Raw genomic sequence first — 72089 nt, forward strand, 5'->3', positions numbered from 1 at the left:
CTTTACGTTTAAAAGTGGTACTTTTCACAATTAAACTCTTTGAGGTTGCAAAAGTAATGAATCTTATACCATTATCATTAATTAATTCATGAAGATTTGCTTTACCAATAGTAGGATTAAATGCCTCTTCTTTATCAATCTGTGCATTACAGTCACCTAAGAGAATTTTATACTGGGAAAATTTATGAAAGACCTGTTCTAACTCTGCATAAAAATCATCTTTATCTTCCGTTGGTACATGAATGTTTATTAAAATAATTTTGCACCACCTACCTTGTAAAACTCAATATGATATCCTATCATTAATAAATTCTACTGTTTTAATGGCCGAGATAATTCTATTATTTATGAAGAAGCCTGTTCCAAAATTATGATTTTCAGTACCACCATAGAAAAAAGTATAATTTTTAGTTTTACAATTACATTCTCCTGGCCACTTAACTTCCGGGACAGCTACTATATCCAATTTATACCTAACTATCTTATTAACGATACACTGAAATGCCCCAGGCCGATAAAGACTCAGAACATTCCAATTTAATATCCTTACTCTTAATGTAGATCCCAACACAGCAAAATGTTGGCCATTTCACTCTGTTGGTTGACTAACTTCAGTGAACAAGCTACTGGTCGATGGGGTCGTTATCACAGTGGAACTAATTAAATTTGTTTGTTCTCTGCTTTCTGGATGGATGACGCAACAACTATCGTGTAGAAGAACGGGTAATAACATGTTCATGGGACACCTAAGAATATGTGAACGTCCACAGACCAGTAAAACAATACGGAAAGTGCAACAATTTCACTTTAAGATTAACAAAGAGGTTGTTCCATTATTGAGATGGTAACATGGAAACGAATTGTTTTGTGACACAAAAATAGTGGAAGTCATACTGGCCTTCTGGACTATAATTTTGCACGTTATTCTGAAGCAGGAAACACAACAATTGGCCACCTTGTGTAAGACACCAAAATCTTCCGTTTACACAATACCTTCTCTGGATCGTTGGGGAGAACGTGCCCCCTTGTTCCTTCGCTAACAATGCGCGTGCTTAACCCAAAGGCTGCAGCTGTGTTTTGTGGAAAGCAAAGCCCCAAGGTAGTTCTGCAAACAATCGATGGATGCCGCTAGTTGTCATCGTACTTGAAACTCACTCTTCTTCGGGTAAGTGCTTTGTTGTTGTTTGATTTGATTTGATTTGGTGTTTTAAGTCCACTTTATGCACAGTAAGGCTAATCGGGACCGGACGTACAGTTTAAAGTGGGATCCGAACCACTATGCGCCTCCACCGAGTATCAAACTCGGGACCCCTCCATTACAAGGCGACGACGCTACCACTGCACCATCGGGGAGGCCCTGTTGTTCTTTGTTCTTACATGTTTATCACCAGCTCAATAATATCATCGTCATGATTATCCAAACGTGACAGAAAAGCGACGCTAAATGACAAACATACAAATGCAATTGATTCTCTCGATAGGAAACCCAAAGATTCATCATAAAAAGAAAATAAGAAATGTGTGGTTCCTTATGAAAATGTACATAGATGAAGCAAGCATCTATCGAAGCAGAACCATTACACCCCTTAACGAAATAGACTGCACCCGTGACCTTGAGACAAGGCACAGTGTGCTGCATCTAGCACAAGCATGAGGGAACTCGGAAGTTATTTCGTTCACCGGTTACTTTAGAAATGACTATTGTTTCCAAGACCACCAGACCTGACGCATTCTAATTTCATCTTGTGGGATTCACTAACGGAATGTCTTCACCGTAATAAGCCACTAACAATTGACGCACTCAAAGAAGGGAGGTTGCAGCCATTACCGATGTCACATTAGCACATGTCTTGTATAATTAGCAGACCCGTACACAAAAGTACGTGGATTACTGGACTCCTTTTTCATGCAAAACAATGGTCTTGTAAATTACCAATGAATTAATAATTCTAAAAGCATCAAAGGGGCCACAAATTCTCAAAATTAATATTCTGTATCAAAATGCTGAAAAATTCCACACACTCATAAGGTCCCATACTAACTAAATACGTATACCCTAGAACCATACGTTGGAGTTGGAGCATCTGAGTTCCTGTTTCAAGTAGGATAAGAACGACTATGTGCCTCCTTGGGGCATCGAATCCGAGACCTCTTGATTACAAGGCGAAGACGTTACCACTACGCCATCGAGGAGGAAGCTTGCAGTATATGCTCTAGGCAGACCTTGATTGTAATGTACAAGGTAGGTATATACAAATTTTCATAGGAAACCTGTCAAACATTAAAGTTATTGAGCGGGGTTTAATTTTGTTGTTTTCTTAGAGAATTACCCTGTATATCCTCCAGATTTTTTTTTGTTCCAGCCACAGTAAAGAAACAATGTACCGTTACGACTATCAGATCTCGTGATCTCTATCCTGAGAGATGAAATAAGTACCCTTCGATCATGTATATTTTTATTATTTTTGTTACGTATCATCACTTTTCTTCCTAGTCGCGGACGAGTGACCATTACATGAAATTACTGACGAAATACTCAAATACCTGTCACAAGGACGGTACTCAAACCCGGGAACTTTGGTGACGAGATCGAATGTCGACCACTTAATGAGCTTGCTCACAGAGTCTGCTTAATGTTGCTTGTGTCAGGTAATTCGTAATAACTGTCAATATCCCACATTCATTATCATTTGTTTCATAATTTATCTTATTGATGTGATTATCCTGAAGTCGAAGAATTAGTTGAAAGGCAATAATGCAAGATTGAATGTCTCTGATGTTACTTCGTACCAAATAATATGACGTGATATTATGATATGAATGTATCAATAATATAATATTCCTAGTCATTCCATTGATTGATCCCAATTGCGCACACAAAATATGGTATAATGTCCACTCCTAACCAACCTCCGTGGCGGACTGGTTAGCACAGCGCGCTACGACAGCATGAGCCCCTGGTTCGAATCTCGGCTTGGCCATGGGTGTTCTTGGTGCGTGTCCCTTAATCAATGTCATCATAGCATCACTCATTACTCATCTTCATCGTCGCTATTTGCCAAAAGTGAAAGAATAGTGCCACTAAATAACAAACATCCAATCAAATCGAACATCTTCACCGATTTAATTCTATACCTTGCCAAATTCACACTTTATTACTGCATCTTGCTTCATTTTACAGCATCTCAATTGTTTTCCGATTCGAAAAGAATTTGAATGTTGTTTTGTGCAGTTGATTGTGCATTGTTTCGTTGTTTGGATTGTTTAATTAACGTCGCATTAATTAGTTTTAGACCGATCGTGACAGAGGGAATCGAGAGCACATAGAAAGGGGGAAAAGACAAGTTAGAGACCACGGCATTCCTTGAATACGACTGAAGTGACTGCAGAATATTATGGATAAAATTTGTTTCGCTTTTTCCTTTCATTTCTGTTTCAGTTATTTTACTTCGTTTTTCTTCTACCACTCGTGTTAATCGTGTCGGTGAGGAAGAATTATAAATTCGTGAAATGGACAATGGCACAAAAATCTATGCCTCTCCCACGGTTCGAACCTGTGACCAGAAAATATTGTCTTATTTTTAAAATTAACGCCAAATATGGTTGCAGTCTCTTTCTCAAGGCGTTCCATTGCCTCTCCGATGGCGTAGTGGTAACGTCTTCGCCATTGTAATCAAAGGCTTCCGAGTTGAATACCAGATAGAGGGACATTTGATTCGGTTCCCACATTAATCCTGTAGGTCCAGTGCATAAACTGCACTTAAACAATTAGCGTGGTATGTGATTAGAACCATAATTTCATTGAACCTTATTGACAATGACTAATAATACAGGAAAGAATATTTCCTTACAAGTAGCTCATGTTAAGAAACCAGTTACTGAAATTTTCTTCTGGAGGCCTCCTAGCACCCAGCTGTTTGTTGTGGCTGGGGTGTGAGTCATGTGACTCATGCTATCAATGCTCAATCCTTCCCGAGAACTCAGATCCACCAGACAAACTTAAGCGAATATTTTGTTATTTGGGTTGCATAAACAACAGGCCTTAAGACGTTACAAAATTCTAGGTCCCGTAGCACAGGTCATTCTTTCTCTGACTATACAATGTAGTAAACAAAGAATTGCACTCGATTCTCTTCTGGAATCAGTGTATACAGTGAACACTACCTCAACAAATTCTATTCTCGTTTGTTTCGTTTAGTTTTCCTACTTCACTTTTCTGCCTGAGAAGCACCCCAGACCCGAAGCAGGCCACATCGGAGAGGAGTAGCACAGACAGCAAGGCCACCTCGTAGAAGAGAACCCCACCCGAAGGCCAGCTCGGAGAGGAGCTCCCCAGACCCGAAGGCTACTGCGGAGAGGAGCTCCCCAGACCCGAAGGTCACTTCGGAGAGAAACTTCCCAGACCTGAAGGCCAATTCGGAGAGGAGCTCCCAAGACCCGAAGGCTACTGCGAAGAGGAGCTCCCCAGACCCGAAGGTCACTTCGGAGAGAAGCTTCCCAGACCTGAAGGCCAATTCGGAGAGGAGCTCCCAAGACCCGAAGGCTACTGCGGAGAGGAGCTCCCCAGACCCGAAGGTCAATTCGGAGAGAAGCTTCCCAGACCTGAAGGCCAATTCGGAGAGGAGCTCCCAAGACCTGAAGGCTACTGCGGAGAGGAGCTCCCCAGACCCGAAGGTCACTTCGGAGAGAAGCTTCCCAGACCCGAAGGCCACTTCGGAGAGGAGCTCCCCAGACCCGAAGGCTACTGCGGAGAGGAGCTCCCCAGACCCGAAGGTCACTTCGGAGAAGACCCCCCCAGACCCGAAGGCTACTGCGGAGAGGAGCTCCCCAGACCCGAAGGTCACTTCGGAGAAGAGCCCCCCAGACCCGAAGGCTACTGCGGAGAGGAGCTCCCCAGACCCGAAGGCTACTGCGGAGAGGAGCTCCCCAGAACCGAAGGTCACTTCGGAGAGGAGCCCCCCAGACCCGAAGGCTACTGCGGAGAGGAGCTCCCCAGACCCGAAGGTCACTTCGGAGAGAAGCTTCCCAGACCCGAAGGCCACTTCGGAGAGGAGCTCCCCAGACCCGAAGGCTACTGCGGAGAGGAGCTCCCCAGACCCGAAGGTCACTTTGGAGAGGAGCTCCCAAGACACGAAGACCACTTCGGAGAGGAGCTCCCCAGACCCGAACGTCACTTCAGAGAGGAGCTCCCCCGACCCGAAGGCCACTTCGGAGAGGACCTCCGCAGACCCGAAGGCTACTGCGGAGAGGAGCTCCCCAGACCCGAAGGTCACTTCGGAGAGGAGCTTCCTCGACCCGAAAGCCACTTCGGAGAGGAGATCCCCAGACCCGAAGGCTACTTCGGAGAGGAACTCCCCAGACCCGAAGGTGACTTCGGAGACGAGCTTCCCAGACCTGAAGTCCACTTCGGAGAGGAGATCCCCAGACCCGAAGGTCACTTCGGAGAAGCAACCCAGAGCCAAAGGACATCTTGAAGAGGAGCACTCCAGACCCAAATCCACCTCGGAGAGGAGATGCCCAGACCCGAAGGCCACTTCTGAGAGGACCTCCCCAGACCCGAAGGTCACTTCGGAGAGGAGCTCCCCAGACCCGAAGGCCACTTCGGAGAGGAGCCCCCCAGACCCGAAGGCCACTTCGGAGAGGAGATCCCCAGACCCAAAAGCACTTCGGAGAGGAACTCCCCAGACCCGAAGGCCACTTTGGAGAGGAGCTCCCCAGACCCGAAGGTCATTTCGGAGAGGAGCTCCCCAGACCTGAAGGCTACTGCGGAGAGGAGCTCCCCAGACTCGAAGGTCACTTCGGAGAAGAACCCCCCAGACCCGAAGGATACTGCGGAGAGGAGCTCCCCAGACCCGAAGGTCACTTCGGAGAGAAGCTTCCCAGACCCGAAGGCCACTTCGGAGAGGAGCTCCCCAGACCCGAAGGCTACTGCGGAGAGGAGCTCCCCAGACCCGAAGGCTACTGCGAAGAGGAGCTCCCCGGACCCGAAGGCTACTGCGGAGAGGAGCTCCCCAGACCCGAAGGTCACTTCGGAGAGGAGCTCCCAAGACACGAAGACCACTTCGGAGAGGAGCTCCCGAGACCCGAACGTCACTTCAGAGAGGAGCTCCCCCGACCCGAAGGCCAATTCGGAGAGGACCTCCCCAGACCCGAAGGCTACTGCGGAGAGGAGCTCCCCAGACCCGAAGGTCACTTCGGAGAGGAGCTCCCTCGACCCGAAAGCCACTTCGGAGAGGAGCTCCCCAGACCCGAAGGCTACTTCGGAGAGGAACTCCCCAGACCCGAAGGTCACTTCGGAGAGGAGCTTCCCAGACCTGAAGTCCACTTCGGAGAGGAGATCCCAGACCCGAAGGTCACTTCGGAGAAGCAACCCAGAGCCAAAGGACATCTTGAAGAGGAGCACTCCAGACCCCAAATCCACCTCGGAGAAGAGATTCCCAGACCCGAAGGCCACTTCGGAGAGGACCTCCCCAGACCAGAAGGTCACTTCGGAGAGGAGCTCCCCAGACCCGAAGGCCACTTCGGAGAGGAGCCACCCATACCAGAAGGCCACTTTGGAGAGGAGCTCCCCAGACCCGAAGGCCACTTCGGAGAGGAGCTCCCCAGACCCGAAGGTCACTTCGGAGAGGAGATCCCCAGACCCGAAGGCCACTTCGGAGAGGAACTCCCCAGACCCGAAGGCCACTTCGGAGAGGAGCTCCCCAGACCCGAAGGTCATTTCTGAGAGGAGCTCCCCAGACCTGAAGGTCACTTCGCAGAGGAGGAACCCAGAGCCGAAGGACATCTTGAACAGGACCACTCCAGACCCCAAATCCACCTCGGAGACCAGCTCCCGAGACCCGAAGGCACTTCGGAGAGGAGCTCCCCAGACTCGAAGGCCACTTCGGAGAGGAGCCCCCCTGACCCTAAGGCCACTTCGGAGAGGAGCTCTCCAGACTCGAAGGCCACTTCGGAGAGGAGCTCCCCTGACCCGAAGGCCACTTCGGAGAGGAGACCCCCTGACCCTAAGGCTACCTCGGAGAGGAGCTCCCCTGACCCGAAGGCCAATTCGGAGAGGAGCTCCCTTGACCCAAAGGCCACTTCGGAGAGGTGCAAGTCAGGCCCGAAAGCCACCTCGGAAAGGAGCACCCCAGACCCGAAGGCCACTTCGGAGAGGAGCTCACCAGACCCGAAGGTCACTTCGGAGATGAGCTTCCCAGACCTGAAGGTCACTTTCCTAAAAGCAACCCAGAGCCGAAGGACATCTTGAAGAGGAGCCCTCCAGACCCCAAATCCACCTCGGAGAGAAGCTCCCCAGACCCGAAGGCTACTTCGAAGAGGAGCTCCCCAGACCCGAAGGTCACTTCGAAGAGGAGCTCCCCAGACCCGAAGGTCACTTCGGAGAAGAGCTTCCCAGACCTGAAGGTCACTTTCGGAAAAGCAACCCAGAGCCGAAGGACATCTTGAAGAGGAGCATTCCAGACCCCAAATCCACTTCGAAGAGGAGCTCCCCAGACCCGAAGACCACTTCGGAGAGGAGCTCCCCAGACCCGAAGGTCACTTCGGAGAGGAGCTCCCCAGACCCGAAGGTCACTTCGGAGAGGAGCTCCAAAGACCCGAAGATCACTTCGGAGAGGAGCTCCCCGGGCCCGAAGGCCAATTCGGAGAGGAGCAACCCAGAGCCGAAGGACATCTTGAAGAGGACTACTCCAGACAACAAATCCACCTCGGAGAGCAGCTCCCGAGACCCGAAGGCACTTCGGAGAGTAGCTCCCCAGGCCCGAAGGCCAATTCGGAGAGGAGCCTCCCAGACCCGAAGGCCACTTCGGAGAGGAGCTCCCCAGACCCGAAGACCACTTCGGAGAGGAGCTCCCCAGACCAGAAGGTCACTTCGGAGTGGAGCAAACTAGAGTCGGAGGACATCTTGAAGGGGAGCACTCCAGACTCCAAATCCACCTTTGAGTGGAGCTCCCCAGACCCGAAGGCCACTTCGGAGAGGAGCTCCCCAGACCAGAAGGCCACTTCGGAGAGGAGCTCCCCAGGCCCGAAGGCCAATTCGGAGAGGAGCCTCCCAGACCCGAAGGGCACTTCGGAGAGGAGCTCTCCAGACCAGAAGGTCACTTCGGAGAGGAGCAACCCAGACCAGAAGGCCACTTCGGAGAGGAGCTCCCCAGACCAGAAGGCCACTTTGGAGATGAGCTCCCCAGGACCTAAGGCCACTTCGGAGAGGAGCTCTCCAGACCAGAAGGTCACTTCGGAGAGGAGCAACCCAGACCCGAAGGTCACTTCGGAGAGGAGCTCCCCAGACCAGAAGGCCACTTCGGAGAGGAGCTCCCCAGGCCCGAAGGCCAATTCGGAGAGGAGCCTCCCACACCCGAAGGCCACTTCGGAGAGGAGCTCCCCAGACCAGAAGGTCACTTCGGAGAGGAGCAACCCAGAGTTGAAGGACATCTTGAAGAGGAGCACTCAAGACCCCAAGGCCACTGCGGAGAGGAGCAACTTAGAACAGAAGGACATCTTGAAGAGGTTTACACAGAAAAAAATAAGATTGTAAACAGTGTGTTGTAAATATTGTCTATTTTTCTGAAAGAAGAAAATGAAGTGTTTTTTTTAAGTCACGACTTTTACATTGTTTTCTTATTTTTGTTATTTTCAAAGCTCCATGTCCATCACATTTCTTGAGCCTCTAGAACGAAACTTACCAAAATGGTAGTAACTGATCTACAATTCGGTAAAAATACGTTTGAAATAAGGTTCGTTACAGCTGTAGCCAGTTTAGAGTTCAACAGATATCTCTACAGGTTGTTATCCAAAGGATAGATATGGTGAGTGTAATTGGAAAAGATGTTAGAAGATTGAGGAGGGTAAATTGATTTTGCTCTGTGAAGTATTTGATATCGCGCAAACCTTCGTACTTTTCATGAAAATAAAGGACGAACCTGATGTGCAGTTTAGACCTCACTAGGGGAATAACTTGATAATAACAAGTTCGATATGGGGATGTTGGTTTAGGAGAATTGAAAAATAAAGACTCGATAAATGTTCAATACTGTAACCACGATGACCGCCTAAATTAACTGATTCTAAGCTGAAATTACTAAGAACCTTGTAGGACCGGCTTAGTATTCTGTTTGAACCAAATAGGTCCAACATGTTTCTAATATATTCCTTAACGCTGGGAAATACGTTTAACTTCTTGATAAAGCAAATACCGTAATTCGAATAGCCATACTTTAAGCAAACCAACTCGACTAAAATCCCATATAACTTGTTCCAATCGAATCGTATTTAACATATAACTTAACTTACCCTTTTTTCTTTTGAATATCCCATTTCTTATTAATTTCTAGCTTGTTACTTTTAATTTATTTCTATATTTTAAATTGTTTAAACTTTCTTGAGGTTCATTCCCCGCTACCGTCAAAAAACTTAGAACCTTTCCCTTGTTTTTTCTTAGCGTCATCTGTCATTATAATTTACAACAATTTTCTTATTGTGGAGACCAGAAAACATTGTTAGCCTTTGCTACCCCAGGTCGTACCAAAAGGATATGGATCTGAAATATCTATAAGATAATCAGATGGCAGTCTGCATCCCATATACTGGTAGAAGGTAGGTAAAATCTGCAGCCAGTCTTTTAATTTACAAAAGAAAGATAAAACGGGACCCAGCCGTCTTTTATTAAAATTTCAATATTTTTATCATTCATAAATGTCGATAATGTCTATCTATAAATTACAGTTGTGTTCACCATATGTATAAACGGAACCATTCTAATTGCACTAATTATGGTAGCTTATGCAATGGCTGATAATACCTTGAAAACAGTCCTTTTTTTACTGCAGATGGTTGGTTTGCTGTTTTAAGTCGACTTTATACACAGTAAGGCTAATCGGGACTGGACCTACAGTTTATAGTGGGATCTGAACCACTATGTGCCTCCACCGGGTTTCGAACCCGGAACCCCTTGATTACTACTGCAGATGGTTAGCAGCGTAAATTCCAGCACGTTTCATTTATACGCAATTATCAGGTAAACGCTAAGGCTAGTACATAAATATTGTAGTGCCACCCTAATATATATATTTTTTTATTAACATACTTTTTGGCTATTCGTTTTATTTTATCAGTTAGAAGTTTGTAGGATTTCTTTGTTTCCCCTCAAAATCGTACCCAGTCCCTTGCTTGGCATGGCGAGAGAGAGAACCGCGGCTCCTCAGGCAAGTCACACTGGCTAGGGTGTTCTTTTTGTTGCTTTTTTCTCTTTTGTGAGTGTATTAGTGTGTGTGTGTGTGTGTGTGATCGTTTGATTGTGTGTGTGTGGGGGGTGAGGTGTGTGTGTTGGGGGGGTGAGGTGTGTGTGTGTGTGTGTCATGCACCAGCATTCTGCTCCGTAAAGTACTACTGGCCGTATGATTGCCTGATAGATCCTTATCTTCAGTTTGCGTGATATTAATGATGACTTTAGCTGCTTATGTAATGCATAATAACATATATTACATGCTGCTATTCTAGCTTTAATTTCTATTTCTTGTTCATTCCTTTCCGTGATCCGTGATCCTAAGTATTTAAATTATGGCATTCTCTCAAACTGGTAATTATCTATGGAAAGAATTAACCTCACGTTAACTGCCGTGCCAGTCCCATGGGCCCAACATCAAGATTTCTTATGAGGCCGCGTTGGACCCATGGGACCGACTTTGTAACGTCTAATTCGAATCACTCTGGCAGGCCAACGGGGAGCACTTTAGCTTTTTATGAAGCATGTACGTATATTCTTTAGAACGTCTTATGGTTAAGTAACCTGATTTCGCTCATTATTTAAATAGAGCATTTTATTATATTTATTTATTTTTAATTTATTTGTGATATTTTTATATATAATTAGACAGTGGTATTGGTGCATCAGCACTGAGGCTATTTGCTTCTATGTAACTCTAATTATGTGACGTATATGTTTCATTTTATTTTTTAAATATTTTTTTTTAATATTTTTGTATTATTTTATATTTTTTTACAATATGCACCAACTTACAGGATAATCTTTAGCATACATCTTAAATATGTATTCATACAATGGCATATATTTTGGGAACATAGGAAAAAATATAATACAGCACATACAGTTCATAATATTCATATTTTTGTTAAAGAAATGAGTTACACTACTGCATTGCAAATGTTTTCACAAAACTTTTGAAATGTTTTGAAAAGTTTCAGCCAACACTTGAAAACTGTGATCACTCCACGTGAACTTTATTGAAGCAAGGAATACACATATGTGGTTTACCTTCACACCATTCACAACAAGTAACAACCTTCTTCACTTTATTCGCTGCTGTTCTTCGGCCTTCATTTTCAGAGACCAATTTATAGCAGTACTTGCAATGTATTTGCGCACTTTGTGAACAGGCCCTTCCTTCGTTTGTATTGTGTGATGGGATCGTCTTTTCAGAGGTCTTCCTTCACCAGGTGAACCTGTTGTAGTTCCTTCCTCTTTTGTCAGCCAAAGAACCACTTTCTCTCTGAAAGACCCCTAACTTCTTTGTACAAAATAAAAGCATTTGCGATACAATTTCACACTTTTTTGCAGTGGGGATGAGTACGCAGCCATCTGATCTGAGAAACATTCCCATAAAGAAAAGATGAAAGTGACCGATTATTGAAAATTCTTTTATGTTTATAGTGCATTGTGTTGGGCAGTATTGTTTAGAATACTTCTAACTACAGCGCCTAGAATAACGTAGTGTGGAAAACGGGATGGTTCTGCGCTCTCTGGGTGGTTCCACTCGAAAATGATCCGCTAGAGGCGCTGGTGTTGACCCCGGCGCTTGGTGTTCGACTGCTTATAATGGAAGTAAATGGAGTTTTCGCTGCAACGTCTGATTCTTTTACATGAAGCATTTCTATAAATGTGATAATTGCTATGATATTTGGTACAGTGGTCGCGAAGATATTAACGAACATTCTAGACAGTCGACCACGTCCTGTTATCGTCATACTTTCGTTAATAATACGGGAGAAAAAATACGCGTGGAATGTTCTTGGCAACTAAATTTTTGTGTATGAATTAGGTTCATTATTATCATCATCATCATTTCTTTTAAAGATATACACACTGAAGCATTTGTATTTTTGATATTTACTGTCTCTTTTCTTCCGCTTTAAACTAATCGCGGCGATGATGATAATGATGATTGCATGAAACGACAAGGGGAACCCCACAAAACTTTCTTAGTGCCATCGACATGAGTGTAAGGCAACTTTCAAACCAATGGGACAAGCGACACGACAAGGGGAACCCCACAAAACTTTCTTAGTGCCATCGACATGAGTGTAAGGCAACTTTCAAACCAATGGGACAAGCGACACGGTATGTTCACACTGTCACACTAGTGACACACACTTCCAGACTGTAAAATAGCATTCATTGCACATGAGGGTCCAAACAGCAAACGGCACATTCATATGGCGTATTCGCGTGCTACTTGTTACTTCGGTCGGAATGCTCCTTAAAGGAAGGGTGCTGAGACCGAAGCGACGCGCTACAGGGGGAGTTCCCAACTAAGTGACAAACGACATGGTGCCTTCAGTCTATTAGCAAGCCTTGCTTGCGAACAACAGATAGGCGACACGATAAACCGCACATTACAACAACAGATCTAGGTGACACGATAAGCCTAACGTGTCGCTTTGTCGCTTCTGCGTCGCTCAAACTGGACCATTTCCTCAATAGCTTACAACATGTTTCCGTGGTTTGTTGTTCGCGCATACGCGATGCAATGAGTGTCTTGCTTTAGTGAGATTGCGCACCAAAGCGACAAGCGGCACGCGACACTTATCGCTTGAGGATTTCACCAACCGAACGCTGGCCTGTGCTTCCCGTCATGCCGCTATGATGTGAAATGTTGCTCTTGATTGGCTCCTTTCCAAGCAACATGTGTCACTTCGGTATGAAAGTTGCCTTGGGCCGAATGACCCGTGTCGCTTTGGTGTGAAATCCTCGTATCGTTTGTCGCGTGTCGCTTTGGTCTAAAATCTCCTTGAGGAAACGGTGCAGTCAGAGCTTTTGTCCCTACGGTTCGAAAGGCTGCATTGATTTCCGACTGCTCGCTTTCAAGCGACACTTGTGGTTTGTCGCCTCGGTATGAAATATCTCTCAGGATACTATTTATATTCTAATAACATAGAAAAACAAACTCTAATACACAGTCCAAGACCTGACGTCCGGAATCACATTACGATGTTTCTTCTTGTGTTACGCATGCTATTTATTTATTAATTTTATTTTACTTTTCTTTCCAAATTAATGCCATTTCGTGACTGCAAATCACTCCACAAATATAACTGTTTCCATCAATTCACTTACCGCCTTTCTAGAGAAACAAATCTACACATATTCCAAAAACTAACTAAGCCGCATTACTTTCATAACAAAATTAGCACCTGGGTCGATCGCACTGCCATCTACTTGTCATCGTCTCGGGGAACCAGTTTCTTGGGTCGTTTTCCACACTACGTTATTCAAGGCGCTGTACTTCTAACTAAGCAGGTCAAATAAAAAGCTCAGAGTAAAGAATGCATTTTCGCGAAATTGATTCTTGCTTTTCAATCGCCGGTGGAGAACTGAATGAATGTTTTCCTGTTGGCGCCGCGTTGGTCACACTATAATTTTGATTTATCGATATAATAAAAAAAACAAATTCGAAATTTGATAACATGAAGTTATTTTACAACAGAAACACTACCCAATGGCACTAACGGCGCTGTCAGTGAATATTGAAAATTTCATCCGGCAGTTAACGTGTTAACTGGAGATTGCAGCTGCATGGTCTTTATTTGAACTGTAACACCTCTTGGTAGCAATTACGAAAATGTCTGACTTTCATTTTGAAGAGATATGCATTTACATACGTGACATGCAACGTTCACGAGCCTTTATTATGGAAGTAAATAGAAACGTCTCACTATTATCATTATTTTCTGTTGAACTTCCTTTACTGTAAAAGTCGCTATATCCTCTCCCACGCTTTCAACCAGGCAGAAGGGATATTTTCGATAGTTCATATGAATGTTGGGGAAATGCATGTTTCCATTTACAAAGCAGTACTGTTACCTGCGAGACACATGAAACATTCCATGACCCTCAAGCGATCTAAATCATGTTTAGGTACTAAACATATTTTTATACATTTCTTAGAATTAGTACAATAATAAACCATACTGTTAACCATCATTTCACGAAGTTGTTTCAAATTTTGGTTGAGTGAAATTGATTTGGCGACTCATAGCAAGAACGATTTTGACTTTCGAATAGAGTCTGTGTCAATTTGGAATGAACATGTCTGAATGTGTGTAATTTTCTGATTTTTGTACCAGAAGTTAATAGAATAAGAGTAGGTAGATGTTATTCTGGGTGTAAACATTAATTTATATTCTTTTACTGGAGCAATATTACCAATTTCCGTGTGCGTTTTTTATTTTTTATTTTATTATTATTATTATTATTATTATTATTATTATTATTATTATTATTATTATTATTATTATTATATATAACGAACAACAAAATGTGAGGTACTAGTTTCGAATCCTCTTCAAGGTATGAATATACGAGGGCAAATTGAAAAGTCTTTGCCCCTACTTTTTTTCCAACCGAAATATTAGTGTGATTGAGAAACCGAGATATACATTCAATTCAATAGGTTTTTCTTGGAACGGCCCAGTGTTAACTCTTGGCTGCTCCGCGGCACGCAACTTCGCAAACTCTACATAGCGAAGCATTTTCTACCGTCTTATTGGTTATCAGCGGCTGCGCCAGGATTAATCATCAAGGGCTGCTGAAATTTAGGGCGTGCGATGCTGAAAATAAGGAAAACCATGAAACACGCATGCAACCTTTCAAAACTGGGGAGCAAGGTGCCAAAATGGGGGGAAGAGGCAAGGACAGTTTACTTTCCCTTAGTAGATAAGGTAGCATAGTGCCGGGCCAAAAATAGCAAAAAGCAGGGGCAACTGAACCCCTAATCGCCGCCACTGATTAACAAAAATTACTAACTGAAATGAAATTGTATGTGTGAAATATAATAACTTTAGATTGACATTCATTTTCCAGGCAGGTTGTACACCCCTTGCCTTCCCCCTGAACTTACATGATGATTTGTATTAAGTCTTATACTCCAAGAAAGTGGTCGTACAGTGTAAACATTCAGATACACGTTGTAGTCTTATTGAACTATGTAGTGAAATAAAAAATGAAATTATCCTTGTCTTTAAAAACACAATTTTTGAACCTTTTCAATGTAACCAATGGAGGTACCAAATACATAGTACGTACATTGTACATTCCGTCTGCCACTTCAGGACAAAACGCGAAGTGCATAGCAACTTCGTCTTCGTTGAAATCCTTCCTTCCGCACTATCACCAACAACGAACTGTAAAATTTCTTCGTGAACATTGGGCTTCTTTCTAACGGGTTTTGAAAAATTCTGAAATGGTACGTTTAGTAGAGTGCGCGTCAAATCTCCTGCATATGGCAATAGCCAATAGCAGCGCACTGCAGCGGTGCCATGTCGAAATCTCACACGGAAAAGAGACAGAGTGGTTGAGCGAAACGCCTTGTCACGGCGAGCACGGAACATTTGATAATATAACATATAATAAACTCAATGGGAGAAAAGAATATACCTGATTATGCCAGAGGGACTGCCAGGGACTCCTCGTCACTCCAACAACTGCCGTCGTTGTCCTCATCGTCACTGACCACACTACTTTCGCCCTCTGTGTCACTGTCCTTCAAATGTATTATAATAGGGTCCAAAATTTCGTCCCGACCTATCTCCCTTACAAAATCGTTTTCCTGTAATTGTTGTGCATGTTTAACGGCCCATGTTCGTTAACAAGAGTACGTTATCTTTTTGGCAGTTGGAAATTCGCCACGATCGTAAAATTCAAAGATGGTTCTACGAACTACGTCTTTTTCAAAGTCATCTAAGTTTGATGGTATTTTCGGTATGTTAATGTGCTCTCTAGGTGATTGAAGCATGCCCCGATCCACATTACTTTGTCCCCGAACATATGCGAGAAACAGTAGCTTGATTCTCACCACACGCTTGAAATGTTACAGCCTGGCACTTCTTACAGTCAATTTTACTTCTCTCTTCTTCACTCGATCATTTTTTTTAAAAAAAATGTACAACTGAAAAATCACCTATCGTGTCTGGATTCGTACAACACTGTATTTTTTCTCTCTTCTGTTCAGGGACGTCGTTAGGGAGGGGCACGCGGGGGCACCGGCCCCGGCAAACGTCCACGTGGCCCCGGGAAACTATTCTGTATTTGCTGGAAATTTTACTTTGATGACAAATATTGCAAAATAATTCTTCAGTAACTTTTGCTTGCAGTTTGAAACACTTCTTCAATTTTCAGTAGCACGAACCCAAGCAAGGCATTTATTTCCTATTTCCCTCTTTCTTGCTTGTGAACACAAACAGATGTATTGGCAGAAGATGCATTTAATGGTTTTGTGGTCCGCCCCGGTCAGGGAAGTCTGAGACCTATTGAAAATGCACTTTTCCTCCCTGCTGCACACCAGACCCAGGATCCCCCCAAAACCTGCACTTTCTCTTCATCTGGCCCTGCACTAGCACCATGGGCGCCGAAAGGACGACACAAACAGGAGGATTTAGCTACGGGTGGCTCGAACTTTCTGGGTTAATTATTTTATGGTTCAGAAAATATATCCCCATGCGTTTCAAATTCCAAGAACAGAATTCTATTGCTTGTCCCTTTTTCAGCGCGGGAATGAATGACATTGCGGTTCTTCTCACATGCACTCAACCCTCCTGCTAATGACCTGCCCTGCAAAGGAGGGGAAAGGCCACTTTCTGAAAATTCGGAGAAACATCGAAGCGGTCGGTTCATCTGTTGATTTGCTGGACAGTTGATATCTGTCAGTTTGAAGTAGGATTTGTTGTCCGTGGTAAACTTCTGTAAACGCGAAAAGATAGCATCACGAAGTGTTTGTGATCTCGTTTTCCTACATCGCGAGTAAAATGTCGAATGAGAAGCTGCCAGATTGTCTTCCTCTGGACACAATGGATCAGGATCGACTGATCGACTGATCGACCAAATATCCAACATATTGGCATTCTAAAAGAGAGTCTGACTAACACACAAGATCCTGGGTTCGACTCCCAGGGTGGTTGATCTCATGTATAATGAAGGATAAACCACGTTTCAATTAAGGAAGGAAACTAGGTATGTAGCACTTGTTTTTACAGCCGTCTGCAGGCTCTATGAATATTATGTTACAAAAGTTGTATATCTTTCTGACTTTCTGTGATTTTTCTTCATTTAGCCTCCACCTGCAAATGCGGAAGCTGCTGTTGCTTAGGTGGCTAGGTTGGCTAGACATACAAATATAATTAATCCCTAGTAATACAGCGAATAGGGGACTCCCCGATGGCGCATTGGTAGCGTCGTCGCCTAGTAATCAGGGGGTCCCAGGTTCGATACCCGGTAGATTTACAAGTGGTTCGGATCTCACTTTAAACTGTAGGTCCAGTCCCGATTAGCCTTACTGTGCATAAAGTGGACTTAAAACAACACATCAATCAATCAATACAGCGAATAATACTTATATAATATAATCAGGGGTTATGGAGAAGCAAATTACTTATCAAGCATTTTCTGTTTCTATTTGCTGTGCTGTGGTTAACAATGTGCACTAAGATGCCAGTGGTCCTAGGTTCGAATCCCGAACTGGACGTGTGTTCTTTATGATGGTCCTCTCATCAATTTCGCATCATCTTCATCTTCACGGTTTGTCAAAAAGTGTCAGAAAAGCGAAGTAAAATAAACCAAATCAATAATTTATATATTTCTATATTACGCCGCTTTTCTACCTTTTCGGTTAAATGCGACGATGAGGATGAATGATGAGCCGAAGGAATGGCGATGGGATAGACATGATACAACCATACCTGTCCAATGTCCGAACCTTGGACCTCTGGTTTCGTAGCGTGTTATACTCAGTGAAATTCTTAGGAAGAAAAACTGTAAAAGTAGGGTGAAAAGAAGCAAAGTTGTACGATGCATAAAAAGCCATATTTAGTTCTTCTAAAACCTTCCAATTATCGAGTTCGTGTGTTAAGTCCACTGTATGCACGGTAAGGCTAATCGGGGATGCGAACCACTATGTGCCTCCACCGGGTATCGAACCGAGGACCCCTTGATTGCAAGGCGACGACGCTACCACTGCGTCATCGAGAAGGCCGAGAAAAACTTACAATTAGTCAGTAAAATTAATATTGAGGGACAAGGCCTGCGAAGAGTTCTTTCATTCGGTTGCGCGTGGTCATCACATCGAGTCCCATAGTTTCGAGAGCAGAATTTGCTTCCATATCGCTTTCAAGTACTTCCCAAATTGTCTTCACGATGTTGGAACAGCACAGACATTTTAGAACTAATACAAGCAGGCACATACCCAGGGAAGGGGCTCGGGGGCTGCAGTCCTTCCCCGAAATCCTACAAATATCTGATTTTAATAATGTGTAGTAGTAAATAAATTTACTTCATTAACAGGATTAAACATATTGTATATGGTAAGTTGTAATATATCAAGAAATTCATCTTAGCCCATTTACTCCTCCCCTCAACCTTTTCGTCTTTAGATGGCGGCTCCCGATAAGGGATAAGCCACTTCCGAAATCAAATTCTGGCTACCTGCCTGACCACCAGCGATCGGACCTTGAACCTTTCGATTGATTGATAAATAGAACTGGTTTAAGTCTACTTTATGCACAGTAAGGCTAATCGGGACTGGACCTACAGTTTAAAGTGACATCTGAACAACTATGTGCCTCCATCGGGAATCGAACCCGGGCAGGTTGTTGAGCCTGCCGAACCAAAGACGAGAGCGTAATTATTTGAGCGTGTGGGAAATTTGTTTTATCCAGTGCCATCATATATTCAGTTTTCCACACATAAATAAGATTAATTTTAAGAAATTAGACGTTTGCATATAATTTGTTATCGTCATCATTTCCCAAGTGAACAATCAGATGCCATACAAGACTCGGGCCCGCCCTTGAACTAAGAGATACCGGATTCGATTCCAGTATGAACTGTATACATGAGATGCCTAGCTTGAACTCATTACGCACACATTTCATATTTGCACTGTTGCCAATACTTGTAAACCTGGTTCCAGTCCTTCATATCTAAAACCACGGAAAGGGGTTTTATCTACTTCTCAATTTTCTTCCAGCAAATTTACAAATCTAAAGACTAAGAACATTGTTCTTGGTGTATCAGCCATTAAGCTAATGAGTTCATTCTGCATTTAGTTTCCCGAATAATGGCTGTGGATTTCGCGAGAGTATATCCGTAGACTGTTGGGGTCTAGAAGAAAATTATGTTCCTTTCCAATTTATTGATTGATTGAGTTGGTGTTTTAAGTCCACTTTATACACAGTAAGGCTAATCGGGATTCTACAGTGTAAAGTGGGATCCGAACCACATGAGCATCTACCGGGTATCGAACCCAGAACCCCTTGATTACAAAGCGACGATGCTACCATGCGCCACCGAGGAGGCCCTTGCTCCTTTTCTCTCTCTCTCTCTCTCTCTCTCTCTCTCTATATATATATATATATATATATATATATATACATACACACACACACACACATATATAATGTATGTATACAGTATAGGCCTATATGGTGTATAAATAGTTTGTTAATTTATAATAGTTTGATAGAAAAAATTTAACGTTTGTGCCCCCCCAAACTGATCAACCTAGCTACGTCCCTGCTTCTGTTGCTACCACTACCACTTGGTTTACTCAACGACATGCTGCACACACCCACTAAACACGAAAATAACGGAATCCTTCGTCAACTTCTTCTACCATCACTGGGAACGTACGTGCCTTGTTCCCATAGACTTGTTCCCTTCGCTAATCGGAAAGTTTCGGAATGCAACAGGAACGAAGGGAGAGCAAAAACGATACAATGCAAATACGTTTATAATAACATTGCTTCTACACAGGGAACGGTATAAGTTACAATCACGCTTCTTTTTCGTACATACTCGCAAATTCATTATCTTTCCATTTGTTGAACTACTGACACTTGAAATAATATATTTATATCCGAGCGCCAGGTACACGATTTAGTAGCGAGGTGAAACAGGTTCTGAACTAGGCAACGCCGCATGTCTGTGATTTGCTGGTGCTGCTCAGCCGTTCAAGGCCATATGCAGGAGATTTGACGCAAAACTACCCTTCATGTTACAACTCGCGTCGCGTTAAATGAAGGGCTCGGGTGTAAAACATGGTGACATTTTGTTGATTTCTGAGTTCATTAAGAAAAACTGTAGATAAATTGTTTTAGTGTTGTATTACCGATTTCAGAAGGTTTCACTGAGTTCAATGCAAATTGTATGACGTGGCAATTTCACTCGAAAATTGAATGATGGCACATTTCACTTTGTAACTCAAAAATAACCAAAATGTCAGTTACCATTTATTACAACAGAGCACTTCTTCTAATTTTTCGAGTACGACTTGGTCATTGACTTGGTGATACCTTGAAAGCAGCTTAAATTCTTGCTCCAGTGTGAGGAAGAACAAATAGGCGGAAAAATAAACCGTTTATCAACAATGCAAAAGAAAAAGAAAGAAAAACATAACTCACATTAATCTGTAGGCAATTATCGAAAACCACAAGCAGACCACTTGAAGAAGCAAAGGAAGAAACATTCATAACAATAATGCTGATGAAAGAAAAAAAACGGCCGCTGATCTTTATAGAGGCTGCCACCAGAACAGGAAAGTATGCACGTACATTGGCATCTCTTTCAGTGCTTGCCTGATGATACAATAATAACGGTCTTATTTCAGTAAGTAACATTCGACGCTCGATATGACGACATGACATAATATGACACTCTAAAGGCCATTGTTTTCAGTTGAACGTAGGGGGTGCTGACGGGGGTGCGGAAGAAAATTAAGGGGTGCGCAAGCACCCCTTCGGGCCTCCCTGGCACCGTCCCTGTTGGTTATCGTAGTAGTGACGTCACACCTAGTATGACGCGGCCTTGACGCGGCTATGCGTATTGTCCTTCGGTTCGCACGTTTGTACAGAAGACTAGCCTTCGTTACAGATTATTTTGTTTCAGGATATTTTTTCGTAAAACAGACAAATGACGAATGCAATTAATGGAAGTGCTAACATTAGCATGTGCCTCTGGGATGAAATTATAAGAACGTGTTTGGGCATTTAGATATTGCACAGTTTTCACATCTGTAGCATACACATATATGAGTAGATTTTTTTCTCATTTTGGTCTCTTAAGTGTTTATAAAATTTTACAAATATTTCATTAACACCCCGAAGTAGCAGTTTCACTTATCGCAAGGATTGTTAGCTTTAGTTCGTGTCCTGCTTTTATCAATATTTCGATAGAAGCGAATAATTACGAGTACAAAATGTGTTTTATTCATTTTTTGATCAAAATCAGTTCTTTCTTCTGAGAGGAAATTGAGGAGATCATTGTAAAATAAATATCGAGTTGGAGTGTACTGTGTATTGAGTACTCTGGAAGAAATGAGCATTCTGGAAAACTCAGAGAAATATTAGGGTTGAGAACAGGATGGAATATATTACTTCAAAATTGATTATTACCTTTTATAAGGTAAGGGATAAATTCATCCCTGGCAGGTATGAAAATGTATTTCGTTGCTCGAGACAACGTTCGTTGCTTGATGACAAAACCGCAGCTACTGAGGGGGCATTGGGGGACAGAAAGGTAGTCTCACCGAGCGCAATCAACAAGTTTATTGTGTTCTTTGAAAACAGTTTTTGTGCATAATTGTTCATAGTAATGTCGTATACAAGATACCAAGTAACGACTAATAATAACATGCCTCGAGGAGTTTGGAAATTTGGGAAAAGTGATATAAAGTATTACGAGACATAGATACGAGTGTTAAATAATAATGTTATTATACGTATTATTCAATATTTCTAGGAGTGCGTTTTATTTCAAGCACACAGCCGACCTTCATGGCGTAGTGATAATCACACCGCGCTACGACGCCAGAGGTCCTGGGTTCGAATCAAGCCTGGACTTGGATGTTTTCTGTTAGTGTCCCTTCACCAATTTCATCATATCATCACTCATTCTCATCTTCACGATTAGCCAAAAGGGCAGAAAAGCAAATTAAAATAAACAAAATCAATCAATTAAAGCACACGTAATTCTTGTAATGTTTTCTTTAGAAATACCATTCACGGTATTTACTAACATATAACAAGTACCCTCAATTGACTACATACAGAAACACATTGTAAAATACCCAGAGAAAAGGGAAAGAAATAATGACAACTGCAAATTTTGTTTGTAAGAGAACAAAGAGATCTGTTGTTGCGGTAGGAGATTTGTAGTTTAATCCAGGAGAATGACATTTGTATGAAGCACGGAAAGCACCAAAAGATATTTCTACGGCTCAGACTGAGCGAATCCCTGTCACCCAAATTAATTGAGGACGTTACCCCCGCGTGCTGCTAAGCACAGGGGAACTTTTCTAAAAGTGGTAAACTTTGTAAGTGCCAAAAGCGAAAGTGTTGGGAAATCGCATCGTTCAGTACATCAGCCAGTCAGAACGTTCACACTAGTGACCTCTTTACACGCCCTTTGAACTACTTAGAGGCCTATCAGCCACATTTCACGTTTACCACATTATAAAGCATGGCACATTTCACAGTTTAACGTAGAAAACAGTGTTTGAATTATTGTGGCACTTACAGCGTTTACCAATTTTAGTCTTCAATTTACTCCCTCCTCACATAAACTACAAAAAATTATCAGTATTTTCTGTCATTCCGTACTGCTGTAGGGGAAGGTGGGGCAAAGTGAAATAGCTAACAAATAATAAAATTTGAAACGCATGTAATTACAGAAATAACAAATCTAAATACACAGTGTAATACCTACATATGTTGGCTACATATAATAAAAACAATGAGATGTAGCCATCTTTACTTTAGGAAAGACATAAAATATTTATAAACACTGCAAAAATTTCACTTTGCCCTATATATGGGGCAAAGTGAAAAAGTAATTGGGGCAAAGTGAAATACACCAATTGTGAAACATTACAATTAATTATGTGTTACAATTGTCACAAATGTAATGGTTTCCATCATCAATCTCATTATCAAATGTTGTGCCTTCCTCATGAGCCCATTCCTTGCACTTGGAGCACGTGATCCATCCCTCACCTGGTTTGGATCTTGAAAAGGGCTCACTACAAAACATGCACTCTTCTTCTTCGTCACTCTCATCGGAAGATTCATCATCTAGGCCTACTGGTAGTTTTGGTTTTTTGTTCTTATCCTTGCTTAGAGCTCGACCCCCAAACAATTGTTTTCGCGCTGTCCTGTTCTTACATGATGCATCTTTGCTGTTTCCTGTAGCTGAAGAGTTATGAACCTTCAGCTCTGTCAAGTAAGGACTAGAAGTCAAAACTGCTGTCACTCCTGTCTTTCTCGATGTTTTTCGGATACTGTTGTCTCTTATCATTGCAGACAAGGGCAAGATGTCCTTAGGGCTGACCTGTTTACACACTTTTGATGAAGTGCTGTACCGTTAGGACTTCAAATGGACGAACTGTTGGCTCATCACGAACTATTTGCACTCCTGATGGACCAGCTGATGCCTCTCCCGGAACTGTCGATTGGTTTGGAATGACATCGTCCTCACCTGGGGGTGGTCTGTTCCTCGTTTTTGCAGCTACAAAAGCCTCTTCCGGAAAGATGTTGGGGTCACAAGGACAGATTCCAGTTGACCTGAATCCATTTTCTGCGGTCACTGTGGTGGCTGCCTTCATGTACGCTTTCCCAAACAGTTCACCAACTTCAATTATAGAGACTACCTTTCCTGGGTGATTACGTAGCCACGTTGCACATTCCTGAGAATAAAGTGCTTAATGGGTCCATGAAGGCAACATCTAGAGGTTGGAGTTTATGACTCGTGTGAGGAGGGATACACAGGACATGCACGTGGTTGTAGCGTGCCTTTAGGACCAATTGAAGGTTCTTTGTGTGGGTCGCGTGGCCATCGAGAATGAGGAGTGCAGGATCATGAACGGAAGGTTTGGTACAATAGATGAAATGATCAAACCACTTTGTAAGAATATCTGTCTGCATCCAGCCTGAAGGGTGGCAATGAACAATCGTATCTGGAGGTGTTCCATGGGCAAGAGCTGGATTATTTATAACACGTGGAAAAATAAGAAGTGGAATGTAGTGTCCTGCTGGACTAAAGCAGATCACAGTTGTTGTTGTTGTTCCTCTTTCTGCTGATGAAATTTGTCCAACTTGTCTCCTACCCTTTAAACTGATAACCTTGGAAGTTTTATTGGGAACAGTGCTCATACCTGTCTCGTCGACATTATAAATGCGACTAGGAGAAAACTTATGGGTGTCCATCAGTGCTGTAAGGAGATCGAAAAATTTAGCTACAGTTACCTTGTTGAAAGATGAGACTCTAGCTTGAGAAGTAGACTCTGGAGTTCGAAGTGTTAAAGCAGGATGACGTTTCAAAAATCCATACAGCCAGTCTACACCAGCCATTCCAGACTGCTTAGAGAATGGATGTGTAATATTATTACACTCAGCATATTGAAACGCCAGGCAGCGAAGATCCTTCGTCGTGAGTCCGAATAGTCGTGATTCCATAAGAAAGACATGTTCCTCTAATTCTGCCTCCTGAGATTCTATGAAAATCGTCCTGAATCTTCCTAGTCGTTTCTCACGTGACTGGTCAACGTCCACTGCAATAAAAAAAAGTGTTAATACAATTAGTATCAGCCTATTGTAGGTAATTACGTTTGTCACTCGAACCTTCAAATATGTATATTTTGGTTTACTTTATTTCTCTTTATACTCATAACAATTCAATTTTCACAACGAGACTGAAAAGTTTCCAAACATTATCCTGTGTTACAGTGTAGGTCCACACGTCTAGGTCCTTTCAAATACGGATGGAATGTTTATAGCCTACTGACCATTCATGAATCAATTTATACAATGTTAAGAGCTAATTTTTAATCAAAAACCAACAGCCCAATCAGCTGGGATTTATGAGCTCCACAGCAGGCTTCATGGCACAGTGGTTAGGAAACTAGTCTCTAAATCCGACGGTCTTGGGTGCGGTCCCCACCGTGGGTTTCTGATGTCAAAAATGGGGGAAAAAATATAAGTTTTATTAGCTACATTATTCATCACATGTAGGCCTTTTATCAATAATTTGTATAATAATGTTAATTAATAGCATATAAACTAATAAAAATAAAGTTAATATATTAATTATTTCTTTTTCAATCCAATACTGTTTCAAATTAGGTCACGCCTTTAATGTTATCAAGTTGGTGTCACAGTGAGGATAAATGTCTTCATAATTGCTTAAGCCTACTTAGGCCTTCTGCTCATTCACAATACGATTTGATTTAAATTGAACAATGAGAAACTAATTAGCCTTCACACTAAAATGCACTACGCTATATCCATAAGCTGCAGTTCTACAAAAATAAAATGTATTAAATCATACAAATTGAAACTCTTACCATCTCGTTTTACTATTCCATCGTACAGCATGGCAACAGGAACGGCGAATGAGTCAGCAGCATTCTGGAAACTCATAATATTATCCTTTACAGCTGTTACAGCTAGAGCCATAGACTCCTCTGTCCAGGATTGCTGATTAGTTGTGCGTTTGTAATTACGTACCATCTTGCCTGAAACAAGAAGATGTAACATAAATAATATACAATTTTATTGGAGTTGTATGAAAATCTAACCATTACTATTTAGATACTTCGAGAAACTGTAGCCCGGGGCAAAGTGGAATAACATTTCTCTTTCCCCTTTCATTTTGCCCCTGGCATGCAGTACAAGTTTATAAATTATTTGCATTTAATTTATTTCGTCTTTACACTTTTTGCCATTGCCACATGATGCATGACTTTATAAGTAATGATAAAAGTATCAAAAGAATAATGTCAACAAAATACATACCTCTCAGTGTGCAACGAAGCAGGGCGCCAATATTACAAGACCATGTGCTCCAAACACTTTCTTTGTTACTGAAACTGGAGGAAAAGCTGTCACGTGCTGCCCCCTATGAGGGAGATGCACCTGTACGTGATGGTGAGACAATACATCGTCAAACCAAAAGATGGCGCTGCGTGTGTGCTTGGCAATTCGATGATTTCACTTTGCCCCTTATTTCGCTTTGCCCCACTTTCCCTATATGGAATAGAAAACATTCTTACCTCTTACGTACACAGTGATATGTGGAGCATTGTTATTATTTAGTAAAAAATATTAAATTTTACATATACTAGTACTATTTAAATGCACATTTGATTTTAGAACAAATTAGGATACGAAATTTAATCATTACATTCACATGTAAGGGTATTGACAAGGACAACCTTAGGATGAACCTTGCCCGCTTAATAAAGACAATTCATTATTATTATATTAGTATTATTATTATTATATTTCACTTCATGTTGCTATCAGACAAGAATGAACACTAGAAAGAACAAAATTCGACCATACTATGACGAAATAATATTAATATTAATTATTACGCTAAGGGAAGAATAAAGACTATTCTCCAATGCGCCAATGTGACCGCCCACGCTTATTAACAAGATGTTTTTCTACCGTCTTCTGCCGTGCACGCCGTGTAAAAATTCTGCTGAAATAGGATCCAACGTGCACGCGGTTGTACGCGATCTGCCAGACCGCATGACGTCATGTCGTACTCAGCCAATAACAGCAACGGAATGAGGAGACTTGTGCTTCTCTATGTAGAGTTTGCGAAGTTGCCCGCGGCGGCGGCACGGCGCTGCTGTCAGTTTGCAAAGATGGCTGTAGTACTCAACACGCCCACGTCGTATGAGCAGCGACAGACTTGTCATTCGAATGGGAGATTCTGGATCATGCACCGTATAGTCCAGACCTCGCCCCCAGTGATTTCCACGTGTTCGGTCCACCGAAGAAGTTCCTGGCAGGACAGGTTAATGTGCGACGACGAATTCTACAACAGCGGCATCTCCAAACTAGTGGCTATGTGGGACAAATGCCTGAACCGCTGTGGTGACTATGAGGAAAAATAGCGCAAGGTACGTATATTTTCATTTCCCTGCATGTTTATTATTTCGGCTAAAAATAGGGAGGCAAAACTTTTCTTACTCTCCTCGTGAGATCATCAACATATCATTCATCCATTTGTTTGTCCGTTCGACTCAAGTCGATCCTAATCAATGATATCGATTATTGCTCTACCAAGATTAGAAGGACCCTCTGGCGATGTCGAATTTTAAACACTTCACTCTCTCCCGGGAATCTGTGGAGCGAGGGAACGAGAACAAATTTTGCAAGTAGTGACTCGAGAGGACTCGACCAATGAACACGTGAGTGTGGCTACCAGCCATTTGCAGAAGAGCGCTCTGCTTCGCCCCTCCAACTCGCAGTCTTCCCTTCTCTACAGTTACGCGCGGACTTGCTCCACTGATTCCCGTGATAGAGTATGAATGAGCGAACGCAGAGTCGAAGATGCAATCAGTTGCTTGTAGGGGGCGGGCGATAGGGAAGATTGCCCCTCCCAACTGTCAAGTTTTTGGAATATTAGTCTGCCTAATATTGTTTTTCGCAGACTCAAATGTTCTGACTTTTATCACGAAGTCTAACAGGTTCGAGAATATTTTTTAAAAATTTGACTCATCATTTTATGCTCACGTTACGCTAATCGGAACTGGACCTACAGCTTAAATTTGGATCCGAGCCACCTGCAATATGTCTCAAAAGGGGATCGAACCCGAGACTCCTTGAGAAAATAGTCCCCCCTTTGATTAATCACTTTACTCGTCATATCTAATCGTTCAGTTGGTCACAGTCTCTCTATTCTTACTACGACTGTACAGGGTGGGAAATAACCTTTTGCTAGGGGTCCACAGTAAAAAGTAAAAACAATTAAGAGATTATGGTAATACCAAATGTTTACTACGACAAATGTGGTTACAAAAACAAAATTAAAAGTTAGTATGTACGTCGTTTGCTTCTCTCACAGCACGAAGACGATCAGGGTAGGAGCTCAGAAGATTCGCAAACAGTCCGTACTCCATTCCTTGTCACGGAGGACTTGTTCCAGATGGAGTGTTACCCGGGAATAGCGGTCCGGTCCACGTTCCACTATCATCAAGGACTCAACTGCGTCCTTCAGAATAGCCCCAAAGTGCTCCGCTGGATTCAGGTCCGGTGATGCACCCGGCCATTCAGAACTGCTGAACAAGTTAATGCCACTTCGCCGAAGAAGGTCTTGGGTAGCATTTGCCTTGAAGCAAGGTGCTTTGTCGTGAACTAACTTTTAATTCTGTTTTTGTAACCACAATTATCGTAGTAAACATTTGGTATTACCATAATTTCTTAATTGTTGTTACTTTTTCCAGCAGGCCCCTAGCAAAAGGTTATTTCCCACCCTGTAGATATGCTACAAAGAAGTGAATCCCGTACGGAAAATTACCATACACTACCATAAATTACTTCTATTGTTCTCCATATGTCCACCAATCGTCTTTGAGGGTGTGTGCCTCGATGGGTGTCAGCAACCTCAGTTGGGAAGTAAAAGATGCAGGGTAACAACGCTCTCCAGTTACAACGTTGCCAAGCGTACGTCTCTTTTCGTCAGTTGTTTTTATTAGCTTGTTTATACAGTGTTTGGGTGTTTTGTGCACTAATTTTCCGTGCTTTGTGTACTATTGGACAACGTTTATACAGTAACGGCGTTGATCAACTCTCTCTCCCATTTTACAGTACGTTTGGCAACATGCTGTGTATCCGATCCTCATTTGTTTCGTTTCGTCCCGCCAGGAACTTTCGGTGCCTTGTGAGTCGAAGCTGCCCGACGTCAGTCGAAAGGAACTCACCTGATCGTTGTTTCCTATAGTCGCCAGTAGGAAATACGAGCGGTACAACAATATAACATTTAGTGGTCTTATAAACCTGCGATGAGATATAAATTACTCCCATTGGCGCGGGTACTATTATAGCTTCAGGAGTGAAATTATTTGTCACCAAATTTACGATTTGTTTTGGAAAGCGAGCAGTGTGCGTTTCTATTGCTCTCACCACGAAAACAGTCCAGTGAAGGTCGGAGTTTCCCCTTGCCTACTCCGCACCCTTGGCCCTCCAGGGTTGCCACACTTCTTCTAAGTCGACACTTCGCACGTTTTACGTACGCTTTCGATTTCGTTGATTGATATTGTTGCTTATTGGCAACAATGTAGGTGAGCGGCGTGACCTTGACTGGAATTTTTTCATGTTTTTAGCTTTAGGAGCAATAAGAGAAAGACCTCATACTCTTACAAAGTAGTGACATAACTCCACAAGGCTAAATAGATAAAAATCGTCATGATTTCGTAATTGGATCTCCCTATCGGATCATTCCATCACACGTGCTACGCAGAGGAAGCTCTTTTGTAGTTTGTGTGACTCGTGTGAATGGATAAGAAAGAAATGGAAAAAAATCATCCGTGGGAATTCCTAGATAAATGTCCCATCATGTTCGTGATTCTATTGTATATTCCATCATCTTTTATTTGTGTGAGCGTACTGAATGTCAGTATATTTCAGGTATTCATGTTGCTATACTCCTCCCCCATGACGAAGTACAAGCCCAGTATATATATAAAACTTCTTCTTCGTGGAAATCATCTTCATAACAATGTTTGTATCCACGCAGCTGTTGTTGTGCCTCTTGGCCCAGGGTATCCTCTGCTTCAGCATTATATATGCTGAGATGACGTGGTCAGAAGTAAGTGTTATCCGCAGAAATTATATTTCTTATTTGTTTAGTGTTTGTAACGGGAGAGATTCTCTGATCCAACATCTGAATATGTGGAATTTCACCTTGCACTAGGCTATGCAAGGACTTGCTTCTCGAACATCCCTATTTTAGACTATATAATTATAATCAAAGTCTAAATTCTAATGAATTATAACTATTTATAATTATTTCTATAGCATTTACAGAGGGTGTGAAATAACGGGGGTGCCAAGGGAGGGAATGTTTCTCTCCGTTGGGAAATATCAAGGACTGTAGTGAAGGATTATTTCAACGAAGTCCGAAACTCATTAAACACTTTCATTGGTTGATGAAAGTGAATATTCAATAGGTTTGGACTTTTATAGAAAATCAGAAAATCTATTACAAATGTAAGGAATGTTTTATTTACAGAAATCATCGTAAAAGATTATTACCATATAGACTTTTGACATTAAGTATGCAAATGCAAACAGAATGTCCTCATATTGTGAGTCCTGCAGAGCCAGTAGTGAGTCTTGGCTTGAATGTTTGAATGTTCTTGTCGAAATCCCTACATCAAGGATGATTTCAATCGATTTGAATCCAACCGATGTATATTTGTTTAAATTTGACGCCAAAGAAAGGAAAAAAACTACGTTCAATTTCATCAACCAATCAAAAGTTGCTAGGAGTTTCTGAACCCGCACTTGTTCGTAGATTGTTTTCCAACACACAGATAGTGTGGCATTAAGTTTTCTGAAATTTCCCACGGAGGGAATATTCCCTCCCTTCAAGATATTCGGCGAAAGGGGATACGGCCAAACGGGAATTCCCTTTTCGCTGAAAACTTTACTTAGGTGACAAATCTGATATATTCCGCATCAGGGCCATTCGGCGAAACAGGAAGGCATGGACTAAACACAACTGGCAACAAAGGTAAATTTTCATCCCTACCAGGGATTTTATCCTTCCCCCGTCCTCACAACTTAACAGCCATATTTAATACTGTAACACAAACGTTTGAAATATTTTTTCATTCTAAACTTCATGACACAAGTATCTCTTCGTAATTTCAAATGTCATTCATGCAATCGATGACAGCACATAGGATTTTATTCTCAAGAAATATTTAACAACATGTTAAGTATTTTGTTTTTGTTGACTATGAAAAAAAATATATATTTATAAATTTAATTTGAAGTTTATGGAATGGAGAAATCTACACCACTGGAATGTACTGTAAGACTTACCAGTGACGCAGGAACGGGGGGAGGGGGGGTTACAGGGGTAGATTGTACCCCCCAAAATTTTTGAAGGGGCTACTGTACTCCCCTATATCCGTAAATTCAGTTGTACCCCCTGTACCCCCTTAGATAATTTGACAGAGGCAAATTCTACTGTTAAAACAACCTATTTCCAATTCACTCAATAAAGAAGTTTATATTGTTTATAACTTACAAGTATTATCTTCCTTACCACAGGAATTCAAACCATTGTAAACTTATTCTACTACATTGTGCTTGCTACTAGTTAGTTCATTGACCTGTGTTCTTGGAAACCTCTTTAAGGAGATGAAAATTGTTTAAAATGTGTGTGCAACGATGGAATCAGGTAAAGCTTACTCTCAGAAAATCACACTCCAGGCGAATGCTCTTTTGCGAAAGGGGGTACACTTTTCTAAAGAAGTGGTACCGTTAAATCGAAGATAAGATACAAATCTTCATCAGAAGAGTATATGAATTTTTCAAAAGGAATTTTCCGAAACGAAATACTTACACAAACGAGACGAGACACGACAGACCAACTTGGAGGTACAATGTAGCCTACTCCTGTACCTCGCCCATAATTTTCATAGTTTTGTGAGAGGGTGTTCGTAAAACTATACTTAAACCTTTATATTAAGAGAATTTTTGAAAGTAGAGACGGTACTGAGACAAGTAAAGTCTGTGTTTCCTCTCAATTTTCTAGACGAGACTGAAATAAATCTCTGCAAAATCAAAGCGAGACGATCTCGTTCGAAACTCTGGTATCATATTTGAAGAAATTGCTTAATATAAATTTATATTTGTCTTATCCAGACATATCAAACTTATATCATATTGATTTTTTCAAATAAGTCGTATATTTTGTTTACTGTAATTGCAAAGTTAATCCATTACTGACAATTGCGAGCCTGTGCTTCCTGGTTTAATCTATTCAGGATAAAATTCCATATTTCGACGGTTCGCAGCGTCGATGCAAGATGTAAAGCATAAAAACGTTATTAAGAAAAGTTTTTCCTTGCCTATATACGTTGTGAAACTTTGAGTGGTGACACAATGTACGTGTTGGTTATACTAAACATTTCGTTTCTGAGGATGAGATATCTTGCCTTGTAATTAAGGGGTCCCACATTCACAGTGCTTTGGATTGCACTTTAAACTGTAGATTCAGTTCCGATTAGCCTATTTCAGCATGAAGTGAATCTAAAATAAGTTTTAATAACTTCTGAGTGGAAACCGAAAGAAAAATAAGCACAAACAAGAGCGAGAAAGACATCACCACACAGGAGACGAGATGAGGCTGTGACAATTCTCGACTCGTCGCATCGCGATATTATTCCTAGGTGAAATTAAATGTTTCATATAGACATTAAAACAAGGATCAATTTCTGATTTTATTACAGGGGGTAAGAAGTTATTTTTACCCATGTATTAGGTATACTTAGAATTGGACATTAATTGCTTAAAATCTAATTTTGATATCGATTGCAACACAAACACAACGCCATTTTAAGTTAGTCTAAAGTCAAATGTAAGAAAATTACATTAGTCAGATGAATGCACGAGATAAATGAGACACACTGCAGGTTCTATGGTTTCCCAGTTGGCTTCTCAAGGACACTGTGATACTTAGACTTGATCTAATTTCTTGCATTTTTTTTCTGGATGAAAGCAACGCATTGGGGGCCGAAGGAAAGGAAAAGTAGGTTTAAAACTTCTAAATGATTTCTCTAATCAGTTACGGTTAGGTTTGTGTCATTGAACCAGCTTTCACATTCGACTATAGATATTGCTAGATTTTGGATTAGATTCACAAGATCTTTGGAGTGAGATGGAATGGTTTGATTGGCTGATTTGGTTTACTTTCCTTCGCATCTGCCACTTTTGGCTAATCGCGAAGATGATGAGGAGCGATGATACGATGAAGGGACACACAAATAACACACATCCCAGGCAGGGATTCGAACCCGGGACCTCTGGCATCGTAGCATGCTATGCTAGTCACTCCGCCAAGGAGATCGGCAAGGTGTTAACATGTTCTGGATTTCTTTGTTGATGCGAAAACCTTTAACTGTGACGTGCACATGCTTTTGCTTACATTAAAGTTCCCTTTTCACATAAATAAGGAATTGACATGTCACTCTAAAACACACGCATGTATCTGTATTTAATAATACTACATAGGAAAAGAAACGTTGACCGGCTCTTCAGACTGTCCACAAAGATTGAAAAGAAAAAAAAACTTTCGATCGTATGGTTTTCCTGGCTTGCTCTGAGATCTGAAGGATTTCGGTTTTGTAGATGAAATGAACGATACTGTAGTACTTTGAGTGCTTGAAGATCGTCATTAGCTACAGCTAATTATATTACAAATAAGTGATTTGTCGAATGTTTTACAAATATTCCAAAATTAGACCTCTAATGAGTTGATCAGGAACCATACGAGGGTCCCTATTTATATTTTGAGCCTAACAATGAAAAAACAGGAATTTGGCATTGAAAACTGCTTTATTGTTTTTCGAAGTATTCTCCTTTATGGTCAATACACTTTTGCATTCGTTCGAACCATTTTGTCAAAGCAGTGTTTCCAATCTTCTTGAGACACCTCCATAATATGGTTTTTGAACGCATCAACGGCGTCTTCCGCCGACGAAAATCGTTGTCCACGCAATTTATTCTTGACATTCGGGAACAAGAAGAAGTCATTGGGTGCCAAATCAGGACTGTACGGTGGATGACCCATCAATTCGATTTTTTGACTGTTCATAAAGTCGGTTGTTAGACGAGATGTGTGACAGCTGGCATTGTCTTGATGAAGAATGATCCGACGGCGTTTGTTTGTTTTCCGTATTTGACCGAAGACCCCTGGCAAACAAATTGTTGTGTACCATTCAGAGTTGACCGTTCTACGTTCCTCTAAAGGCACAGTTGCCACATGACCAGTTTTCCCGAAAAAACAGGCGACCATTTGTTTCGATGTGCTTCGAGCGCGAACAACTTTTGTTGGATTGTGTTCATCTTGAAACACCCATACAGTCGACTGCTGTTTACGTTCCGGCTCATATGCATATATCCATGATTCGTCACCTGTTACAATCTTATATACGTCTTTGAAGCACCACGATTGTATTTATTGAGCATTTGTTTGCACCAATTGACGCGAGCGTCTTTTTGAGTTTTTGTCAAATTGTGTGGGATCCAACGAGAACATACCTTTCTCACAGCTAAATGATCATGTAATATTTTATATATGCTGGTGGAACTAATGCCTATGGTTGCCTCAATCTCACAGTATGTCACATGACGATCTTGCAGTATTAGGTTTTGCACAGCATCAATGTTTTCTTGAACAACAATTGATTTTGGACGACCTTCGCGAATCTCGTAGGTGAGCGAATGGCGGCCACGATTAAATTCGTTATACCAGCGTTTCACAGTGGCAAAGGATGGGGCTTCATCGCCAAATGTGGAAGTAAGTTGATCGATGCACTCTTGTCTTGATAATCCACGTCGAAAATCGTAAAAAATCATCGCACGAAAAAGTTCTCGAGTTAATTCCATTTTATTGTTGTCGCGCAATCTCCAAGGCAACATAAACAACAGAAATCAAGCTATTGACAAAACATTTGAAGTACGTTATGGTCAATAATGTCAGACGATTCCATGCAAACGTCAAATCGCGCCTAACTTCAATCAGTGTTGCCAAGGCTCAAAATATAAATAGTGACCCTCGTATCAACTCAGTATTTTTTTTTAATACAACGTCCTCTAGATGTCTGAGAAAATACCGGCTTCTATAAGGCATTGGATGTGGTACACATCAGATAAAATTTGTTTAAAAATATTTTTGTGTAGCTATGGAACTTTAAAATTAAAATTAACTGAACTGAATGGAACTCTATAAGTGTGACATATTTAATAATATGGTTTCAATATCCAGTGGGCTGGAGATGATTAATTTTGATTGGGATGGCTCAATATAGAGGAGGGGAAAATCCTCCTTACCCCCTTTATTCTCACCCTGCATTAAAATGAATAGATGTATCTTTGTTCGCAATTTTCACATTTCGAACTCTTGATTTTCCGTTCCGTTAAATTTAAAATGATCCCAGAACAAGATTCAGAGCTTTATATATATTTTCCATGCCTTCACATTATACCTAGGTATAAGCACCTATGAAGTAGTATATATATATATACATATAAATATATATATATATATATATATATATATATATATATATATATATATATATATATATATATATATATATATATATATGGGAGTTTTGTATCCCTCAAATTAAAAACGTTCCTGCGCCACTGAGACTTACCGTTTTGGCATAGGTTATCTATCTCTCACACACACCATCGTGTACGAACGCACGCACGCACGCACGCACACACACATACACACACACATACACACACACACACACACGTACAGTACATGAAAATTCAGTTGAGACAATAATGGAATAGTGTTCGTATGTTCGGGAAATATATTTGCACAGTTTTTTATGTTAATTTAATATCTTCTTCCAGTTTTTCGTGTTAATGACAACATTTAAGATATTAATAATAACATTGGTCTAGCAATGGATGCCATCGGAATTTTATGTTAATATTTCTTTTACTTTTATATGGACATGAGGTTGTACATAAATACTAATTTATTATTGTAGTAAACTAATATAAATAATAATAACAATGATCAAGTAATAATAATTATTATTATGAGATTATAATAATAGTAAAGTATTATTTCCATTGGCAATTTAATACTTCGGAAATATCTATTCGATGTAACAGATGAGCACTTATCTGGCACAATTGTTTTTATTTTCTTACATTTCATACTGCTAATAAACTGAAATGTACACTAATTCTATTTTATAATTAACTGCACTTATACTTTTACGAGAAAAGTCTTTGAAAGTTGGGGTAAAAAGGTAAGGTAAAGTTCCCCGTGCTATGAACGCACATTAAAGGGATGTGGTGGTAGGACCCCACACATTCTCGATCTCGGCCATTTTTGGAGGTGATGTGATCAGCACCACTCTCCGACCCCCCCCCCCCCCCCAGGTACCCATTAAAAGTTATAGAATGGACATTTTAATCATGAAGTGTAAGTTCTGACATCTGTCACCTATGAATTTCGACAAACTATGCAAGGATGTATTCTTTGCAACAGGCTCCGTGGCGAAGCGTTAAGGTGTTATAAAGCCAGACATTCCAGATTCTAACCATGGGTGTGTTCGTGTCATCATCAATTAAAACATCTCATCCTTCACCCTTACCGTCGCCATGATTGAGGCAGAAAAGTAATTTAAAATAACGGAAAGAGAAAGAAAGAATGTATATTCTGTGTATTATGTAAATTTCTGACTCATTCCTGGATTTACATAATTCTTATAAATGTTAGACTCTCGAGCATTCTTAAACCCGAAGGTTTATGGCTGCAGCAACACAAGCCTTCCATCTGTCCCTATCCTGGGAAATAACAATCCAATCTTTTCCATCCTTACCGATTTCCTTTAGGTCCATCTCAACGTTATCCCTCCGTCTTCGCCTTGGACTTCCTACGGGTCTCTTACCATCAGGTTTCTCAACAAGACTCCTGTAAGCTCTTCTTTAAAAAAAGGTAAAGTGTTCCCCTGTGCATAGCACCACTCCATGAAGGCGTATAGGGGGTGTGGGGGTAACGCCCCACACTTTCTTGGTCCGGTCGTGAGTGGGGGTGATGTGATCAGCATCACGCCCCTGACCGCCTTTACCCCCCAGGGTTTCCCCCAGGTACCCATGTTATTCGACGCTGGGTGGGCGCCGGGGCCGCTTCCACCGTTAGAAAAGTTCCCGGATTTGAACCGGCCGGGGATCGAACCCGGGACCTTGAGCATGGTAGTCAAAGCCCTTCTTACCTATTGTATATTATATATTGTATATAAATATATATAAATATTGTATATATAATGTTTTTGCTGTTTATTTCTAGTGCAACAGTGTGAAGGTTTACATCTACGACTGGGGTGACTGCCCTGACGAAGAGGTGGACGAGCGCATCATCTCCCAAGGAACGATGAAGGTCACCCTCGATGAATGCATGTACAGAGTCACGGGGGAGATCATGCTGCTTAAGCCTCTCAAGGGACACTGGTCGGTAAGTAATTCAGCCACTAAAAAGCTCTTTTGTGTGAATGAGGAAGATTTGTCACAGACGGGACAGTGATGTGCCATAGACTGTAACCACAGATCCCTTATCTGTGCGGTAACTCTATAGCCCCGTCTAGTTCGCTGTACATTTCTGACACTAAACGCACGACCATGAAATAGGCGGCTGGGCAGAATTGCGCTGGTGCCACATAAGGCAAAAACAAAGAGAGAGCGGAACAAAACTCGCTGGTTCCGCGCACTGCGTGGCAACGTCAACCGGGCTGCGTTGCCTAGTTCGAGCGTCAGACCGACCTCTTTCCGGGGCACTTTTGTTTCATCCCTAACCTTTCGAGCAAATAATGATCGTTTGTATCACATGGATTACAAAGACCAACTCTACAACGAGATCTTTCATTCTCTTAAACCTCTGAGTCCGGACACACGGATGTGGCAACAGCGCGAGCTTCTGCCACCCGCCTAATTACATGGCCATGTGTTTACGATCAACCATGTAGACGAATAGCGACGTAATAGTTCAGAAGATTCAATAAATGCCTGCTTTAAACGTTCATTTGATTAGTTGGGACGCATCACGTGATCATACACCACACGCTACGCCGCTCCAGAACGTAGTGCAAACGGTGCAGACAACAAATACACTACTTGACACCATATGAACGAAATAGACGGGTGGTTGTTGCACCGTGTAACCAAGTAGACGCGCGAGTGTAGAGAGAGTCGAAAAGTGCAGAGAACTATACCGCGTTTGTTAGAACCTGTCCCGTTTCCCGTGCTAGCGATCGCTCGACATTTTCTGTGCCAATGAGAAACGAGAAAAAAGTCGTCTGCTGGGCAGCGAGGAGCGAATAGAAGGCAGAAGAGAGGCGCTTACGTAGGCGCTGTTGCCACGTTGCGTATTTTAATTTGATGCCTGGCTTTGGCTTTCCCCAGCACCGAGTTCACGCAGTCTGCAGCAACAACGCCGCGTGTTTTATGCTAGAAAAGCCAGCGATCAGCTAGCGCGTGAAGCGGGACAGGTTGTAACAAACGTGGTTATAGACGTGGCTTATGTCTAAGTGCGTTGTCTACACGTACTCCTTTATCTCTGGAGCAATTCCGCGCATAGCGGCAGACAGAGGGGTGAAATCGAGTTGGCAGAGCGAGGCAATGCACGCTGCTCCGAAGGCTGGTAACTACAGTCTCCCCTCAAGGACTGAAGCTCCCTAAAACAGATCTCAGCCCCTCCTCCCTGTAGCCCCGCCTAGATTCTTGTAGTACCGTAGACGCATTTCGACCGAAAACTTAAAAAGTAGAAGTTTACTCAATTATAAAACTTCCATTGAGGCACGTACAGTATTCATGTACATTTTCTAGTTCGGTTAGATCGCAAGGTTACATTATTACGATGTGTTCTAAAATCAAGTGGGCGGGGGAGGGGCTGCTGCAGATATGCCTAGATATCAGTGACCACTGATCATTTGATACTAAGTAATTGGCCAATCATGTGTCGCCAAACTTTTTACGAAATCTGCTGCCTTCCTGGTAGGTGGACGTATTCAGTGGCTGTGAGATTGGTCTTTGTTGGCATGTACAGCCAAATGTGTAAAATTAGTAGCCTCTATAAATCGTATCCCTATATTTCGGAATAGATCTAACATGTGTAACAAATGATTTTTTATAAGTATGACGACGTTCAAAATCTTTTGAAGTGTTATACTCCCAGCCCCTATTGTCTGTCTAGCGATAAAACTGCTGCCTTGTTATCAAAGGGTATTGGGTTCGATCCCCGGTGGAGGTAACATTTCATAAAGTAGTTCGGAGTGCAATAGAAGCTGTAGCTCTCGTCCCGATTACCCTATGTGCATGTGGTGTACCTCAATACAAATCCAATCAGATATTCATTGCGATATCGTGCGAAAATCAGCACGATTGGGCAAATTTATTGCTCGCAGTCCAAGTCCCACATGTTAATTAATTATCATTTGTGAGGTTAGAAAGTAACATCTGTAGTACCGTCATAGCGGCAAAATTTGATTCCGTGCGGAGGAATTAACCTTTGAAGCACATCTAAAACTATTGATCCACTTCTGGTCAGTATTTGTGCATAACATATTCTGAAATAGAATTATAATCTTCAGCAGTTATTTTCACTAAAACTATATTCATTACTTTTGTGTCATTTTATTTTCTTCTGGAGGTGAATTTGTAGTGAAAATATGTTTGTTCCTTGAGAGTGGCAGCTCCTAATGTAGAAGATATGTCTTGCACAGATATAGATGCCTCTACTTTATTATTGCCGGTTTTCTGAAGCACGAAAAGCTATATAATCTTTTGCCGCTCCCTACTGTTGTGATTTGGACAGTTTAGAATTATGGCACACTATGAGGCAGAAAGGAACTCAAAATAAAGACCTTTCAGCAGCTGCTTGCAAAGGTTGAAACATTCAAAATTGCATTTCACAAACGAACTTCATAAGCTTTGGTGTTATTGGAATGTATCTCCATCAACGGCTGCTTGCGGTAAATCAAGTGTTTGTGTTACCTTCGTATTCGAATTGGTAACGAGAGGTTGAGTGTTCTATCTATTCTGTCCTTTGAGAAACAGCTTGCAAAATCTTTGGATTTAAACAGGGTTGTAGCTGCTGTTCAAATGAATAATAAGTCTGCCTTATTATTCCATTCAATAATGGTTTTCGAAATGAAAACAATGTAGTTATTGCATTTTATTTGACATAAACGATTCGTGCCTAAAAGTACGTTAGTATATGATGGAACAAAGTGCAACATCTTAGTGATTTATCTTTTGATCTGACTGTAAAATATGTCAGTAGTAAAATTATACCGTAGCAAAGTATTAAGTAAATATCTTTTAGCTGGTATTAGTTAGTCTCCCGACAATTTGTCTCCGAAATCTGTACTCCCCCACGTATTTCAGGCCGCGGCCGTCACTGCTCCCACCCTTCCACTCAATCCCATTACTTCTCACTTATTCAATGGTGGAGCCGTCTCGCATCACTACTTGCGCAGAGACTAACCGGGACAGAGTATAGATTCCATGGGCTTATACCATGCACAGTCTACGTAGAGAGTGAAAGCTAAATTGAAAATTAAATTGCAACGTTGTTGCGAAGGAAATGTATTATCTTTCATTCATATTGCTTCATGTAAATTGAAAAACAATACAAGAAAAAATCCCAATGACGAGCAAACACTCAAAAACTATAGTCTGCTTAGCCGATTTTAACGGTTGCAATTATGCTTCTTCTGGCGACTTCGTCTAAGACAGGCATGTCCAACGCGTCGATCGCGGGACGTTTTTTGGCCGATCGCAGTTATCTATTGTAATTATACGAATATACGTTATTTGAATTAAACTTCTATTAGGATGGTTTTGGTAGAAATAAAAGTTAAAGAAGAACTGTTAGGAATGATATCTTTGAAACGGAGAACTACAAGTCAGAACATATTTAATTCATTAAGTCTTTTTTGAAGGAGAGGGGAGACGAGAAACCAGAATTAGAAAATGATGAGTGTTTATTTGATCTGGCATTTCTAGCCGACTTTACAGGTAAATTAAGTTAAATGAACCTTGCACTACGAGGCAAAAACAAATGCATTGCTGAAATGATGAGTTTCATCATATAAAACCAAATTCGAGCTAATGCTGACTGATTTAGCAAATAATATTTTTATCACTTTCCTAACATGCAGGACCATCTGGAAAAATATCTAGACTTTGTTGCTCGTACAGATAAATATGTGAGTGAAATAGGTTCGGTTATCCAAGAGTTCGAAAACAGATTCCGTGACTTCAACAAAATTAGCGTAGTTGTAGAATACTTGTCATTCCTTTTCAAATCAGATTTGAAAATTAAAGAAATTGCAGCTGTTATCAGTGAAAACTACACAATGAGTCAGCCATCCCTTGAGGAGGAGATGTCAGCACTAAAAAATGACATCCTTCTCTAGAGTCGTGCTGAAGAAGAATCGTTTTGGAAGTTCGTGCCCAGAGAAAAATTCCCCAATTTGAGAAGATGCAGTGAAATTGTGCACTCATATTTCGGTTCAACATATTGCTGTGAATCGGCGTTGTCTTACCTAAAAATGACGACGAGTAAACAACGTTCCAACATGGCAGATGAGCATCTCGAGGATTCCCTAAAGCAGGCCCTCACTGAATACTCGATTGACTTCCAAAGACTGGTGAGCGACATGCAGGTTCGGCTTCTCCATGGGTATTCTTGTGTGTGTCCCTTCATCAATTTTATCGTATCGTCTTCCCGATTAGCCAAAAGTGGCGAAAAGCGAAGTAAAATAAACCAAATCAAGCAATCAATCAATGATTTTATTTTATTTTTGTTATTTAGAGTCGCTTTTTGTCACATTTGGTTAATTGCGAAGATGATACGATAAAATTAATGAAGGGACAATCACAAAGAACACCCATGCCCAGGTCGGGGTTCGAACCCGGCACTCCTGGTGTCGTAGCGCGCTGTGATTACCACTCCCCCACGGTTGATTGATTTGGTGTTTTAAGTCCACTTTATGCACATAAACAAAACAGGTAACAAAACACACTTTTTTGTAGTTTCTTCAATAATATTCATATGGCTTTTCGAGTTCTGAGATACATTTTTCATTCCAAATTATTTCATTATTTACTGCAGACGACAACACATAGGAACAAGAATGCGCGCTCATCACGAGTTCGAATCCCGGCCTGGATTGTTCATATGAGGTCCCTTCATCAATTTCATCATATCATCACTCATCCTCATTTTCGCGATAACCAATGTGGCAGAAAAGCGAAGTAAAATAAACCAAACGAACAACAATATGAACGCGCGTTCTCTTGCCCAAATAAATACATCCGTTACAGGCCAAGAGATTAATATATTTAAATAAAACACTACTAAAACGGGAGCTAGAGAGAGCCTGAGCAAATATTTGTAATTTAATCATTATATATTCCATATTTTAAAAAAAAAGAAAAGAAAGAAAGAAAGCATAACATTATTGTCTGCACATAACACGTTCCCATTTCATAAATAATAAAACTACATCCCATATTATACATACAGAGTGTAAAAAGTTGTGGTGTAAATACAGAGAACATAAGTACTGTAGAAAATTTTCCAGTAAGTTCTTTAGAGGATTTACAAAGGAAGCGAAGGGAATCCAATCCCCTATCTATCCTATAGGAGATAGACTGGAGGACCTGAAAGCACGGGCTTTCAACAATTGGAGCGGGGGGCGAGGGGGCAAGGGAGGTAGAGGCAGAAATATTCCCATTCTCTTCTGGCGGCCGTTTCTATACCTGGAGCTGATGAAGCGGAGGAAGAGCGAGCTAGGCCAGATTTGCCCGCGGATCGCTCCGAGGGACGAGAAAAGCTCGTGGAGAAAAGGTGTTGCATATGAACTGTGGCTTGAACAAGACAATAAATATTGTGATTTGAAAATAATTAGAGATGTGAGATTGATTGATCTATCTCTGCTAGACTAGCCACTCCTCAGTGCACGTCACTGCACTAACCAAAAGGTAAGCCATTTCATTTCAACACACATTACTTTTATTGTATTATTTATTGTGTTATTTGTATATTTTCCCTACGGTGCTTAACGATTAATAGTAGCTCACTGCCTGTTGTGACACTAAAAAGTAGATCACTACTTGATTGAAGTTGGACATGTCTGGTCTAAGAGAAGAGGAGCTGAATGTCTTTCACAAGCTTTTTATTCCCTATTATTTGATTCCTCTGACAACGTATATTATGTGAACTTTTGTGGCATTTTTTTGCCATAAATTTACATGGAGCAGATAACAAAATAATATGTATGTCCATTGATATCATACCATCGCCGGCCTCCGTGGCGGAGTGGTTATCACAGCGCACTTCGACGCCAGAAGTCCCGGGTTCGAATCCTGGCCTAGTCATGGATGTTTGTGAGTGTCTATCTGGTTGAAACATTTTGTTGACATGGATAGAGAGATACTTCTAGCAAAATCACTAATTCACAGAATAGCAGTTATCCTCGAGTTAAGGTAATTTTCAAAATAAAAATTCAATAGTCCCACATGTCTCCTTCCACATGTACGCGTATGTTCAATCTCTTTTCACTTAAATCCTCTTGCTAGTCTAGAATTCATATACATCATAAACGTTACGACAAAGTTGACATTGTTCTCCAAAAATAATACTTTCTCTCTTGATTCCTTTGCCACTATACAAGTTGCTATTAACGTACAAAAGTTACTAATAAATATCGACATATTCAAGTTCCGTCTAATACCTATTAAATCAATTATTCAGTCAAATTTCTCTTACAGGAAATTCGCCTCCAAAAGTTTCGTTGACGCAACCTGCGTCCTGCAAATCTCTTGGGTGTCCACTTGCTTTAATACCATTGACTTAAACCAACTATAATCTGTCATATTTTTCTTTTTTCTGTTTCTGGTTGATATAAAGTTTGCATTCTTAATATTTTTGTAACAATTTGAAAATTATGAATTCCAATAGAGTAAGGTGGGACAAGACTGCGCAGTTTGAGTTCATGATTTTATATTCAAGCTATGAAACTATAGACCCACATGAAAAAAGCAATACACATTGCACTATCCTTTGCTAACTCACAGTAAATTTCCGAAAGCTGATTGAACAATATTTCTGCATGAAACAATTACAAAACCGTGACCATGTAAATGCGTAGTCTTACCGCACCGCGGGGTAAGAATGCGATCAAGTTCGGGTAAGAATGCGCACTTTCTACTCAGAGTCACATTTGTATAAAAAGAAACACAAATCACCTTAAAAAGTTCATCTATCATATGGGATACATTTCTCGTGGCATTCTCACAATAGGCACAGTGAATCCCGTCCTGCATTTGGGTTAGGAATCGCTAACACAAATCACAAATAAAGGTTCCTGTTTCATACGAGGTGCAATTTTCATGCCAGCACCCGTCACATGTGGAACACTGGATCCAATCCTCTACTGGAGGATCGCTGTACTTCTAATTACAACCTGGGCAATTGTACTCTTTCTTCTGGCGTTTTCTGCTTGCTACATCTTCTTCAAAAACGATGTTCCGTTTCTGTTTCCTCTGACCTTTCTTCTTACTCTTCTCAGCCAACGAGGCTGAGACTGCCTTCCCTTTCGTGGGCGGTGCTGAATATGCTCTGCACGTGGAAATGGTGATATCTGGTTAACGGAAATGTGATATCTGGTTAACGGAAATGTGCCCGTATGATCCAGTATTGTTAACCCCACTTGTTGAAGACTGCTCACCTGGAGTTGGAGCTGATGCATTTGTCACAGTAGAGGGAAGAAACTCGTCCTCATTGAAGATGTCTTGATTGAAAGGGCATAATCCAGTCACTTCAAAGCCCTTCATGGCATTCCCAGCTGTAGCTGCCTTCCCATATGCCTTTGTAAAAATGGATGCCACTTGGAAAACTGTGATTGGACGACCGGATGGTTACTCATCCACTTATCACACTCAGATGAATAAAACGACTTCAGTGAACCAAAAATGATCTATCTAATGGCTGGGCCTTGCAAGCCATACACTTGCACCTGCAAGCCACACACTTGTGGGGTAAAACTGCGCACGTGCGCAGTCGTGCCCCGTGCTGCATTCCTGAACACATCACGTGATGCTAATACACAGGTGGACTCGGCATTAACACAGCTTCTTCTATCCATCAACATCGTAATATTATATACACTCACAGTGACGTAGTACTCAAAACACGTAGTACCAAAATAAATAGCAAACACCCTCAAAATCTTTTCACTTACGTCTCTCAGCACAACGAATTTCAAACGTATCTTCACCACTGTCCACAGCTAGCTACCATCTTGGACGAAGTAACGGTGGTGCAGTGGTGCCAACTGTGTGTGATTTTCACCTCGAAAAACCGGTGCGCAGTCTTACCCGCAGCGCAGTCTTACCCCACCTTACTCTATATACAATTTGCTAAACAATATGCAGTGTGCGAATTAACGGGGGAGATGTCGAGGATTTCCCCCCACAACAAGATGTATTCCCGACAAAATATAATTATTTTTATACCTGCCAGGCATGTTTTATCCCTCTCAAAGAAAATGTATTTGGAAAGTATGTAGTATATGCTTAACTATGTAACGAATACAATTGAAAAATCATTCGTGTACATTTATGGTCCAGTCATCACAGATTTCCCTGCTGAAAAGTATGCAGCCTTGTGAACAACTCAATATGCTGACCAAGGCAGAAAATTTATATTATTTTAAACCATAAACTAAACGTAACGTTTCAACCTTCTAGCAAGGTCTTCTTCAGACTCTGCACCCAACACTGGGTACTGAAGAAGACCTTGCTAGAAGGTTGAAACGTTACGTTTAGTTTATGGTTTAAAATAAAATAAATTTTCTGCCTTGGTCAGCATATTGAGTTGTTCATATCATGGAAACAAGGCTTAATGGTGTTATAATTGGACAGCCTTTTGGATTTAAAAAGAACACCATTCTACAACTGAACAACTCACCGAGCTGAGACAACAGACTGTTTTCCACTTATGTTTTCATGACATAGTGCTCATATTTTATCAGATGCACACTAAGTTTGAACTTGACAATATAAATCTGGTCAAATTTTCGATGTTACTATTTCGATAGCTTTTATTGTGCATGAGTTTGGGTTTTCTTATAATTGTAATTGTATCTACTAAGTATTTCTAGATTACGTTTAAATGTTATCATAAGATTTAATGGCATAGGTCATAACCAGGCAATAGTTAATTCACTGACTGGCAACATATACAAATTTGAATACCGCCACTCTCCTCCGAAATGAAATGACAACTACACCACTAAGTGGGCATCCACCCCAAACCAAAATGCTTAATTCTCACAGCGACGATATGGTTGCTAGCTGCTTTTCTAGACAAAACAATAGAGAAGCATACGTCCCCCTTATCCCTCGTCTATGAATTATTGAGCGGGAACCCCCGTAGTAGATATGACTGTTAATGCGATTATATAATTTAGTTGTCAAATTCTACTCGTCAGCAGCTCAATTCTTAAGATACCCGCTCATTTATTTGAACTTGCAGGCCACGGTAGACAAAGTGGGATCTGACCTGACGAGAACTCTGGAAGACACCTGTGATTTTCTAATGGAGGGGGAGATTGCTGAGGAAGACCAGTTTTGGGAAAGATGCTTCATTATGTACGGCTTTGGAAAAACAGAAGACGTGTGCGACAGACCAGAGGTAAGAACATTCTTGCAATTCTCTCTTTTGTTTGTCCTTTTCTTTACTCATCTCTTCTTCATTAGTATTGTTGAACGGGTGGATCTTTTAAATTAAACAGATTCCAAAATGAAGCTAATTTCTGTAAATTCATAATTTTAAAACAATACATCTTTCATCTAACATTCTCACCATGTTTCATTTAAATAATTGATTTAAGTATTATTAATAATGCATACATATGTTCTAAATTATAAGGAACATCAAACCAGGGTTGTTGAAGGTCCAGGTTTTAAATAAATTCAATTCCAGTCCAGGAGATGTAAAGAACCTTTTTATCTATAACGTATTTCAATTCGGTCCAGGAACCTTTTTTTTTTCGGATCAATTTAAATACTGTCCGTTTTTATACATGATAGCATACTTTTCCACATGGCTAGTAAATATTTTTTGAATTTGAATATGAATCTAAAATTTTGGGTGCGTCAGCACTTAGGCTATTTTGCACCCGTCACACTATACGGGCGCCAGCCCCTTATCATAACAAAAATAAAACACGTTTCTGAGGATTAAAATATTCTTACCTTGGTTAAAAGCTGAGGCTGTAAAGAGGCACTCAGCACATAGCCTATAAAGGCAAAGCAATGGACTACACACACACACACAGTCCTACGAAGATTATACTGGCCGTATTTCTAGACGCCAGAGCTTCGTTAGTCTGCCAAATGCAGTCCAGGGTGAACTATACATGGAAGTGAGGTTGACAATTGGGTGTACTACGTGGAAGGGTCACCTTTACACTCGGGCTAGTAAATATGGTCCTCTTTTTTATATGTATATACACATTTAACCTATCGAGAAAAATATACGAGAGTAAAATGTCTGCTCAATACAAGGACAATATTAAGTTATCGGATAGAACATAGTACATAATAATAAATATCATGCACTTACGCACTTGATACATTTTGTCTTTGTAATTTGGGGAGTTTTTCCGATTCCTACTCCCGCCGTTGAACTACACATACTAGCAAAAAGAAAAAAACATAAAGCGTAGTGCAGAATCTAAATTTTGGTATTATCGACTCATGGCAGCTAGGGACAACCCAAATAACGTCAAGTTTAGTGTTCTTTGTGCATAAACATACTATATTTAGCCCGTTTGAGCTACACTGCAAAAAAAAGGTGTGTTTGGGGTGAGTTTCGCTCTTTGGAGGCTTCGAAGGTCAGAATACTCGGAATCCTCACCCTTTTGAGTGAATACCTTGGTGAGCGTGCTGCATCTAGTTTCCTCTAAGATTTTTAAGCTTTGTCAAAATTTTATGCTGAATTGAATGATATTCTTTTTATAAAGAAGACAATTAATCACATTAGAATCTGAACGTATTAAATGAAGAAACACTGTTTTTCCTGTGATGTCGTATATTGCACAATGCAAGAGTTAACATTGCATTTCTCTACTTTGATACATTTGACATCTGGGAAGAAATTACAATGAAGTTATGATTGCTCTATCTTATTCTGCATTCATATTGTATAAGATAGAAAAGATCTGACTGATTTTTCAAGGTTAAAGGTAAGCATTATTATACCAGTCGAAAATCATTTAATTCTTTCTCACGAACCCCTCAAACTCACCCTATGGGAGGAAAAACACACTATACTAGGGTGAGAAAAAATCTCACCCTATGGGAGGAAAAACACACACTATACTAGGGTGAGAAAAACTCACCCTATGGGAGGAAAAACACACTTTATACTAGGGTGAGAAAACTCACCCTATGGGAGGATAAATACACTCTCTATACTAGGGTGAGAAAACTCACCCTATGGGAAGATAAACGCACTCTATACTAGGGTGAGAAAACTCACCCTATGGGAGGAAAAACACACTCTATACTAGGGTGAGAAAACTCACCCTATGGGAGGAGAAACACACTCTATACTAGGGTGAGAAAAACTCACCCCAATATGGGGTGTGGAAACTCACCTTTTGGGGACGTCTATTTGTGACAAGCCAAACTCACCCAAAAAGGTGAGTTTCCACACTTTTTTTCAGTGTACGTTAATATGTTAATTCTTAGGTTCAGAATAATGTAATTTTCGAAAACTTACGACTGGTTACATAATCTTAAAGGGTTACTAAACACATTCCTATCGTGGATTTCCATAAGAAATTCCTACCTTCGTTGAAAATAACGTTTGAATAGCCATCCAATCGCGCTCCAATGTAAAGCGTAGGGCAACGAAATGACGAAGGAAATTCTTGAAGGACACAACGGGCGTGGCGCCGCTACGGGAAAGTTTGGCAATGAACAGCCCCACTCCTGTTACAGTGTGCATACATGTCTTTGTTCACCCTGTATATAATTTTTCACGGTCCACACTGCTGACGCGTGTACTTATCTGCAGGGTCCTCTGAAACGCGAGAAGCCGTACGAGGTGGACTTCACTGTCCTTGCCGAGAAGCTCCGTCAGTTCCATGGCAACCACACCCTTCGCTTCTCCGCCAGGGACGAGGAGGGGAGGGTCATCGGGTGCCTCGTGGCCTACACGGGAGTCGACGCCGGCTTGGGCATCAAGCTGGGATAACCCCTCTTCAGATTCAACTGCAGAGTTACTGGACGCCTGAGTCGTTATTTTCTACTAATAACAATGCTTTGTCACTTTGAATAAAATATTGTGCAATCTTACTTGATTCGTTTTCTTATATTTTTAGAATTTCCTAAAGTGGCGAATCCAGAAGTTGCAGTTCGGAGGGGCGAATTTCAGTCCCTCATCTCACCCATTGATTTTTGATTAATTGATTTGCTTTATTTTACTTCGCTTTTTGTGCCACTTTTGGCTAATTTGCGAAGTTGGGGATGATTGATTGATGATAATGATGAATGGACACTCACAAACATCCATGTCTAGGCCAGGATTCGAACCCGGGACCCCTTGCGTCGTAGCGCGATGTGCTAACAACTCCGCCACGGGGGCCGGCCTACACCTCACAGAGAATCAATTCTAAATAACACTTGCAATCTTATATGCAGGGTTGGGCACGAAAAACCGGCCCAGCTCATCTTGTCAGACATTCTGAAACTATTATTTTCCCGGGTTCGATACCCAGTGGAGGCACATAGTTGTTCGGGTTCCAATTTAAACTGTAGGTCCAGTCCCGATTAACCTTTCTGTGCATAAAGTGGACTTAAAACAACAATTCAAATCCAAACTTTTATTTCTTGTACATTCGCTCATTCCACTATTCTCCCCCACGTGGCCACGTGACGTCACCCCTTCCACCGTATCTGCGTCTGCGTTAATTTAGGTGAAAGTTTTGTTTCAGATCAAGTTATATGAGTGTCCAATCCTGTATAAGTATAACTAATATATAGTACTGTAGGCATGAACCAAGCAGACTTCCATGTTTTAGAAATTATCAGGGTCGTCTCAAGGTTTGTGAAGGCCACTGGGCAAAATGTTTGGTGGCCCCCCCCCCCCATTTTTATTTTTATTTTTTACTAGGAGCTTTATTAGCTCAATATGTTAACCACCAATTTTCAGCAGTTGAAATGGTAGACCTGATTTTAGAATCAGTAGTCATTCACAACCGAACACATCGCAGATAGGTTTGCAGGGAGAATAGCGAAAATTGCAGCAGTAAAATTCTGCGTCTACAGTATATTATGAAGAGTGAACACCATAACTACAATATATAGTAAATACTAAGGGGATTCAGACGGAAACAGAGAACTGAGCAGTAGACTGTACTTACGTACATAATTTATTATAAATGATATTATTTACAATTAAGAGTAAACATGTTACTACAAATGCACGGTCCATCTACTGGACAATTACCGACAGGTTCATTGTGGAAATTGTAGTAACTACACTTTCTTCAAGAAAATTCCCTAAGTCTTATAGTAGACACACTTTTCTTGCCTTTTTCGCCGAAAATTCATCTACTATATCATCGAAGTCCAATTCACGAAGAAGTTCATGTTCAATGTTTAATAAACAAAGATTGGATAAGCGATCCTATCCCATGGCAGCACGAAGTCTGTTTTTCATTAATGAGAAAGATCTTTCTTCGCAGCAGTTTGTTACCATTAAGATCAAATAAATTCTAAATATAATTTCGACATTGGGAAATGTACTGCGGAACGGGTCCTTACATACAATATTATACATAGACAGTTCCATTGGGATGTCTTCCTAATGTTTGACATTGCTACTGCTTACTACGTGTGCAAACTGTATCAGCTCATTCTCTAGCGAGGGTTTCAGATCCTCCTCGTAGATGCTCGCGAGCTGCAGATGTAAGATGTGATGGTGTTGCCACTGCAAGTTCATTTAGAATACTGAACCTCTTTGCGACAGTTTCATAGGGAAATATTCTGTCTCCGAGTGATGAGGTGATTTGATCAATCACAGGTAGAAAACTTTCCACTCCACACTTTACAGTTTATCACCTATAACTTCAGTCATCTCATTTTTACTTGCAACGATGATTATTTTCTACTAACCCGCGAGGTGGATTTGAGGTTCATTTTCATAGTCAAGAGGATTCAGTCGGACGTTTCTCACCCGCTGACGTGAGTGTTCCTTCTTGTACTCTTCTGTGACACTTCTTCTTCTGGCTATCTCCTCATGTTCAGAAAACGAGTTCCTTTTTGATTCTACGAACTTTTTTAAAGATCTCAAAATGTCAATGGCAGACTGAATAACTCACCTTGGATCCTGGAGTGTTTTGCTCGTAGCATCAAATCTCTCTAAAATGTCATTCCAGAAGACGGCTAACAATCGGAACGATCCGTAGTATCTTTTAATTATTATGGACAACGAACTCCAACTTCCAGTCATTCAACCATCGTTTTCCAATCAGGAAATATTCAGAAACATCACAGGAATGCAGTGTCAGACACCACTGGAGCTCTTCCTGGTCATCAGCGGTACGAAATCCAAGAAGAGGCTACAGTCCTGACTGTGCATTTGTTTAGTAAATTGAATTGCAATAAATGTCTGGGAGGCAGAGAGTTCGGGGGCAGTTCGAATTCAGTTATTGAGGAGCAAGTTACGATTGAATAGAGAGAGAGGAGGAGGTTCTAGGGAGAGTGTGTTAACGCGAGTCGCAAGTCAGACTCTACGTACAGTCACAAGCATAACCTCTCCCAGCAGATCTTCAGTTGGAGTACAGAGACAGGTATATCGTTACATTACCCTTGCTGATCCAGTCTTTAGGGGTGTGAAACTCAAGTGTCATGTGTTGCCATTCAAGTGTGTAAATTTAGTACCTCTAGCGCCTTACCACCAAGCTCACCACGAGCAGAGAGTGCTTTACCATATAGGATGAATGATATGAACTTTTGTAAATACCAGTCATGTAATGATACATAATATTTTTTTTCTACACATCATATTGAAATGCGTACTCATTATTATGGATTGTAAGGTTTTGGGTAATAGAATTTTTCTTCTTTGGGGGGTTTTATGAACCTTTGAACCTGAATCATGGCTGGGTTAGGATAATTACCTGTCTATCTGACGAATGAAGATAATTTCGAAGAATAAAAATAAACTAAGTCCTCTGTAGACTTCGTTGCAGGTTGTCCAGCGCGTTACCTCACTTTTGCTCCACTCTCTCCTAAACTCTTCTCTCTCTTGCTATTTCCAGGGATGACATCTGCCGTGAGAGCCCATTCGCTCCACTTCTTCTCTTCTTTGTCATTGTCTATTTCGACAAGAGCTTCCTTAAATTTTTCGTAACCTTGGACTATGGCTTTTGTGGCATCTGCTCTATATGCCCACAGAGTCTCACTTAAACTCTTGGGAACGTAGTATTTCCCTTCTGCTTGTCTTAACTTATCCAATGTTTCATAATGGTGAGGTAATGATGTGAAGAACACATAAAGCCGTTGTACAAAATCGAAGAAATGAACAGCTGCAGGACATGCATTAGCCACTGCTTTCCCTACCAGATTCAAAGAGTGGGCACAACATGGTACTAGCTCTGCTAGTTTATTTAGCCGAAAGGAAACAATCAACTCATTCCGCCGTCCGTTAGCTTATCTTAGCGCGGTTCACAAAAGCGCTGCTTAAAGTTAGGTGTCCCGTAGTTCACTTATGCACCGAGAGAGAGCGTTACTATCTTCACAATTTTTTCCCTTAGGAAAACTCACAGTTCTAAAACGATGTTATTAACGAAAGAAAGTTATGTACTTCGTAGGATTATTTATTATCTTAATCGTATCTGAGAATTTATTGTTTGAATAAGTGTGCCTTGTTTCCACACCACATCTAAATCAATCCATGGTATAAAGTATACTGAGCTTCAGATATTTACAAACAGATCGACTGAGAGCTGTGCAACAATTGCATCCAGAAGGGTGTAGACTTACGACAATATTGAAGTTTCTTTTATTTTTAAAATACAACTTGTTATGTAATTTTTCACAACCGTAGCCAGGTGGTTAAAAGATTTTTATGGCGGAGGACCATCACAGCTTCCTTTAGGTGGGGGCCCTGGGGCAATTGCCCCAGTTGCCCATAGGTTAATCCGGCCCTGTAGATTATTGTATTGCAACAATAGGGGTCCAGGGCTGGAATAGATGGTCCACTTTATGCACAGATAGGCGAATCAGGACATGGAATAACTTTTAAAGTGGAATCCCAACCAGTATGTGCCTTCACAGAACCCGGGACCCCTTGATTACAAGGCGACGACGTAACCATTACGACATCGGGAGCCCCGGCCCGAATACCAAATAAATGGTTATTATTTTATGTCGTTTTCATAATTCTTCCCAGGGCCACTATAAATTGAATGGTCAGATACGAGTGAACAATATGCCTCCCCTTGAGGAATATTGAATAGTGGTTCGGATCCAAAATTAAACTGTAGGTCCAGTTTCGATTAGCCTATCACGAGCAAAATGTAGGCATAAATCAAACTTTAGAACATATTCTCGATCCTGTTAAACTTTGTGATAAAAGAGACAACATTTCAGTCTTCAAAAATATTAATAATAATAATAATATATCACAAATCCTGACAGTTGGGATCACCTTCCCCGTGTATCCGCGACTGACTTTCTATGTTAATAAATCAGTGGTATATGCTGAGTTTAGTACCTTGGCTATCTCACCATACCCTAGTGTAGCGTGCCGACTTCCATGGCGGAGTGGTTAGCACAGCACGCTATGACGCCATGGGTTCCAGGTTCGAATCCCGGCCTGGGCGTGGGTGTTCTTTGTAGATTGATTGTTGATTGACTTGGTGTTTTAAGTCCACTTTATGCACAGTAATGCTAATCGGGACTGGACCTACAGTTTAAAGTGGGATCCGAACCACTATGTGCCTCCACCGGGAATCGAACCCGGGACCTTTTGATTACAAGACGGCCACGGGGTGTTCTTTGCGAGTGTACCTTCATCAATTTCCTAATACAGTATAATTGCTCATCCTTATCTTCGCGATTAGCCAAAAGTGACAGAAGCGAACTAAAATAGACTAAATCAATCAATCAACCAATCTATTGCAGTGGTTCGTAGGCTAATGGGTGTGTCGCGAGATTCGCTAGGCGTGGTGCGAATCTTCAAGACATTTTGATAATACTGGTTAATGAAAATTGATTTCACTTAATATTAATTTTGAAAAAGAAACAAAATATAAATATTAAAGATCTTTAATATATTTATTTTACAGAGGGTTTATTGTCTTACAACAAAAGGATTTGAGTTATTATTGAGAATCTTGTGTTGCTTGGTCTTCTTTCCCCAGACGGAGGTTGATTCTGGAGACGGCATGAAGATTCTTCTAACTCATCTTCAACCCTTATCCTTTTTTTTTTATCAGAAACATTTCCATACTGACCTTGATTTTAAAAAAAATCAACACAATACTGCACATAACACGTGTCAGTCAAACTAACAGTGAAACTCATAACACGCCGGAATACAAAGTGGCGTTACGACTGCCAGCTTGTAAGCAACTAACTGCTGAAACTCAGTTTCAGCACTTAAATGAGCTCCGCTCCGAGTTTCGACTGACATCACAAAAATTTTGGTGTGTTAGTGCTAAGAGATCTTAACCTTACAACGAATGCATTATTAAATACTAGGCCCACAACAAAATAGCCACGCTGATTGAGATTTGAATACGTTAAATTATGCTTACAATGCTTTGTGCTACAAAGGATAGTGTACCTTGAACAAAAAATTAGACTCGTTAGCTCTCTCTAAAAAAAATATTTTGCCAAAACATATATTGTGGATATGTTAAGCCCCTATCACACGGAACTGGATTTCTAGTAGGAATGCCCTAGTTGGCGCTGAACTAACTTTATAGGTAACAATCATGGCCGCCTGGCTGACTGCTTGACTGGTTTGGAGGAATAGGACAATGCTCTCATTGCTACTTGCTTTCCTCGACTGGATTCTGTGGAACAGCCAATCAGAGCAAAGTTTCGCCATGTGAAGATAATCTGTGAGTGTGCAAAGGATCGCTTTTGTCTGTGGTTTCCGAGTGTTACTCCAGCAATGTATAACGTATACAGCATGAAAGGCGCGTTGAGTTACACCATCTATGCTGAGTGCACGGTGTTTACATTTGAAACAACTAAAATATTTTTCCATACGTGTACAGTAAACGTTGTAAAGTATGTATTTAAGCAGCGCCATTGTTTTGTACCTAATAACGTTTTATACGAAACGTCATTCCTCTCGGTTGAATACTTATCGGCTTTTAAAAATGTGAAGTGATACATTGTTTACGTCTCACGCGGCCGCCATTACAACTTCCCTCGTATGGGAACAAAAGTCTATCGACAAGTACGCTGATAAGTATCGTGTGAGGCGAAAACTAGCAAATTGGTAGCCAGTCCAGCGCCAATTAGGGGATACCTATTGGAAATCCAGTTGCATGTGATGCGGGCTTTAGTCTTCGACGGCTTCACCGACGGGATGGTGTCAACAAGCTGTCACCTTGTAAATGAGTGGTTCCAGGTTCGATCCTTGCAGGAGGCACTTTACTTAATACAGGCACGTAGCCAAAAGGATGACTCGGTGGGCTGAATGACCCCCCTCTCCTTCAAATCGGACATGAGTAGAAATATATATTTTAAATAGTGTACGTGGTAATTAATTTTATTTCCTTAGCAAGATCAAAGATCTTGAGTAATAAGTTATAATATACTGAGAAATGCATCTTCAGGGCTTCTACCCCTCACTTTTTCGCCTTAGATGGTGGCTGCTAATAAGGGATGAGCCCCTTCCCGCCCAAAATAAATTTCTGGCTACGGGCCTGCCTCACTTCAGTCCCGATTAATCTATCTGAGCATAAATGTGAACATAAAACAAAATTCTAGTGATCGTAAGAGGTAGCTTTAAGAATTGTGACAGCAGTTATGAAACAAAATTTATTTTTTAGTATACATCAATGTAAAGATGAGATTTTGGAGAATGCGTCTATATATTACACATACATTACAGAGAAAAAGGTAAAGAATAACTGAAATAAGGAAATAACGCAATTTTCAACAAAATCCAGCCATTCTGCTTCCGAAGTTCCGAACACAGCCGAAGCTCAACCGAGCTCAACTCATGACCCTGCTGATGGGGATGATGGGATTCAGAGTGTCACGTGACATCAGCGGGTCCGCCTATTGGCTGCGGTTTCGGATCGGACGCCAGGTTTTGGGGTTTGTTCGATTTCTTACTCCAGTTATTCTTTACCTTATCCTCTGCAAGGTATGTCGATAGGGAGGGCTCCAAAGCTATATTGAAGGGCCTCCCCAATGGCGTAGTGGTAACGTGGTCGCCTTGTAATCAAGGTGTCCCGAGTTCGATACTCGGTGCAGGCACAGTGGTAGGGATCCCACTTTAAAATGTAGGTCCACACTGAATGATCTAGTTTATTATATGTATATTTGTTAACCAACATTTGTTGTGATTAAAACTACTTTTTCTCCAGTTATGCATTAAGACAATAATTCAATCAATTCAAAGCTATCTTGAAGTTGCAAGAGCCGAATACACCATGGCAAGGAATGAATATTTTTGCTAGTACTATTATGCAAACGACAACATGTGCTTCAAAGCAATCATGATCAAATGTGATAATTATGATCTTTAAAAACGCCAATTATGATCGATTTTCCTGCCATCTGGTGGAGAGTTTGCAATGAGAAAACTTTCATATGCTTTTTGCGCCGAGTTTACATACCATAGCAAGGATAATATAATAGATAATCCTTGACCATAGTAATTCACGATCTAAGTTCTCAAAAGATAACTGTTTGGTCTTCACAAATGAAATCAAATGGCATAATGTTTTTAATTCACAATGAAGAAATAGTGTCCATTTGATTCTTTTTCTGTAAAATAATCCTACTTTACTTAATAGTAGAAAGAGTCTGAAAGTTCAGTAACGTCGGTAAGTTGCTTGAAATCTGCTATTGCAAATTGCTAAATTTGCTCCCACTTTTTGAAGTATTGGATTGTGTAATGTCTGGTACAATAATTTTGGCACCTTTATGCGATCAATGCAATTTTATACTTGTAAAACTGTTACATAATCTTCTTACTAATACTCTTCATGTAATATAGATAATAATAATACATGTTTGTACTTTTTTATTTGTCAAGGAAGTGAAAAGACAAAGGTTAAATGTCATCTGTGGTAGCAGATGAAGAAATTAGGAAAATGCATTCCTTGCTATCCATTTTCCTATTCATAATTTGATTCATAATATTTAAAAAAAAAAATTAAAGCCCTTCTAAAATCATATCTGAATGTGTATTTAGTTTAGCCTGTTAGTTAAATCTCAGATTCAGATTCTTGTTCCACTCACTCTTCCCTTCATTTAGTTTGACTCCCTCTCTTGCTCCACTCTGGCGGAGTCACTGGTCCAACCACTCACATTACACAATTCTTGTCACATACTCTTGAAATTTTCACAAAGCCCTTTTTAATCACTATTATGATGATATAGCTTTTACACTTCCTTAAAATTGTCTTTAGAGTTTAACACACTTCCAAATTGAAAATTGTTATCTATATAAATATTTCATATTGGTCCAGCTATTTTCTTTTGACTTCATAATTGCTTTGTAATGTGTTTGATTAATGTATTCAGTAGTCCCTACATTTCAACTTTGACAGTAAACTTTTAATATTTGGATATTTTTGTCTATTTCTCCTTTTCCTTCCAACACTCTCCTCTCATCTTCAGGAGAAGTAATTTTCTTAGTGATTGAACCTGGAATAAACTTGTGAAATATTGCTGATCCAGTGTTCTACTGTACCATATGATCATTTTTATAGCATGAAGAATTTGTTTATATGAAGATAAGAGGAAAGAGAGAAAAGGTATTAATTCTTAATGCAGTGTTGGAATGAGAGGGAAAGAGTAGACAATGTACAATGTTAAATTATGATTGATAGCTAATAAAGTACCATTATAAGTTTTCATTACTGACACCAAAACATTATATATTCTGTGTGAAATTACACCTAATGTTTTTTCTTTCAGTTTCAAATCCTAATAAAAAGCTTTAAGTACAAGGTGAATTATAGTTGTATATTATTAGACTAATTGCTAGAGAAAGTTATGAGCTGTGTTCTGGTGACAGGAAGAGATAAGTGCAAGATTAACCTTAAAATTCACAAACCTCTCTTTCTTTTTAAATGTTACCTGACAACCAACACTAGTGATCAATAAATAGTTCATTCAGTTGTTTATGCATATATAATACTGAAGCTCAAACAGTATTATAACATGAACATGTGCAGCTGTAAATATGTAATGTGAATTTCAAGACTGTTCTAGTTTATGTATATTTGTTAACCATCATTTCTTGTGATGAAAACTACTTTTTCTCCAGTTATGCATTTTCAGATAAGATCATTACCTAGATACATCCGTTGTATAGAAAACCAATGTCGTTTATACAGTGACAATTTTGATAACTGTAATATGAAAGGGCTGATTGCAGTGTGTCAGCTGACATCACAAAATAAGAAAGATGAAAACATTAACATTTGCAAGAGACTCATTGAAGCTGCATGTAAAAAGGATGCCCAGGTAAATAACTTTTCATTTAAATATTTGGATGTAAAGTTTTATTCCACTTGGTAATTCTGGTATAAGTCTCTGGCTATATAATTATTTTTTATTACTTTATTGATGTATAGATATTTACAGTTTTACATTAAATGCAGTAATACAGAAAACATGTAGAATGAGAGAAAGGATTGAGAAAATATTGAATGTAACTCAGGTTAAAATGAATAAATTGTCAACTACAAGCACGATAAAACACGTTTATAACATAATTTGAATTCCATCTTGGTAACATAGGCTAGAAAATATTTTGTAGAGAGGAGACGCATCTGTGTCATGGTGTTTTGCTGTTTAAAAATCAATTGAATAATATAGATAGAATATTTTTACTTTATTGCTTAGTTGACTGGGTCTTTTCTTATGTAACTATATGGCCTAAATATCAATTGATTTGCAAAAGTGTTTAGAACTGTTTCTTCTATTTAGTTTTACATTTTATTCAAATGCCCTCTTTCAATGCTTTCACCTCCATCTTTGAAGTCTGGATTTCTGGTTTTTCAGTTGGAGTAGTTGGTTAACACACTGGATTTGTAGTAAAATCACAGGTCTGTCATAAGTTCAATCCCCACCACAGGCAAAAAAAAAATTGCTCAACTGAAGACGAGAGAAGAGGTGCTGTCTTGATGTGTAGTTCTGATTCATTGATTCATTCGGTTTATTTTATGTCGCTTTTCTGCCACTTTTAGCTAATCATGAAGATAAGAATGAGTGATGATATGATGAAATTGATGAGCAGAGACACTCACAAAGAACAAGCATGCCCAGGCTGAATTTTGAAGCCGGGACTTCTGGTGCCGTAGCATGATATGCTAATCACTCTGCCACAGAGGTTGGAAATACATGATACTACCACCATTTGAAATAATATTTACAGTTTCACACAGACCTTAAATGCATTCGATGTGTACCCAACGTGTGGCAGGACTGTTGTTCATTGGTACTCCCATCTCACCAGTAGTGTGCGGTGACCATTTAGATAGCCGAAGCACTGAATATATAATTTTGAAATAAACAATAGTACATCAAGGGGCAGGCTTTTCTTGATAAAAACACCGCATACCACTGCTTTGCGGCATTTTAGTCTTTCACGGGCTCCCCAAAAATGCCTCTCAACACTTTTGGAGAGTCTAATTATCCTGGGAGTTATGCAAAATTAGAATTTTTACAGAAGCAGTGCTTCGGTAGCGTACCATGAATGCACGCCACTGCATCTCACCATACCTTCTCAAGCATGTTTTGTATGGCATTTCCAATGTTGGTGTTGATGCACCTTCACAGTTCTGGCAGTGTCTGGAAGTTGAGGAACGTTTTTTATATACAGGAAGAAATCACACACTATGAGGTCTGGTGACCGAGGAAACTGCCTTTGGAAATGTTGCACAAAACATGCTTGAGAAGGTTTAATGAGAATGGAAGTAGCACCTGGACATATTTCCTGCCACACATTGGGCACACATAAAATGCATTTAAAGTCTGTATGAAACTTCAAACATTCCTCTTTCAAATGGTGGTAGTATCATGTTTTTATGTTCAGTATTGGTGAAAATATGGTCTTACAAAATCAACAAATAATTTGCTCACACCCTGCATTTGGTTGCATGTTGCCTTGGTGGGTAAAAACACACGTTCTACCGATCTCAGGAAAAGGAGCTTTGTGTCTCAAAATAGGCATTTCCATGACCAGGTGAATCTCTCACTGCAGAGATGGCCATTCATTGTCTGCACAACGTAACTTTGACCGCATGCTGAAATAATTTACCTTCCAGTCTCCATCATTCTACGATTGAACACTGGAAAGGATGTGTTTCTTACTGTTGCTCAACAGTACACAATACTGAGAACTATGTAATATATGTAATAATATAAATAAATCTATGTGGAATGGGGTGGGTGACAGTTTTAAGATAAATTTTTGACTACCCTTATTTCATTCCTTTTGCTGACATCAATTTCAACAGGTAAAAGTAGAATTTTTGACCAACTGTGCTTAATTCTTTTTTTTCTTTTTTTTTTTTTTTAAAGAATAGTGTCAGTAACTAAAGGGTGTTGAAATTTCAAAAACATGTGCAAATGTATACAATGAATCATACAGCATCTCTCGCGGAATGAGTAGAATTTTCCAGAATAAATAAATTAATAATTACCTTTCAACAACAAATACGTGAGTGTAAGAAATCTTGAAGATATTTGAGATAGTTAATCTCTCTAGAAATCTTAAACCTGAAGGTATATGGCTGCAGCCTTCTATCTGTCCTTATCCTGGGCAAGATCAATCTAATATTTTCCATCCTTACCAGTATCCTTACCAGAATACAAATAATGCAGTTCTAAGTTATGTAACCTTCTCCACTCACCCATCTCCTCATCCCATTTAGGTCCAAATATTTTTTAAGTATTTTATTTTCAAACACTATTAATTAATGTTCCTCCTTCAACGTAATGGACCCAGTTTCACATCCATGTAAAACTACATGCAAAATTACTGTTTTGTGTATTTTAACTTTTAGTTCCTTAGATATTTTGTGAGACGATAAAAGTATATACATGCTTCCTGAATTAAGCATGCTTTTATTTCCTCTTTAACAACTGAATCAGACCATTTCATTTATGTTTATTCATTTGTTTCTTTAACCTTCCTAAGAGCATATTCTAAGGCAAAATTAAAGAACAATGGAGATAATGCTACAGTTGTTGCCAACGTTTGCCCAAGCATGGAAAAGTGAGTCAAAATCAGTTTTAAAAACTACTTTCTCTTGTTAAGACAATTTTCAAAGGTATGCTTTAAATTCTAAAGTGTAAAATAAGTGACATGTAACAGTGCTTCTTCTCGAATATTTCAGTCACAGCACATACTGGAAATATAATATTAAAAAAAAAAATGAAAATAGAAGCTATTCTTAACTTGTTACTCATCACCATCAGTCCTTTGTCAGCTGCCATGGATGCAAGATGTGTTGGGAATTGCTTTTTGTTTGTCTCTTTAGCTGTAGTAGAACAAGAACATTCTTGCAGGTGTTCTTGTGAAGGTGGTAAAACAATGTTATGTGCAGACTAAATTCCAGGAAAGATGGAAATCTAAGTAAACTCTACAAAGTTTTTTGTGCTACCACTTGACGGTACCTTGAAAACAATGATACCACATGAATGAGAACGTGCTGTGTGATTCTTTTCTATTTTACACAAATAATTTGTACTATAGTTATATTTGGCCTCACAATAAATTATATACGTATATATATCAGAACACAAACCTATCTATACTTTAGTTTCCAGTATGTTAACCCAACGTAAACCATGTATTGGCGCAACATAAATACCATATGTTGGCTCAACATAAAAAACACATGTTGGACCAACATTGGGAACGTGGCCAAAATTCCTGTTGCCCAATGGTACGTTCTTACATTTGGCCAACCAATTTCCATACCGTTGGGCCAACCACTTTGGTTACTTGGGTTAGGTATAGATGTTTGAGATTGCATTATGAAATTACAAAAGCATATGTTGTTGAAAGAAACATAGCACATTCCATTGGTTTAGATATTCTATTCCTCCAAATACTACATAGGGAAGAAGTGCCGATTATCACACCCCTTACTAGTTCCGTATCCCGTCGTATATCGGTCGGGAAGTGCTGCACTCTGGTGTGAACAGTTGTACTGACAGAGAGAGTTTCGTCACACTGCGTGCAGGTGGAAGAAAAGCACGAGAGGTTTAAATTTCGCTGAAGCACAAAATATTTTGCAAGGTTGTCGTCAACGACATATTATGTAGTCAAAGGTATGATATAGTCATATAATTAGTGCATAAATGGTATGTGAACATTATGTAGTTGTAGTGTAAAGTGTATATTGTGAAGTGGATTCCGTTGTTGTGGTAGAAGTAGGTGCCATGTTGGCTTTCCCAGTTGTGCAGAATATCGCACCCTGCATGTGTTTTCCAAATACCGCACGGGTGTGATATTACGAATAGCATAGGTCCCAATGGAGTGATTACTAAGGACAACGTAAACAAGTTGGTTTACAGGGTTATACCTCATTGTCTAAGTTTTCTACATTTCTACACTAGTATTATCTAGACTTTTCTGTTCCAAATTAGTAAGTGCCAAATTAGTGTAATGATTTCGTCTAAGGAAATTACATAATTTACATAACCTCACGAAATTCTCCATTTTTCTTTCAGATGGATAGAAAGAAAAGGAAACAGTGGTCCGAGGAGAACATGAGGAATGCAGTAATCGCTGTGAGATCTAAAGAGATGGGTCTAAAGCGTGCTTCCTGTCTTCTGTTCCCAAATCCACTTTAAAAGACAACAGTGCCGAACAGGACATAGATAAGCTAGTTTCCATTAGGTTAGGGATACAGTGTAGAAAGTGAATTAATGAAGTATTGTGTAAATATGGAATCTGTGTTTTTTGATTTAGCAACCAAGGATATCAAACGTTTAGCTTTTCAGCTCGCTGAAATGAATCAAATTACCCACCCATTTCCGAAGAACAATGAGTCAGCTAGTGCAAAATGGTTTCATGGCTTTATGGCTTGCAATTTGTAACACACTTGTATTCTAAAATTTCCATGTTTCATTTGTAATTTGTAACACATTCGTACTCTGCAATTTCCATATTTCATTTGTAATTTGTACCACACTTGTATTCTGCAATTTCCATTTTTCATTTTTTATTTGTAACACACGTGTATTGTCATGTGAAGGACTTTTGTTCAATGAAATACTTCATTACTACTTCTTGTCCTTACTTTCGGCAATAAAGTCTTGGAAAATTGTGCTGTTACAGAATGTGTTCTTAATATCGCACTGGGGTCCGATATTACGCACAATTTTTTTCAACTCTCAAAATCGTAGAGTTTTGCTTACAACGTTATGTACATGTGTATTGAAAAACATTCGAACCATCAGACGTCTTGGCAAACATTCCATAGTTTGTTTTGCCCTTGTTACTTTTTCATTTTGGCCTATTTTCGCTCTGCCACGTACAAAAAACAAAATGGGTGCGATATTTGGCACTTCTCCCCTACCATGAGAGTATTTATGTGTCCGATTTTACACATTTCCAGAGTCTTTGGAAATGTGAGCATCCTTTGGTCTTTGACTCTTATTTTAACATAAAATGTCATAAATTTTTGTGATAGAAAAATATCATAAAATAAAATAATATTCTCACTAGTATTTCTGCAAATATTACAAACATTTTTCATTAAGCAGAATTATATTAAATGATACATATTAATATTTTATTATAATGAACACACTAATTTTAGTTTACATTTGAAATTTGCCACTGAAAAAAATATTCTATTTCAGGTTATTTTTCTACCAGAATGTTTTGATTTCATAGGACAATCAAAGAGTGAAATATTATCTTTAGCAGAAACACTGGATGGGCCTCTTCTTCAAAAATACAAAGATTTAGCAAAATGTAATAATGTATGGCTTTCTTTGGGAGGCATGAATGTAAAGGTAAGTTAAGAAGCTTTTACGACATATTTGTAAAAAAATTGAAATATGTAAATAAATTAAAGGTTTCTTGAATTGAAATGTTCAATCTTCATGTCCTCTGGTGTCTATCCCATTGAAGGATATAAAGGGAAAACAACATTTGTGTTGCAAGTTGGAATCAGTACAAAAACTAATTTGGAGGAAATTAAAGTTTTCATTATGGATGATAACTATGGAAATTTTTACTGTCCCCAAGTAATTTTGTTACATGCTAAAAAGTAAATTATTATGCACCAATAACATTTACAAAATTTGTTAATGTTTAAGTTAGTTTTATCCTAAAATAAACTAAATGCGACTGGACCTACAGTTTATAGTGAGATCTGAACCACTGTGTACAGTATCTGTAGTGGGAGGAAACCTTGGTCATCTTGAGTACAAAGGGACAACGCATTACAAATATTTCATGTCAGAGGTCTTTCAGTAACTTATTCCCCCACCTCAGTCTTATGTGAGGGGTAAAATGTAACAATGTTGTAATAAATGTTTCTGAATAGAAAATCACATGCCATTGATAATGAAAAAAACATTATTTTATCATCCTTATATTTTGATGATCATTATTTCCCAATAAAAGCAAAAAACAATATTTGAAAAGAACATATACTATAGTTTAAACTTCTGTGTGATGATGTTGTGTTGTATGGGTAGTTGGTTGGGAGGTCAGAAACTGGACAAGAAATTTAAATATCATTATATGTAGGATTTGCTGATGAATGTTGATAAGATGAACTCAATGAATGGCCAATCTCAAACATATATGGACAATACGAACCTCCACAGAGGATTGTCCTGGCTGTGGATCCCCACACTGCAGAAAATGCAGCCCAGAATGAATTACATGTACGAGATGTTAACGTTTGAATGTCTTTAGAGAGCACCCCCCCCCCCCCACAAACGCACACACTCCCATTATGTATAGGGAAATGGAACAAAATAATTATATTCTGCTATTTATTTTCCTCAATAAAATTAAGTCCAAAGTGAAAAAGGCTTTCATAACATAACATCCATTTGGTGTGCCTGTACCCAGGATATTCTTGATATGAGGAAACAAAAATACAGTCACTAATAATGTCAAGGAGCCACTATGGTCCAGTTGGTAGTACATCTGACTACTACGTGGAAAACATGGGTTTGATTCCATGGATGCAGGATCTAAAGTCATAATATTCCCAGCCTTGTCCCTGCATAAAGTTCCTCTGGATTTCAGCCTGTCTCAAATGAATGGGAACCTAGGGGCAATCCTGGGGGGTAAAGGCAGCTGGAGCCTGATGCTGATCACAACACATCCAAAAATGGCTAAGGTCAAGAATGTGTGGGGCTCTATCTCCACATCAGCCTACCTAGGTATATGTGCCTTCATGGCACAGTGCACTGTGCACAGGAACATTACAATTGTAAATAGCACTAACCAATTAATATCAATACAACAACATCAGTCATTATGTAAAAACTCAGATACACATGTGTGTTCAAACACCAACACGCACATCACACACACAATTGCACATTTGTATATATTCACAATTAATAAATATTTTAGTAAATAAAGTGTTTTTATTAAAAATATCAATCCCAGATATTTCAACTGCTAGGTAATAAGCATATTGAAAATGGAAGGAAGAAAGGCAAAGCACAGAACTGTACACGTAGCATTTCTAGAAATCTAAAAGTAAGAAAAATCATAGTTCAATTCATGTTTAGACACACCAAATTATTACGAAAATTTCTAACATTCATTTGAAAAGCGTCCCTGGTGGAAAAGGGATATGGTGTGGGTGTGTGTCTGGTAGTCTCCCCCTGCCTCCTAATATATTGTAAATACAGAATCATCTTACAAATATTCGCTACAATTGCAATTGCACACTCACCTATTAGTTGCATGTGCAAATGCAGTGTCAACTTAAAAAGAGAACCTGCCATTAGAACTGTGTGTATGTTTAAACTCCCCACAGACATATATGATGGTATGTGTGACATCATCACACACACACAATAGCTATTTTACTATTTACTTTTTCAGGTCAGTGAAGAGAAAATTAGAAATTCACACATAATCATAAACAGCAATGGTGAGATAGAAATAGTTTATGAAAAAATTCATCTTTATGATGTGGATATACCAGAACAGGGTGTGAGGATTAAAGAATCTGATTATGTTGAGAGTGGGTCAGAAGTGGTTCCACCAGTTAACACTCCAGTTGGGAAAATAGGTTTAGAAATTGTATCCTTTCTCATTTTTTCTGTATGTATGCTCCTGTCATGTATTTTAAAATTTCCATTAATTTATTATTTTCATTATATATTTTAGTATTTGTTAGAATACAAACAAATTGCATTGTTATGATTGCTATTTTGCAGTTTTTCTGTTCATCTTTCTTCTTTGTGCTTCTGTGCTGTTTCATGCCATTGACAAGTAGTAAATGATAAGGTACAAATCATCACTACACTATAGCTTGATCCTTGAATCTTTCGGACTATTATATCAAAATTAAGAAATTAATCAAAAACAGCACAGTGAAAAGAACACATTTCCCTTTTGACTTTTGTCTAGTGTATTGACACTGAAGCATAATTGTGTGCTTTAGTGGGCACAATCATAGTAATTATGTACGAGTTAAAAAAATTGGATTTGTAGAAAACTCATGTGCATGTTAGATATTATCCTATATAGTGTATGTTGGTCTATTTGCCCTATATACAGGGTGTTTTCATAACTTGATTCAAACTGGCAGGGTGGATGGAGATAGACCCGACATAAGGAAACCTGGTCCGGAAATGCATAATTAAAAATTTATAAGCCAAAACCAGAGGCGTCTCTTGAACGCACATGTGGTGCATGCTGTGCATGCGTCAATTTTGGGAAAAAGGACAGCTTGCTCTGTGACGACGTTAATGAGCATTTCTACATTCTAATTTCTTCATATAGGAGAAGTATTTATTTACACGAGAGCGCTCAACTAAGCTTATATTACATTTCTTGGATCTGAAGTGAAAGGAAGTAATAATTATTTTCCCATAATTGACGCATGCGTCACTTCAGATCCAAGAAATGTAATATAAGTTTAGTTCAGCGCTCTTGTGTAAAATAAATACTTCTCCTATATGAAGAAATTAGAATGTAGAAATGCTCATTAATGTAATCGCAGAGCAAGCTGTCCTTTTTCCCACAATTGACACATGCACAGCATGCACCGCATACATTCACGAGACGCCTCTGGCGAAAACTAGTTTAGACTTCCTATGACAGTGGTATAAGACAACTGAAAAATGCAGGTTATAGATGTAATATGGACATCCAGGGTGCACTGCCTGACAGTATCGGCTGATGATTGGATGCTGAGCCAAGTAACTTCCCTTGTATCGCTTCCTGGTAAGAATCCTTGCTGCCCATGGTATCATCAAAACAACTCCAGGGATGCGAAGTTGTGCTGTCAATTTGAATAATTACTGTAACATTTTCGTCATTCAGTGCTGTGATACACTGTAGTAAATGTACAAGCTGCATCTTTGAGTTCTCTTCTTATTGCACCCTCATAGGCAGCCCCAACTGGTTTTGGTTTATAACTTTTTAATGACTTGTTTCTGGACCATCCTTATCTCATAATGGTACTTCGATCAGTCTACATCCACCCTGCCAGTTTGAATCGCAGAAACACCCTGGATATTGATAATATATTTAAAGATCTAAATTATCTATAACACTGCTTTTATTAGCTTTACTGGCATTCTCTTCTTTTTAATTGTCTTCATTGCTTGTTGATTTCTGTTTTAAATATGCTCAAACTTGCCTAAAGAATATTAATATTGTGATATAAATTTTGTTAATGTTAATGTTATGGCAGATTCACAAATGTTTAACTCCAAAGTTTCTCTCTGTACTGCCATATAAAAACATTGGATAAAGAATCACAGTCATAAGTTACAATTTTACTTTAAACATTGTTTCTCTGTTACCATATTATGTGTAAGGAATCATGATTACTATGACTATATATTGTTCTTGGTACAATTCTGACATTCATTTTGTTTATTTATTGCTACTGTTTTTAATTACAGATATTTGCCAGAATCCATTTCCACTAGCAGAGGAGTGGGTATGTGTTTGGACTCAAGCACGTGGTAGTGACTTTACACTATGTGGTCAATTAAAGCTTAAATATTTATTTTAATGTAAAGAACTTACTAATTGCTACACATATTTCAACTTTGTGGGACACATGTGAAATCAATAATTCCTTAACTTGTAGATAGTGCTATGATATGCGATTTCCTGAATTAAACCTTGCTTTGAGGAAAATGGGTGCGGAGATAATAACTTATCCATCAGCCTTCACCTTTGCTACAGGTGCAGCTCATTGGGAGGTCATTCTCAGAGCTCGTGCCATTGAGACACAGTGTTATGTTGTGGCAGCTGCTCAAACTGGTAAACACAACAACAAGAGAGCATCCTGGGGCCATGCTATGGTAGGAATTACTATGTATTTCTTTCTATATCATAAGTTGCTTCATGTAGTTCTATAATGTATCCCAATAATAATATTAGTCTTAGGGCTCAATCTAGCAGGCAGTCTCTGCTAAGAAGGATAAATTGCATTGAAAACGGCTGCACAAATATATTATAAGGAAAGATGAGGGCATTTTTGAGGTGTTAATGCTTAATCTAAAATGCTTGACCATGTCAACTGCCTTGGAATGTGGCAACTAGATTTTCAAGGGAACATCTTGCCGTGGAGTCTTTAGGATAAGTACTTTCAGGTTTTTGTTTTGTGCATTTTTGTACAATTTTTGTGGTTCGGGTAGTCAGCATGTATTTCTCATCGCATTTTCCTATTTTAACTAGATATAAAAACCATGAAAAGTAAGCCATTATCATATAAAGAGAATTGATTCCTTACACTAGCCTCATATCATTTTCTATACATGATTATGTGTTTTCCCAACATTGATGGGTTTTATGTTGTTGACTAGATGTGTCAACATAAAATATTTCGCATTTTCAATAAACAACTTCTACCTAGTGTCATGATATCACACACCATTATCCAACCATATGAGGATAATTACTCTCCGATGAGGACAAAGTGAACTTCACAAAGCATTTTTTTTAATTAAATAATGTTTCAAGTAATTTATACATTTTAAAGAAAATGTATTATTGGGTTGAAAGCTGACCAGTTGAATCAAGTATCATTGTCATTACAGTTAATTTATCTCTATTACGTGTTCAGCTGTGAGTAATTATCCTTCACTGAACACAAGTCACCCACCCTTTCTTCTTAAAACTGGAATGTCACAAAATATGAGAAATAAGTAACCATTGGACATAACCTGACCTAAAATAATAACTAGGGATAAATAAGTTTGTGTTAAATTCATATTTTCAAATATTGTATAGCACAGGCAAGAAAGAACAAAAGAAATGGGAAAACAATGAGACTCACCTTATTCTACATAAATTACACTTGACTATGTGTAACAACATTTTACAAAAGGTCTAGACAATATTCTGAATGGATTTATAAATGACATAAGAAATATGTATACTAGGGTTGTTACACACCCCAAATTTACCAAGACAGTCCCAGAATGGTATCTTTTGTCCCTGCACCATAAAAACTTTCTTTGGGATGCACTAATGCCCCGGAATTGGCTGGGAAAGCAGAATGATTATGACTATGCTCTCATGAACATTATTTTTGTTTAAATGCATGGATCAGAGGCGAGGAGGCATCTCATTGGGAGTAGCGGGGATGACCAAGCAAAATATTGAAAATATTGCATTTTAAATATTTTAGAGCCTGATACTACCCCTTGCACCGAACCCTCCCGCAAAGTTTCCTATTGAAGGCAATGGTGTTTGACGACTCAGCTCATTGCAGAATGGTGCGAATCTCTCTGGTCTCTGCCGATGCCGAGAAAAGGCACACGCTTCCGAAAAGGCAGACCCTACAACAAGGTGCAACAACCGCTACTTTCCCCCACTCTTGAAGGTCTGGGTCATAACAGGCCTTTCTCTTCAGCCCCCATCCCCATATTTACAGCCACACGGCAGGGTTTTTCTGGAGTCATCAATATTCTTACGAGTGGCCAGTGGCGTGCTCTAGGAGGGGTTGGTGAGGCTCAATATAAAAATAAGAACATCAAAGGTATAGAAAAAGATGACAAAAAAGAGGAAATGATTACTAAAAAAAAGTACACCTAACAACCCCTTTCGAAAATCCTGGCACGCCACTGCGAATGTCTGTTATTTCCACTTGTTAAAAGGAAAAATACATATTGAACTATATAATCATATTTAATAATTCTCATCGTATGGGATAGAATTATGTATTTTGTAGTCTAAGATCTGTGGTAAGAGCTTTTACGTTGAATTGGCAATGACCTCGGCGTTTATCACAGAGAAATATTGTACCCCTCCCCGTTGAAAGATCGACCCTGACGTTTAGCAAATCTTGCGATGATTGCAAGGCCCCCATCTGTTCTTAATATTGAAATCTCAATATGATTCAATACAAAATCTCGATGGACACACCAGATATTTAATAATTTCACTCACACTAAACATGTATTTCTCTGATTTCCGGGAGCTGAAATCTGAAGATGTAGGAAGGAAGGAAGGAAGAACCATTATAATATTGTCCATGCACTCCATGAGTTGAAAACAATGGGATAATTTAAATGCCTCACACCTTGCTTTGTGGCAGTTAGAGGTGCTTTACTGATACATTTTACAATTGGGAGTGCAAGGTCAAGAGAAAGAAGAAAAGACAAAACATATACTCATTAATTGTATCTTAGTCTTTCCAGTTCTTATTTGATTGCAAATTGTCCATACGTTTTTCTTTCATCTTTCTTACTTACTTATTTACTATTATTATTATCATTTTTTGTTTTGTTTTCTACTTTTCTTATTGGATATATTATACTGTTTGTAACTGTAGACTGTATTCTGACAAGGGTTAAGTGGGACAACAGCATACGCTGCACCTTGCCCGCTCAATAAAGATATTTTATTATTGTTATTATTATTATATTATAAGTGTTTTTTATTCAAGAAAAGAATAAATGGGTAAAAATGTTGAAGCACGTTATCGTTAATTTTTGGGTAAATGTTTCACATGAGAAATACGACGATAATTTTTACATTTTTTAGGCAGACCTATGATATGCCCCTGATTTGATGTATTCATACAAATTATATAATTTAAAACCAGATAAAAACAGAATGTTTTCATTTTATTGCCCACAAAAATTAGCCTTTTCGATCGTTTTTTCTCACTTCCATTCATTACATTTTGCGTGAAAACTCCATAGAGCGCGAGGCCCTGGACGCTCGCCTGCTTCACCCACCTCTTTCTACGCCACTGACTTCAGAGGCTCAACTACGAATTTTTGTCTGTGGGGTGCGGGGGGGGAGGGCATGTACCAGGCTAAACGTACCAATAAAAATATAATAATAATAACAACAACAATAATGACACCATTACTACTAATAGTGGTAACTAGTTACTTTTAAAATCAATAGCTGTAACCGTAACAGAGTTACTTTTTTTCCAATAGAAGCAGTGCGATATTTGTAAGGGGGATGGGGGAATTCCCCCCTCTGGAAAATTGTGTCCCACTATCTGCTTGATAAATTTTATCACTGGGGGAATTATATTTGGGGGGGGGGAAATGAGAAATTATTGGCAATTTAGTTGCTTTTTCCCGCTTTGCTATTCATTTGCAACATTTTCTGTCGGACAACTGCAAGCTCCGTTTGGCGAACACAGATGTGGCCTCAAGCACTACTGTATTCCTGGCAGTGGCGTAGCGTTATAGTACGCCCGTACGCCTGGCGTTCCCAGATTTAAAATTTCAAAAATGCTTAAATGCAGTGATTATAAAGTAAAACGTGACTAATTTCATATATGTTTGACCTTCATGGCATTATAATAGCTATTTTT

The 72089-nt window shown here is 39.8% G+C and overlaps 3 protein-coding genes across 3 annotated transcripts in view; 2 read left to right on the forward strand and 1 right to left on the reverse strand.

Moving 5' to 3' along the window:
* Positions 1-23937: 23937 nt before the first annotated feature.
* On the reverse strand, positions 23938-26818 carry LOC146000595 (uncharacterized). Its single transcript, XM_083138348.1, has 3 exons — positions 26725-26818; positions 25617-25787; positions 23938-24824 (listed from the first exon to the last, which is right to left on the reverse strand). The coding sequence occupies exons 1-3, from the start codon at positions 26816-26818 to the stop codon at positions 23938-23940; spliced, it is 1152 nt and encodes a 383-aa protein (XP_082994474.1).
* Positions 26819-29787: 2969 nt separating this feature from the next.
* Positions 29788-49206, forward strand: LOC146000099 (uncharacterized). The gene is made up of 4 exons (XM_083137438.1): positions 29788-29875; positions 37124-37288; positions 46376-46534; positions 48926-49206. Exons 1-4 carry the CDS (start codon positions 29861-29863, stop codon positions 49103-49105), a joined length of 519 nt encoding a protein of 172 aa, XP_082993564.1. The 5' UTR covers positions 29788-29860; the 3' UTR covers positions 49106-49206.
* Positions 49207-58476: 9270 nt separating this feature from the next.
* Positions 58477-72089, forward strand: part of LOC146000596 (nitrilase and fragile histidine triad fusion protein NitFhit-like) — a 22679-nt gene continuing 9066 nt past the window's right edge. Inside the window, exons 1-4 of the mRNA XM_083138349.1 lie at positions 58477-58584; positions 63943-64098; positions 66164-66364; positions 68395-68607. Of these exons, the coding sequence (XP_082994475.1) occupies positions 58477-58584; positions 63943-64098; positions 66164-66364; positions 68395-68607 (678 nt within the window). The remainder of the gene's footprint in view (positions 58585-63942; positions 64099-66163; positions 66365-68394; positions 68608-72089) is intronic.

The sequence above is a fragment of the Lepisma saccharinum genome, chromosome 16, assembly GCF_977018435.1.
Source record: "Lepisma saccharinum chromosome 16, izLepSacc3.1, whole genome shotgun sequence".
NCBI lineage: Eukaryota > Metazoa > Arthropoda > Insecta > Zygentoma > Lepismatidae > Lepisma > Lepisma saccharinum.

Bases quoted from the DNA above. Each gene is read 5' to 3' on its own strand.
- LOC146000099 (XM_083137438.1), top strand. The intron at 37,289-46,375 runs GTAAGTAATTCA...TTGAACTTGCAG, and splicing joins CTCTCAAGGGACACTGGTCG to GCCACGGTAGACAAAGTGGG. The intron at 46,535-48,925 runs GTAAGAACATTC...ACTTATCTGCAG, and splicing joins ACGTGTGCGACAGACCAGAG to GGTCCTCTGAAACGCGAGAA.
- LOC146000595 (XM_083138348.1), bottom strand. From the start codon at position 26,818: ATGACGTCATGCGGTCTGGCAGATCGCGTACAACCGCGTGCACGTTGG. The intron at 25,788-26,724 runs GTAGAAAAACAT...TTCTTGTTTCAG, and splicing joins GGCGTGCACGGCAGAAGACG to GCAAGATGGTACGTAATTAC. The intron at 24,825-25,616 runs GTAAGAGTTTCA...TTTTTATTGCAG, and splicing joins TGGAATAGTAAAACGAGATG to TGGACGTTGACCAGTCACGT.